Raw genomic sequence first — 72,089 nt, forward strand, 5'->3', positions numbered from 1 at the left:
TAGTTTGAATCTGTTTAATTGAGACATGTGTACTTCTGACCTCTGTCTAACTTTAGACTTTTATAAATCTTGCTTCTCTCACTTGTAGAATGGATATTATAACATTAATTATACCTAATCCAACTAAGTCGAGTCATTTAGTTTATGTTCAATATTTCCTAGCTGGAAGAAATTGTAGAATAAAGATAGAAATTAGAAAGTATGGGTGGACATATCCACAATTTCAGGAGTTGTAAAGTCCATGCAGGTAGATCTAAAATATTGTAAACAGAAAGAGGAGAAAGAAAGGGTATCTGGAATGCCAAAGCCTAAATACAAGTTTATGGACTTTGGATACTGGATCGAATTGTGACTGCCATTATACCAATTATACAATTGGTATACAATTATACAGTTATGTACTCACAGTTCAAAAGAAGGTTTTGTTGACAGGAACATGGTTTCTTTGAAATCTAGATAAATAAAAAGCTATTAGTGAGAAATATACATGTCTCATCTTTATTGACTAAAAGAGGTTGTCTCAATCTTTTGGCAAGAAGGCAGACCTTGTTTTAATTTGCCAGTTCTATTCTCTCTCAAGAGGGTGACACATCACACTGTCAAACTGAGCAGCTTCTGGGATCACCCAGCTATCTCCCCTTTGCTACAATGTCATGATCTTGAGTTCAGCTCTGTTGTGAGTTGGCAATTAATGACCATTTCCTTTTAGGGGGAGACTTTTGGCTGCCCTTCTAATTAACAAGTGGACGTTTTTGCTTGCATAGCTATCCTTTCTAAATTGAGTAATCAGTCGCAGAGATATTGTTCAACTCAAATTGCTCTCACACTGCAGGGTTCCAGGAACCTAGAAGCTTGGAAGCAGGTCTAGAAATATCATCATTGTGCAAGATACACTCAAAGTTCTGCTTTCTGACCTCATGATGTGCTTCCTCTCAGTAATCACTGTAGCACAACCCAAAATTATGAAATCAGAAAGTCCCACTCAACCCTACCCTAAGAGAAAAATATCAGAGATACAACTACAATTTTGGAGTCTAGTTAAAACTATTCTTCTGCTTCCTATAGAAAAATTATATCTCCTATGTATTACATTGTCATAGAGTAAAACATTAGGAAGTAATGAACATTGGGAGGAACAAGAGGAGTCAACGGAGAAAATAAAATATGAAAGCTAAAACTAGACATACTTAATATTAACAATAAAACTTGCCAATGAGTACATATTTCCTTTTACTCCATATACTAATTGAAAAATGCATGACAGGGGTGACTGAGTTAAACTTAAGAGGATAAATAAAGACTTTGGAACAGTCTATGGATTTAGTTTTTTTTTTCTGTGAAATATTTTACTTTATGCCTGGACCCAGATTCCCCTTTGTCAAAGACCTGAAATAAAGAGTGCTTCTAACATATTCTGTTCAGCACGAATAACCTCATTATGGTAAACACTATGCTTCTACTCACTGCAGTGGATGAACACCAGGGCACACATTAATTTCTATCACGGTTACTTCCTATGGAACTATGACTTCATTTACAAGCACTATAAACAACCTCAATTTCCTATGTTTAAAAAACCACATTCTACAGACGATCTGAAAATTCAGTTCTCTCTATTACCAGCTTTATTATCCATGGCTCTTATTTGCCCCACAACTAACGGTGGGATTTCCAGTATATGAAAACATAGGTTCTGTACAACATTTCACACTATTTCTTTTTTTTTTCCTTTATGTTCGGCTAACATTAAACAAGGTATCTAGGCTTAACTTAAAAAAAAAAAAAAAGAGAGATGTTAGGCTTTCCAGAGGAGATGGCGCCATTGGTTGCCTGTGCTGTGGTGCATTTGCTGCTATGCGGAGATGATGAACTGAGAGCTTTGGAGAGCTGGGGACCAACAATATGACAGGGTACTGCCTTTGTTCGCGAGCTAACCAGGCAGCGCGGAGTTTCGATCTGAGCACCGAGTGAAACATCATTGTGGTGAGTGAGTGCTGCGGCAGCTGGGAACATACCTCAGCCCGCCCACACTTCCAGGCCATCCTACAGGGGCTATACTGCCCAAACCGCCTCTCTATTTCTATCCCATTCAGCTCACATCCAGATCCCCACACCCCCTGTCTCCCTCCCTCTCTCCCTCCTTTGGGGCATACCGCCTCCCTGCCCAGCCTGCTAGGACGCTGGGACCGAACCGGGAGGACAAAGGGGTGGCCGGTAGCTCCTTTGTTCCCATAGCCTGCCCGCAGCGAGCGGGGTGGGCCCTTTGTTCGCGAGCTAACCAGGCAGCGCGGAGTTTCGATCTGGGCACCAAGTGAAACATCATTGTGGACAAACATCTCTGGGGAGTGACATCACTGGGAAGGTACATCAGTGGGCAAGAAGACCTGATCCTGTAAAAGAAGATCCAAAGGGGAGTATTGGGAGGAAGAGATGGGCAGACGCCAATGCAGGAATTCTCCCAACAATCTGAAAAACAACACGAAACCACCAGAAGCCAGTGACCCCACAACAGGAGGACATGAACACCTTAATCAAGAAGAAGTAGAAAAAACTGACTTCATGAAAGTGATTGACACCCTTAAACAGCATATAAAAAACGACCTTATGGAAATGGATGAGAAGTATAATAGAAAGTTCGAGGAATTGAGTAAATCAGTGAATGATACCCTAGGAAACCAAGGAAAAACAATCAAACAGATAAAGGAAACAGTTCATGACTTGAAAACTGAAATGGAGGCAAAGAAGAAAACACAAACAGAGGGCCTGCTGGACATGGAAAATCTAGGTAAACGAATAGAGACTACAGAATCAAGCATAACCAGCAGAATACAAGAGATAGAAGAAAGAATCTCAGATTCTGAGGATAACATAGAGAAAATAAACACTCTGATCAAAGAAAACAGCAAGTCCAACAAACTCTCATCACAAAACATTCAGGAAATATGGGCCACAATAAAAAGACCAAACCTAAGAATAATTGGAGTAGAAGAAGGAGAAGAAGTGCAGCTCAACGGTACAGAAAATATACTTAATAAAATTATAGAAGAAAACTTTCCCAAACTGAAGACAGATGTACCTATGAAGGTTCAAGAAGCATACAGAACACCAAATAGGCTGGATCAAAAGAAAACATCCCCTCGCCATATAATAATCAAAACACAAAATATACAGAATAAAGAAAGAATATTAAGAGCCGCAAAGGAAAAAGGCCAAGTTACTTATAAAGGTAAACCTATCAGACTTACACCTGACTTCTCTATGGAAACCATGAAAGCCAGAAGGTCCTGGATAGATGTTCTCCAAAAACTAAGAGACCACGGATGCAAGCCCAGACTACTATATCCAGCCAAACTTTCATTCACTATAAATGGAGAAAACAAAATTTTCCAGGATAAAAACAAATTTAAACAATACGTAGCCACAAATCCAGCCTTACAGAAAATAATAGAAGGAAAATCACTAACCAAGGAGTCCAACAATGACCACAATAACTCAGACATCTAGAGACTCTTCACCAGCGCAAATCAAAGAAGGAAAACACACAAACCCTACTACTAAAAAAGTGACCGGAGTTAACAACCACTGGTCATTAATATCACTTAATATCAATGGGCTCAACTCACCTATAAAAAGGCACAGGCTAAGACATTGGATAAGAAAACAGGATCCAACATTCTGCTGTCTACAAGAAACGCACCTCAACCACAAAGACAGGCACCTACTCAGAGTAAAGGGCTGGGAAAAGGCTTATCAAGCAAATGGACCTAAGAAACAAGCAGGTGTGGCCATACTAATTTCTAACAAAGTTGACTTCAAACTTAAATCAATCAGAAGAGATGGAGAGGGACATTTTATACTCATAACAGGAACAATTCATCAGGAAGAAATCTCAATCCTGAATATCTATGCCCCTAATATAAAAGCACCCACGTACGTAAAAGAAACATTACTAAAACTCAAGGCAGACATCAAATCGCACACACTAATAGTAGGAGACTTCAACACTCCTCTCTCACCAATGGACAGGTCAATCAGACAGAAACCTAACAGAGAAATAAGAGAATTAATGGAGGTAATGAAGCAAATGGACTTAACAGACATCTATAGATTATTCCACCCAAAGAGGAAAGAATATACCTTCTTCTCTGCAGCTCATGGAACCTTCTGGAAAATTGACCATATGCTTGGTAACAATGCTAACTTACACAGTTACAAAAAAATATTAGTAACCACCTGTGTCTTATCAGATCACCATGGATTAAAGTTAGAATTCAACAACAATGCTACCCCCCAGAAAGCCTACAAACTCATGGAAACTGAACAGTCAACTACTGAACCATACCTGGATTAAGGAAGAAATAAAGAAAGAAATTAAAGTCTTCCTTGAATTCAATGAAAATAAAGAAACAACATACTCAAACTTATGGGACACCATGAAAGCAGTCCTGAGAGGAAAGTTCATAGCACTAAGTGCCCACCTAAAGAAAACAGAGAAAGCACATACTGGAGACTTAACAGCCCACTTGAAAGCTCTAGAAAAAAAAGAAGCAGACTCACCTAGGAGGAGTAGAAGACTGGAAATAATCAAATTGAGGGCTGAAATCAACAAAATAGAAACACAGAAAACAATCCAAAGAATCAATGAAACAAAAAGCTGGTTCCTGGAGAAAATCAACAAGATTGATAAACCACTATCCAAACTAATCAAACGTCAGAGAGAGAACACGCAAATTAATAAGATCAGAAATGAAAAGGGGGACATAACCACAGACACAGAGGAAATTCAGAGAGTCATTAGATCTTACTACAAAAGCCTGTATGCCACAAAACTGGAAAATGTAAAAGAAATGGACGCTTTTTTAGATAAATACCATTTACCAAAACTAAACCAGGACCAGGTGAACAATCTAAACAGACCTGTAAGTCGCGAAGAATTAGAAGCTGTTATCAAAAACCTCCCTACCAAAAAAAGCCCAGGACCAGATGGTTTCAATGCAGAATTCTACCAGAACTTCCAAGAAGACCTAATACCTATACTCCTTAATGTATTCCACAATATAGAAACAGAAGGGTCATTACCAAATTCCTTTTATGAAGCCACAATTACTCTGATACCAAAACCACTCAAAGACTCAACCAGGAAAGAGAACTACAGGCCAATCTCACTCATGAATATCGACGCAAAAATCCTCAACAAAATACTGGCAAATCGAATCCAAGAACACATCCGAAAAATTATCCATTATGATCAAGTAGGCTTCATCCCAGGGATGCAGGGCTGGTTCAACATACGAAAATCTATCAATGTAATCCAGCATATAAATAAACTGAAAGAAAAAAACCATATGATCATTTCATTAGATGCTGAAAAAGCATTTGACAAAATTCAACATCCATTTATGTTAAAAGTCTTGGAGAGATTAGGGATACAAGGGTCATACCTAAATATAATAAAAGCTATATACAGCAAGCCGACAGCTAACATCAAATTAAACGGAGAGAAACTCAAAGCCATCACACTTAACTCAGGAACACGGCAAGGCTGTCCACTCTCGCCATACCTCTTCAATATAGTGCTTGAAGTTCTAGCAATAGCAATAAGACAACATAATGGGATCAAGGGAATTCGAATTGGAAAGGAAGAAGTTAAACTTTCGTTATTTGCAGATGATATGATAGTGTACATAAGCGACCCCCAAAACTCCACCAAAGAACTTATACAGCTGATAAACAGCTTTAGTAATGTGGCAGGATACAAGATCAACTCCAAAAAATCAGTCGCCCTCTTATACACAAAGGATATGGAAGCAGAGAGGGAAATCAGAGAAGCTTCACCATTCACGATAGCCACAAACAGCATAAAATATCTTGGGGTAAATCTAACCAAGGTAGTGAAAGATCTATTTGACAAGAACTGTAAGGCATTGAAGAAAGAAATTGAAGAGGATACCAAAAAATGGATGGACCTCCCTTGCTCTTGGATTGGGAGGATCAACATAGTAAAAATGGCAATTCTACCTAAGGCAATTTATAGATTCAATGCAATCCCCATCAAGATCCCATCAAAATTCTTCACAGATCTGGAGAAGACAATAATCAACTTTATATGGAAAAACCAAAAACCTAGGATAGCCAAAACAATCCTATACAATAAAGGATCTTCTGGAGGCATTACCATCCCTGACTTCAAACTCTATTACAGAGCTACAGTAATGAAAACAGTGTGGTACTGGCAGAAAAACAGAGAAGTCGAACAATGGAATCGTATAGAAGACCCGGATTTTATCCCACAAACCTATGAACACCTGATTTTCGATAAAGGAGCTAAAAGTATACAATGGAAGAAAGAAAGCATCTTCAACAAATGGTGCTGGCACAACTGGATGTCAACCTGTAGAAGAATGAAAATAGACCCATATCTCTCACCGTGCACAAAACTCAAGTCCAAATGGATTAAAGACCTCAATATCAGCCCGAACACACTGAACCTGATAGAAGAGAAAGTGGGAAATACCCTACAACAGATGGGCACAGGAGATCGCTTCCTATGTATAACCCCAGAAGCACAGACATTAAGGGCAACATTGAATAAATGGGACCTACATAAACTGAGAAGCTTCTGTAAAGCAAAGGACATGGTCACTAAGACACAAAGGCAACCTACTGACTGGGAGAAGATTTTCACCAACCCCACAACAGACAAAGGTCTGATCTCCAAAATATATAGAGAACTCAAGAAACTAGACTTTAAAATGCTAATTAACCCAATTAAAAAATGGGGCTCTGAACTGAACAGAGAATTCTCAACAGAAGAAGTTCAAATGGCCAAAAGACACTTAAGGTCGTGTTCAACTTCCTTAGCAATCAGGGAAATGCAAATCAAAACAACTTTGAGATATCATCTTACACCTGTCAGAATGGCTAAAGTCAAAAACACCAAGTATAACCTTTGCTGGAGAGGCTGTGGAGGAACGGGTACCCTCATCCATTGCTGGTGGGAATGCAATCTTGTGCAACCACTGTGGAAGTCAGTGTTTCGGTTTCTCAGGAAATTCGGGATCAACTTACCCCTGGACCCAGCAATACCACTCTTGGGAATATACCCAAGAGATGCTCTATCAAATGACAAAAGCATTTGTTCAACTATGTTCATAGCAGTATTATTTGTAATAGCCAGAACCTGGAAACAACCTAGATGCCCTTCAATGGAAGAATGGATGAAGAAAGTATGGAATATATACACGCTAGAGTACTACGCTGCGGTAAAAAACAATGACTTCTCGAATTTTGCATGCAAATGGATGGAAATAGAAAACACTATCCTGAGTGAGGTGTCCCAGACCCAAAAAGATGAATATGGGATGTACTCACTCATAATTGGTTTCTAGCCATAAATAAGGACCACGGAGTCTACAAGAGGTGAACCTAAAGAAGCTAAGTAAGAAGGTGAACCCAAGGAAAAACATATAGTTGTCCTCTTGGCTAAGGGAAGTAGACCAATTTTCCGGGGAGAAAATGGGATCTTGGGGATGGGGTGGGATGGGGGTAAAGGGAGATGGGGAGAGAAAAGGTAGAAGGGAAGGAGGGGGGACCTGGGAAACAGGAGAATTGGGATAAAGGAAGGGTGGATGGGGGAGCACGGAACCACAATTCTTAGTTAAGGGAGCCAGTTTAGGGTGGGCAAGAGACTTGACCCTAGAGGGGCTCCCTGGTGCCCAAGATGAGGTTCCCAGTTAGTTCCTTGGGCAGCTGAGGATTGGGAACCTGAAATGGCCCTATCCTAGAGCAATACTGACGAATATCTTGCATATCATCATAGAACCTTCATCTGGTGATGGATAGAGTTAGAGACAGAGACCCACGCAGGAGCACTGGACTGAGCTCCCAAGGTCCCAAGGAGGAGCAGAAGGAGGGAGAACATGAGCAAAGAATTCGGGACCATGAGGCGTGCATCCACCCACTGAGACCGTGGAGCTGATCTACGGGGAGCTCACCAAGGCCAGCTGGACTGTGACCGAAAAAGCATGGGATAAAACCGGACTCTCTGAACATGGCGAACAATGAGGGCTGATGAGACGCCAAGGACAATGGCAGGGGTTTTTGATCCTACTTAATGTGCTGGCTTTGTGGGAGCCTAGCCAGTTTGGATGTTCACCTTCCTAGATATGGACGGAGGGGGGAGGACCTAGGACTTGCCACAGGGCAGGGAACCCGGACTGCTCTGTGGACTGGAGAGGGAGGGGGGGAGAGGAGTGGGGGGGAGGGGGAGAAGGGTGGGAGGAGGGGATGGGAAATGGGAGGCTGGGAGGAGGTGGAAACTTGTTTTTTTGTTTATGTTTTTTTTTCTTCTTTTCGCAATAAAAAAAGAAAAAAAAAGACAGGGTACTACTGTCCTGGCACTAGCTCTTTTTTTTTTTTTTTTTTTTTTTCGAGACAGGGTTTCTCTGTGGCTTTGGAGCCTGTCCTGGAACTAGCTCTGTAGACCAGGCTGGTCTCAACTCACAGAGATCCGCCTGCCTCTGCCTCCCGAGTGCTGGGATTAAAGGCGTGTGCCACCATCGCCTGGCTGGCACTAGCTCTTGTAGACCAGGCTGGCCTCAGACTCAGAGGGTTTCACCTGCCTCTGCATCCCCAGTGCTGGGATTAAAGGTGTGTGTCACCAAAAAAAAAAAAAAAAAAAAAAAAAAAAAAAAAAAAAAAAAAAAAAGATGTTTACATTGATTTAAATGCAAATATTTAACAACTGCAGTTCTTATTCCTACAGCTAAGAAGGGTTACAGAAAGCAAGTATTTGCAATTGAGTCATTACTTTCAGAGAGTCTCATAGGACAATCTTCTGATCAATAGGTCTTCTTTGGATATAAATAAGGCTGAATTAAAATTACTTTAGGTATAATGCAATAAGGTACTGTCTTGAGAAGGCCAAGTATATTTACTATAACTACAGAATGCTTATATACTCTAGAATTAGAAACCGAAGTTTAACATTTTCTCCTATTTTTGGTGAATTGCTGCTCAGATTACTTGCTCCTTAGGGGTTGGAATGTTATCCCTCAGTGTGTTTGTGCAGGTCTGTGCCTGAATCTCATATGGCAAAGACATGTTCTTGAAACTGATTGTAACAATAGATACTGAGAATGCAACAAAAGAAAACCCATTTAAAATTGGTTTGGTTGGATAAATGCAATATTATATTTTTTATGAGCTACCTTCATTTCTGCACAATTTTTCATGCAGTAAAATAATTGGAAATATAATTGTACATGTGACACTTCAGTTTATGTAAGTAGCACTTGATTGTATCATCAAAAGTCTGTTCATTTGGTTATGTATACATCATTTTTTATAGGTTATTGCTCTTGTATCAAGGCCATCTGCTCTCAAATTTCAAAAATTGGAAGCAAAAATAGTAGCCATATTACAATGAGAAAAAATGCTCTACAAAGTGAAAATTAGAGAAATACACAAACAGTAAAAGTGTAGGGGCCCAAGTGAGGAGTGTCAGTAAATCCATCTTAGACATTCTGTTATTTTTGTTGTTATCATTTTATATTCTACTTATTTGGTCATTTGTTTGTTTTAAACATGGTCTCCCTGTAGCTTCGAACATTATCTTTAACTCACAGAAATCCACCTGTTTCAGTCACTTGGGTGCTGTGATTACAGGCGTGTACCAGTCTACCCAGATGTTAAAGTAATTTTATAATTAGGCAAAAATTATTCATTTTTTTACTGTGACAAGTATGATCCATTTTCATCTAAATTTTCATCTAAAATTGTTGCAACAATTGTAAATATCCATTTAAAACTTTAGAGGCTGCAAAAAACAATCCTTGACCCTTATAATTTTCTCAAGATAGTGCTTTTTAGTTTGGTCAGAAAAATCATGCTGAGTCAAAAATGGTCACTTCATTTATTACAATTAATCACATTTCTTTGCCACTGATTATGGGGATACTCTAATAATAATAGAACTCTATAACACAGGTAAAAAATCCGTTCATATATTTTACTTCATCCTCTATGTATTTATTTAACATTTTGAAATATCCAATTAATCAGGTACTATGGCATTTTCTGGAGACATGATAGACAATCATGCTCTTAAGAGTTTCTCTCATAATGATAAGACTACAGACTGTATGAACTCTCCTGGGATAGTCCTTTGAGAGTTCAGAGAGGAAGGAAAATATACATGTTCATGTAAATAAAAGAGAGTTCTGCAAGCCCATCTGTTAGCATACACCTGCAATCCCAGTACTTAGATGCTAAATCCAGAGGATTTACCATGAGATCAAGGCTAGCCTGAGATGAACAGCAAATGTTTGTGTAAAAACACAAAAACATAATTACTACACCAATTTGCACCATTCCAGCTGTAAAGAAGAGCTCATCTTTCCACATATCCACACGAGCATTTTTCTTTTTTTCTCATTATTTATTAAGTGGCCTCTGCCTACAGGCTTCTCTAGTGCTTTAGCAGCTTTGCTTTTCTGGATTTTGGGTTGAAACCAAATATCTGACTCTAGGTTTTTATTATTCATGCCACAATTCTTGTTTCTATGAAATGGGCACAATTAATAGTAATGAGATGGGCAAACATAGAGAAGAGTATGCAATCCACTGGTGTGTTGTCAAAGATTTTGGCGTTCTAATCTCCATTGTATTTTGGTTTCATCATAGTGAAGATGAAGATCACCACACTATGCAGTGTGAACTAAAACCCTTCAGCTTCATACAGGAAGTCACAAAGATAGGGCTTCATTATTTTTCATTGTTGCATAGTATTCATCTACTTTTGCATATATATATATATATAAAACATTTTTTCATTCAATAATAAATAAGCATGTTGACTGAAAAAAAAGAAAAGAAATAATACCAATCAAAATTCTCACTTCCTTCCCTCCTCCTACTTTCCTCCTACTCCCCCACACATCCTCCTCACTACCCCCCCCCCCCCCCGTTTTAAGAGAAAGCAAGGCTCCCTACCCTGTGGGAAGTCCAAGACCCTCTTCCCCACATCCAGGCTTAGGAAGGTATGCATCCAAATAGAATAGGATCTCAAAAGTCAGGACATGCAGTAGAGACAAATCCCAGTGAAATTGTCATTTGCCCCTCAGTCTGCTCCAATTTTCAGCCACATTTAGAGGAACTAGTTTGATCCCAAGTGTGTTCATCCCCAGTCCAGCTGGAGTTGGTAAGCTACCATTAGCTCAGCACACTGTCTCAGTGGGTGAACCAACCCCTCATGGTCCTGACTTCCTCCTCCCTCCTTCTGCTCTTCAACTGGACCTTGGGATATCATTCCAGAGAATTCTCAACAGAACAATTTCAAATGTCTAAAAGATACTTAGGGACATGTTCAACTTTAACTATCAGGAAAATGCAAATCAAAACAACTTTGAGATACCATCTTACACTTATGCTGGAGAGGATGTGGAGTAAGGGGTACACTCATCCATTGCTGGTGGGAATGCAAACTTGTGCAATCACTTTGTGTGGCGGTTTCTCACACTAGCATTTTTCATCAGTTGTGCATTGATTCTTAGTCATTCTAATAGCAGTAAGATACAACCTTAGCTTGGTTTTAATTTGCAGTTCTCTGAGAGCTTATTTTAAAAATATTCTTAAACATTTGTATTTTGTCTTTTGAGGAGTCTCTGTTTAGTTCCATGTTTCATAGCTTCTATTCTGAAAATCTTTTGAGTCGCAACCTCCCTCATTTAACCTCTTGAACTTTCTATATCCAAACTTGACTAACTTTTATAAAATTGATTCTTCAGTCTGTCACTTTAATTAGTACCAAAAAGAGGACTTTTATTTTTCTTCTAAAATGCCAGCAAGTACTCTTGAATCCACTAACTAAAGCATCTTAGGCTAAGCATCACTCAAGGCTGCATGATGTCATCCCAGTTTATCTATTGTAGTGATTCTGGGTATCCTTCCACCTTTCTTTTTTTTTCTTTTTTTTTTTAAGGCTCATGTCTTTTATTACGTAAACATTTTATTATATATTTATATCAATAGCTTGTAAATATTGTCTGAATATTAAATATTCAGAAATTAATCAAGAAGTGTAATTAGCTTGGAAGTTACTACTCTATATAATTAATTGCCATAAATGAAGGCTTGTACATTTATTCTATCTTTTATTTTATTTTATTTTAAATTTATTTATTTATTAAAGATTTCTGTCTCTTCCCAGCCACCGCCTCCCATTTTCCTCCCCCTCACCCAATTAAGTCATCCCCCCAGCCCGAAAAGCAATCAGGGTTCCCTGTCCTGTGGGAAGTCCAAGGAACCCCCCACCTCCATCCAGGTCTAGTAAGTTGAGCATCCAAAGTGCCTAGGCTCCCACAAAGCCAGTACGTGCAGTAGGATCAGAAACCCATTGCCATTGTTCTTGAGTTCTCAGTAGTCCTCATTGTCCGCTATGTTCAGAGAGTCCGGTTTTATCCCAGGCTTTTCCAGACCCAGGCCAGCTGGTCTTGGTGAGTTCCCAGTAGAACATCCCCATTGTCTCAGTGTGTGGGTGCACCCCTCACGGTCCTGAGTTCCTTGCTCGTGCTCTCTCTCCTTCTGCTCCTGATTTGGACCTTGAGAATTCAGTCCTGTGCTCCAATGTGGGTCTCTGTCTCTGTCTCCTTTCATCGCTTGCTGAAGGTTAATATTCAGGAGGATACCTATATGTTTTTCTTTGGGTTCTCCTTATTTAGCTTCTCTAGGATCACTAATTATAGGCTCAATGTCCTTGGTTTATGGCTAGAAACCAAATATGAGTGAGTACATCCCATGTTCCTCTTTTTTGTGTCTGGCTTACCTCACTCAGGATAGTGTTTTCTATTTCCATCCATTTGTATGCAAAATTCAAGAAGTCCTTGTTTCTTACTGCTGAGTAATACTCTAATATGTATATATTCCATACTTTATTCATCCATTCTTCCATTGAAGGGCATCTAGGTTGTTTCCAGGTTCTGGCTATCACAAACAATGCTGCTATGAACATAGTAGAGCATATACTTTTGTTGTATGATAAGGCCTCTCTTGGAACTTCAAATGGCCAAAAGACACTTAAGGTCATGCTCAACTTCCTTAGCAATCAGGGAAATGCAAATCAAGACAACTTTAAGATACCATCTTACACCTGTCAGAATGGCGAAAATCAAAAACACCAATGATAGCCTTTGTTGGAGAGGTTGTGGAGAAAGGGGTACACTCATCCATTGCTGGTGGGAATGCAAACTTGTGCAACCACTATGGAAAGCAGTATGGCTGTTTCTCAGGAAATTCGGGATCAACCTACCCCTGGATCCAGCAATACCACTCTTGGGAATATATCCTTCCACCTTTCTTAGTTTAGTAGATCACCTTCAGTACTGTTAGTTTACTCGTATACAAACATAACTTCAATCGTGTTATTATGTGCACAACATATCTCTGAAAGTATTCACTAATGAAAGGAGACTTAAGCCTGTTTTGCACAACTCATTAAAACTGGGGTGCTGTGTGCACACGAAGCATTCCCACATCACTGTCTTCACCTACTCTTTCCTGCTTGTCTGTGTTGTATACACAACCAGATTATTGGCTTACCCAGACTTTTGTGGAAACACCCTATTTCATGCCTCAATACTCCCTTAGACACAGTGGATCCTGTTTGAAATGCCTTCTTTTATTTGAGTATAGATTGCTCTAAAGGTTTTTCTATAAAACATACACAGTTTTTGCTTAATTGTTTTTTAATTATTGAGCTTATCACATAGCATCTTGTTTGTAAGCTTTTCTAGTTCTCCCCATAGACTGCAGTCCACTTAGGAGTAAACTTAATATTTTTTTTCATCTCTGTGTTTCCAGTACAAAGCACATACTTATTAAAGATAGTGTGGGTTCAGAAAAAAACTGCGATCATAGAACCCAGTATATACTAAGATGATGGTGCACTTTAATGGCTTCTCTATATATTCAAGACTTATAGGGGAAGAGCAAATTCAAAATGGCCTTGGTATGATCAGTAAAGTTTCAGAAGATGAGGAATGATTGCAAAGTCACCCTAAATATAGAAAAGGATGAGATGGAGATGAGCAAAAGAAGAGAAATAAGGAGACAGATATATGAAGAAGATTAAACCACCTATCTTTAATATGTGTGAGAATTTTGAAATCCACTCTATTCAAAGATAAAGTTTTTTTAAAAAAAACATCAGGCGGACCAATGGGATTGAATTGAAGGCCCAGATATCAAAACACACACCTACAAACACCTGATTTTTGACAAAGAAGCTAAAAATACAAAATAGAAAAAAATTCAACTGGAATAGCTGGATATCTATATTTCAAAGAATGAAAACAGACCTATATCTATTGCCATGAACAAAACTCAAGTCCAAATGGATCAAAGACCTCAACATAAAACCAACCACACTGAACCTCATAGAAGACAAAGTGGGAAGTACACTTGAAATCATTGGCACAGAAGACCACTTCCTAAATATAACCCAGTAGCACAGACATTGAAAGCAACAATTAATGAATGGGACCTCCTGAAACTGAGAAGGTTCCGTAAAGCATGGTCAACATTACAAAATGGCAGCCTAGAGTTTGGGAAAATATATTCACCACCTCCACATCAGACAGAGGACTGATCTCCAAAACATACAAAGAATCCAAGAAACATGACATCAAAGGAACAAATAATCCAATAAAAAATGAGTTATAGACTAAAACAGAGAGTTCTCAACAGAGAAAGCTCAAAGGGCTATAAGACACTGCAGGTAATGCTCAATATCCTAGCCATCAGAGAAATGCAAATCAAAACAACTCTGAGATTCCATCTTACACCTGTCAGAATGGCCGAGATTAAAAACACTGATGACATTTTATGCTGGAAAGGATTTGGGATATGGGTAACACTCCTTCGTTGCTGGTGGAAGTACAAACTTGTACTTCTTTTTTGGAAAACTATGGCAATTTCTCTGAAAATTAGGAAACAAGCTATCTAAAGACCCAGCAATACCGCTGTTGGGTATATAACCAAAAACACTGAATCATACCACAGAACATGATCAACTATGTTCATAGCAGCATTATTTTTAATATCCAGAACCTATAACAAGCCTAGATGCCCCACAATCAAAATATGGATAAAGAAAATGTAGTATCTTTATACAATGTAGTATTACATAGCTTAAAAATGACATCTTGTAATTTGCAGGCAAATGGATTGATCTAGAAAAAAAACATATTGAGTGAGTTAACTTAGACCAAGAAAGACAAATATAATATGTATTCACTTATAAGGGGCTTTTAGACATGAATCAAATAAAAACCAACTTACAGGCCACCACCCCAGAGAAACTACACAACAAAAATGACCCTAAGAGAGACAGAACATAGATCTACATAGGAAGGTTAAAGTGACATAAGATCTCTTGAGTAAACTGGGAGTGTGGAGGTAATAGGAGAGGCTAAAAGAAAAAGTGGAGGATGAGAGGGGACAGCAGAAAAATGTATAGCTCAATAAAAACAATTTAAAAATTCCAAGGAGTCCTGATCTTTTCTGAAGGAAAATGAAGGACTAGTGGGTCTGGGCAGGGGGTAAGTGGCTAGCAGGAGAGGAAGTAGTAGTGGTTCTGATTGGGATGTTTTGTTTAAGAGAAGAAAAAAAAAACAAAAACAAAAAACAAATGCATCAATTCTGCAGAAAAGCAATGCATAAGCCTTCTCTAATTTAAGTCAGCAGATGAAAGAAATGGGAGCCTGGGAAGGTGCCTCAGTGAGTAAACTGCATGCATACACAAGCATGAGGACCTCAGTTCAGATCTCCAGCTCCCAAATTACAAGCTAGCTATGAGAGGCAGGCAGATGTCTGTTTGAGACCAGCATCATCTACAGAGTAAGCTCAAGGCCAGCTAAGGCTATACAAAGAAACCCTGTCATGGAAATCAAAAGCAAAAATAAAAACACTAGATATGACACTGCGACTCTGTGATTCCAACACTAATGGGTCCAGGCAGGAGAATTCCTGGAGCTCTCTGGACAGACAGTCCAGTCAGTGGGTATCTACATTTCAATGAGAGATCCTGTATCAAAAATAGAAGGTGGAATACAGTAGAGGAAGGCATTTGATATTAACTTCTAGCCTCCAATGCACAAGAATGCACTCGTGCACACACACACACACATACGTGAACACACACACAAATAATAAATGTTTAATTTTGCTATAGCTCTTTATAATATTTAATAAAACTGGATAATACTATTTGTAATTTATATGATTTATTGCAAGGATATCAAGTCAAAACAAATAAGCAAATAAAATTAAGTCTAATTAAAATTACATTTTATAGACTGGGGGGAAACAAAAATGAGCCAAGGTTAGAATAGAGAAAGAGAGAGAGAGTCCCCTTTAAATATAACAGCTTGAGTACAAATATGAATTCAAGTGAAAAGTTATCCAACATTGGGTAGAATGATAGGAAAAATGAATCCATGAATCTTCCTGTTGCTGTGAGTAGTTCAGTGTAGCAGTTTTGGTGACCAACAACTGTACATGTAAAAAAACTGTATATGCAAACATTATAGGTAGGAGTACTGATAGTTATGAGGGCTAATGTGGAATTCCCCTCTGTATGCTGTGAAGATGTTCACTAACTTTGGCTAATAAAGAAGCTGTTTTGGCAAGTGGCTTAGTGGAGTAGAGCCAGACAGGAAATCCAAACAGAGATAGATAGAGAGAGAGAGAGAGAGAGAGAGAGAGAGAGAGAGAGAGAGTCAAGGAGATGCCGTGTAGCTGCCAAAGGAGACAGACACCAGGAACTTTACCCAGTAAGCCACAACATCGTGGCAATACACAGCTTAATAAAAATGGGTTAATTTAAGCTGTGTTACCTAGAAATACATTTGAGCCATTGGCCAAACAGTGTTGTAATTAATATAGATTCTTTGTGTTTAATTTGGGTCTGGGTGGCTAGGAATGAATGAGCTGTCTCTACCTACAAAATGGAAAACAAATAGTAAGTAGTCAGGAAGCAAAATGAAACTTCCTCTTTCCTTTCTGCACCAGTCATGGTCAGTTTCTCTCATTTAGTCTTCCCCTGAAATGTGTTTTAGATCAATTGTCTTTCATTTCACTGATGCTTTTTCCTGGTCATGAGGCTGCCTGGGTCTCCCAGGGGACACAGAACTATCTCAGGAGAACAAAATGGGAAGAAAAATAATGTGAAAGTGACTCACATTCCTCTTCCTCATCTACAGATGGCTTGTACTGAGTCACATGGGCACTCTGAACGCCAAAGGAAGCTACATTGCAAAGTCAAATTTCTTTTGGAGTAAAGGGAGGGAACACTAAAAGTCTTTATCACTGGTGAGACCAAGACATGCTGGCTCTATCCTGATATAAACATATCAGAAAAAAAAGACAACAAGATGAGAATGGAAACATTTATAAAACTATCAAATGATGTGTGTTCTCTATGTTGTTAAAAAATGACAGCAGAAAAAGAAGGAATCCTTCAATAGACAATAGGCAAGGAAGAGGGGTCAAATGGAATTTTGTAAAGTACTTACTGTCCTAGATGATAGTTTAGTGTCACACACAACCACATGATTTGATGTGAAAATCAAAGAATACCCTAGACATTGCACAACACTGTCATCTTCATGGCTATTTTCTAAACTACCAAAGTAAAGCTTCAAATTTAGTCTAAGTGTGTGTATACATAAAGGTAGAGGAAATTGGTAAAGAAAAATACATGTCAGGGAGTGTGAGAGTACTTACTAAAGAGTGGGCTTAGGGAAGAAGCATAAAAAGCATAAGACAAAGGAGTGAAGGGTACATACTGAATTTTGTTAACAATATGCCATGCAAATTGAAATGTCATCAAATCTCTTCTGTTCATGTGAGGCCTCTCCTCAAGACAAAAGAGCCTAAAGTAAAGCAACAAGATACACATACACTTCACAGGATGTATCACAGAAGCAAAATGCCTCAGATCACTAAAGTACCTGTAGTCCATGGCAAATTCAAGATCCAAGAAGCAAGAAAATATCCAATGACCCATTGTCCCATGTAAAAACAACTTTAACACTCATTGAATGCTATAGACTCAGAGACAGGAAATAAGGGACTGATATTAGATAATCGTATAGACTTTGATAAGAACTTGAAAACGGACAAAACTGAAATATTCAATTAACTTATAATAGTTATTTAGTCTGAATCAGTTAGAGGAAAAAAAGAGTTCTGGGAAAAGTTAGCATTTTTGAAGTTTGAGCATGTAAATTAAACCTCAGGGGGAAAATCAGAATTTACAGGAAAAAGCTGTATTTGAAGAGGGTAGGGAGCATGTGGGAAAAGTCAAAAGCATTGACAATTTGAGGAATTAAAGTTGTGATTTAAAAAGGATGAGTCAAAGAGGATTGCCTCCAATTTACAAAAGATAAAGACATTAAAACTTGGATTTTGTTATTCTTGAATTTTCCCTCAAATCTTCAAAAACCTATACTTGTTTACTTTAATTCTGAGTTTAATGAATTCTCATTCATGTTCCCAGAGTCATAGCCAAAGCATATTAATTGTTCTGATTGTAGAAGCATAGCGCTCACCCTTCATAAAGAAACTTCCCTTTTCAACACATGAAGTTAAATACAGAAAGCTACAACTCATAAAAATAAATAGAATAACTGAATGTGTAGAACCTGGCTCCAAATGATAAATTCACACTAAAACTTATGTACCCAAGATGCAGGGAATGTCAGTGGATGTAAGTATTTAGAGTGCAGTTAGGAATTATGCTACTATAGTAAAGAGAAGTAGTAGATTTTCATCTAAGATCTATGACCCTTACTAGTCCCTGGTTAGTTGAATGGGAGTTGCAGGGAATAGTGGGAATGCCAATAATTTGATGTGTAATCATATGTATTTTATATAAATAATTAATAACATGACTTTCTGTTGTTATTTTTTTCTCCCCTACCCTTTTTCTATATTGATTCCCTCCCCACATCTCTAATTAATGTTCCCCCTCTTTCCCAGTTTCACACATCAAAACACATAACAAGAACTGACATCAAAATTTTTAGAGTGTTGAATATTGAGGAAAAGGGTGTATTGCTTATTATTGTTGCTACCTAAGCTAGAGAAAATGTTACTTTTGAATATAAATTTTGCAAATAGGATCAACCTAGAAAACATGCTAACAGATAAAAAAAATCCTGATGTCAGCAATGAATGAAACAAGACTGTGATGACAAGAGCAGAATGATGTAGCTGAAAGAAACGTGTCAAGTGTTTGTTTCCAATTCTATTACATTTGGGAATATTTTACTTACATTAGTTAGCATATCAAGGAGGCAACTAAAGTGTCTATAACAGAGACCTAATCAAGTGTTCAGAATAGAAGAAAAGCTAAAATTTGGATGTTGGAAAACAATGACCATGAAGTACATGATTTTGTTGTATTTGTTATTCAAACAAAGGCATTTTCCCACTGGTATTGGTATTTCAGCCCCTATTATCACCAGTGACTAAGAAAATAGTGTTTATTTTTCTGTACTAAACTTTTATGGGTTTGTGCTTGAATGTGTGTTTAAGAATCAAGAAATACCCTTAGCTTAATGCTAGAAAACATCTGGTTATAAAGAAACACAGAGTTGTTTGGTCAAAGAATGCTACCAAAGGCAGGCAAGAATTTTAGGAAGGTAAGCATCCAGACTAGGCTCCCACAAAGCCAGTACATGCAGTAGGATCAAAACTCAGTGTCATTGTCCTTAGCTTCTCAGTCAGCCCTCATTATCAACCACTTTCAGAGAGTCCGGATTGATCACATGCTCCATCAGTCCCAGTCCAGCTGACCTTGGTGAGCTCCCATTAGATCAGCCCTACCATCTGAGTGGGTGCACCCCACACGGTCCTGACTTGCTTGCTCATGTTCTCCCTCCTTCTGCTCCTCATTTGGACCTTGGGAGCTCAGTCAAGTGCTCACCTCCTAGACCTGGACAGAGGGGAGAGGACCTTGGACTTCTCACAGGGCAGGGAACCCTGACTGCTCTTTGGACTGGAGAGGAAGGGGGAGGGAGAAGGGGGATGGGGAGGGAAATGGGAGGAGAGAAAGAGGTGAATATTTTTAATAAAAAATTTAACTAATTAATTAATTTAAAAGATCTCATCATCATGTACCTTGGAATATTATGAATAATTATACTTTTGAGTATTTTGATAACCAAAAAAAAGAATTTTAAGGAAAAAAATGTTGGAAAAAACAAAAGTCAACAAGTGAGAACATTAGTATTATTTTCATATAAGGAGTGTTTTCTCCTTTGTGTGTGACAATGTATAAAATGATTCTCCATGTGGTACCCAGATGAACATCATTGATGGCACTTAAGAATAGATTTATTTCTGAGCCCCATGTCTAATCCATTCACAATTTCAGAGAAGCATTCCAGGTGTCTATTTCAATATGTGTTCCTCATAAATCTTATCTATTATCACCTTTAACAATTAATGGTGGTTTAGAATGTGCATTAATTAGTGTTATATTGTGTCACAGAATGATAGCAGACTGAGAAAAAAATCGGTAAACTTATATGGAGCTTAGTTACAAACCCTTGTAATAGCAATGGTTTCCTGCATGCAAAATGCACTAGAGTAATGGTGGAACATAACTTGAAGGAGTAACCAACCAATATGTAATTTGACTTGAGGCCAACTGCACAAGATGGGACCTATATACAACACTATTTGGGTTGTACATGAACAAGAAACAGAGAATGTATAGTGACCTAGTGTAAAAAGAAGTCCAGCTGTTCTATAAAATATATAGTGAAAAAATGACCCCTAATGACATTCCGCTCTACTCATAGATCAGTGACTCTCTCAGCTATTGGAGAAGTTTCCTCCTGCAACTGTTATGAACAAATACATAGACCGACAGTTTAATACTATATAGAGAGTATAAAAGACATTGAATCACTCAACCCAAATGGCGGTGCTCCATCAAATTCTTCCTGGGGTTATGATTAGAACATTTTGGAAGAGGAGGCAGAAAGAGTATGATAACCATAGGGCATGAAGACACCAAGAAAACAAGGCCCTCTAAATCAATATGATCAAAGTCGACATGAACTCGCAAAAACTGAGCACCCTGCACAAGGTTGATATGGGGCTGCACAGGGTCCTTTGCACATATATTATGGCTTCCAGTTTAAGAGCTTTTATGTGTGAATGAGTGGCTCGCTTTTTCTTATACCCTCTTTTGGAAACTTTTCCCTCTGTTTGTCTAATCCCAGAGTGTTAGTTTTTGTTTTACCATATTATATAAATTAAATTATATTATTATATTATAATATATGTACCTTAGAAGCCTGTTTACTTTCTAATAAGAGATATAAAGGGACTGGGTATGTATGAGACGGGAGGTGGGAAGGAACTGGTAGAAGTAGAGGAAGGGAACACTATAATTAGAATATATTATGTGACAAAGAATTTTATTTTTAATAAAAGGGGGGAAAGACAAAAAAACAGTTATTTCATGAAAGTTTGGGCAAAATTTGCATTCTGTATTTGACTTTTGATTGGCACTAGTACTGACCTTTTAGAAATTTGAGGTTCACAGCGCACATGCTATTAATCTAGTACAGATTTTTGACCTCATCATTGACAGAAAGTTGGCATTTCTGATACTCAAAGACAAGACTATCTGACCTTTTGCACTATAACAATTGTCATGATTGGCAGGTCTTGGCCTCTCTTTTGAAAGGATATGACACGTGGCACCTTCTATTCAAATAAAGCAACTTCGTCCTGTCTGCTACAGGTTGAGCAATGACAGACTGCCCCATCTGGTGATATCCTGAGAGTCTGTTGTTTCAATGAGTCCATGGATGGCTACCAGCTTCTTGATAGTGATAGACACTATATAGGTTGGCAACTGCAATTCTGATGCTCTTAGCTTTCATGGATACTGCACTGACAGCCAAGACTTTTTCTTGGAGAGTGGCAAGAGTTGATTGCATCTTGTCAAGGAGATCACATTGAAATTCTTCATCTGACTACACAGGTCTCATTAGCAGAGGAATCTTACTAAGAATATAAGGCAGGAAGAAGCAAGGTGGGCTGCAATGCCTTCATTCATTGTGAAATACAAACAGGATAAAAGATAGACTTTGTCCCATCTAAAAAATCATCAATATCATCTTCAGCAAAGACCATATTCTGAGATAAGCGAAAGGAAAAATAATATTAATAATACGGTTCTTATGATCAGTCCGGACAAATGTTTGTTTCTTTGTGTGTGTGCCAGCAAATGAGCAACACTCAGCTCTTGCCTTACAGAAATGACCAAATGCACTTATTTGCTATAATCTGGAATTTGAGCTTGAGGTAAACAGCATCCAACTCTAACTTTCAATGTTTTTAACCAATTCAATCTTGAAAACATGCCAGATGTTTCACAAGAGGAAAAAGAAGATTTCTGTGTGTTGAATGTAGCACTCTAGGGGCAAGTTTTTTTTATTTCCAGAATAAGATTTGAATCTCTGAATATTTTACCATCTTAGGACATTCTCTTTTAAAGTCATCAATTTTTTGACTTCTAATACTTTCATTTGTCACAATGAAAATAATCAAGCCTTGCTTTTGTAGCAATTATTATGAAAAGTATATGGAGCTAAAAGTCCAATTTCAACTCAAATCATATAAGTTTTTTATTTCCAGAATAAGATTTGTGCTCAAAACCAACTCCATTGATTTTCCTTTTTGGTTGAATTCATCCACAACTCAACTGGAAATGTCATCAATGGAAATCTCATACCCACACCATTATGAGAGCTATGTTTCCATAAAATTCATTGTCTGCCAAAATAAACTAGTTCAATTGCCAAAAAAAAAAAAAAAATCAATCTGAAGTGTGTGTATGTGGAATGGTGGAGTTGTGGGGATTCAGAATTCCATCCAGCACAAGTTTACAGGTATACAAACATAATACATTGAGCAGTTGTAGAAATAGTATTGTAGCTTAAAGAGAAACATAAATAAAGGGGGTTGCTTTCCCCCCCCCCAAAAAAAATCCTGCCCTGTTATCAGTGGTCCTTAAGTTTTCTGCATGTAATGAAACACTTGAGTATTTGCTGAAGATTCTGTCACCAGTTCACAATTCCATCAAAAAAAGCAAAGCCTTTCCTGACAAAAGTCAGGCACTGGTGCCTCCTTGGACTGTCAATATTAGAATGCTAAGTAACTATATGAATATACCACCAAACGAGTTTGAAATGCAGATGTCAGGAGAGGAGGGGCCAAGAAGACAAATTTTCTAGACAATACAGACATTCTCCAAATAAAGAGCTTGTGTTGGTGATTTATTCAAATACTTCAATTTTTAAATCTTTATCAAATTAATATTATTATTTCAATCACCAAATTAAACCCAAACATGTTTTTCCTGGACCACTGAAATGTTTTCACCAGATGTTCCTGCAAGCTTACTCTTGCTTTGTCACACCATTATCAGGTTTGATCTTCATTTAAACCGTAAGTAACTTCTGTATTCTAAAGCATCTTTGAGCTGTCCACACTTACCCTATTAATTTTTCTTAAGAGAATTGAAGACTTGACTGACCACAGAAGGCCATGAATACAATGTATCCATACACTCTAGAATATTCAATAATTTAACCTTCTCAGCTACACCATGGCTGTGAAGTGGTTGTGGGAACACAGTCTTGGAAGTTATACTCACCTGTGGGCTTGATTTGCATTAGTATCTAGTTGGTTGAATTGAAAGAAATCTCTTCTGGGGACCTTGCCTTTGATTCCTACAGGATGCCCAGGTGAGAAGTTTTCTCTCCAAAGTTAGTTTTAGCAGCTCAGGCCTTTTTGATATATAAACAGTTAATTTTCCAGGGCTGTGATCCTATGTTAGTTGAAATCAAGGTAAAGATAAGTTCAGAATATTAGTAGCGTGTGCAGTTAGAAGAGACCAGTAGATTTCATCTTCCTGAGCCTGCTCTTAGAGTGAACATATTACCTCCTGTATGAGGCTCCTTTCTTATCAGTAACAACTGTCAATAAAGAAAGTTTGTAGGGGGGCTATTTTTATGTAGAATTTGGCTATGAGAATGAATGAATCCTTTTTTCACCATGGCTTCATGGTGTTGGGGGAGGTATCCAGTTGTCCTACAAGAAAAGTCAGATTTATCCACTGCTGGGATATTATAGAAGCGAGAAATGCCATGATTCCACAAGATTTCTACAGAATGGACAGTGACTTATCCAAAGGACAGGTGTGCCCTTACCTCTGCAAATACGGGTTAATCCAAGTGAAGTGTATGCATACAGTTCCTGTGAATAGTCCAAGAGATCTATCAGCTGAACTTTTATTGTATAGTACTGTGGATGCAACGCAATTTCTTTCTGTATATACTGAAAAAAAATGTTTTGCTAGAACCTTTCAGTTCTCATGTAGTCCACACAATCAATAGTTTATTTTTTTTCTCTAATGGCTATCATCATGAATCACAAATAATAGAAAGCTTATGCATACTGAGAAACAACAAAAGGGAAGGTAAGAAAAGACTCAAAAGTTAAAACATGTGGAATAGAAACAGGAAAACAGTGATGAGTTAACTACATTTGTATTTATCAGTACTTGCTTCAGCAAAAGCCTGATTTTGCATTGGAGAGATTTTTTAATTGTCTAGCCTATTTTATAATTACCAGGGTCAGTGGAAGTATCTTCATAAAAATAGATTCAAAGAGAGTATTAACAGTTGGCAGAATATTAGAAAATAAACAAGCATGCCCTGTTTCAAGAGAAGTAGTTCCCGGTTTCACCTCCACATGGGGAGAAATAAATTAGTTTCCTAATATCCTGAAGTGATTTGGTCAAGACCGAACACAATTAATTACAAGACTCAAAGAAGAATGTGGGACTATTGCCTAGAATTAACTTCTTGATATAAACACTGGAAGACTTTTTGATTATAAAATGAAATTATAGCCATTTCCAATCCTAAATAATTCTGGCCAAATAGATTTTGCATGTGATATTTATGAATCCTGTACTCTATTTGGTAAGACTTCCCCAAAGACTCATTAAAGCTGTTTCATGTGTATTTTTCCCAGCCTTGCAGTTTCATTAACTGGAAGGGAGAGAACAAAACCCACTTACGATGCCACCAGTCCCATGCCAGAGCCCTTGTTTGGCTGTTGTCTTCCTAATGAATTATATGTATTATAAACAAGAAGTACAAGCCAACCCAAGGCTTTCATTAATTTTTCATTAATGAAATGCACCACTTAGCTTGTTTGACATTTAAGCAGGCCACATAAATTTAAAATAGAGGTCACTACGTAAAAAGCATTTGCAAATGTTACTAAAAGAACACGCTAGCAACTGCTTCACCTCTTAACTCAAATCTGCCCCAAATCATGTTCAAATTTACCACCAGCAGATTAATACCACAACAGAACAAGCAAAGAATATTGTAATCAGTTGCTAAGGGCTGATGTGAAATTTGCTTGTCTATTCTACATTTAAAAGAACATCGTTTCTTCTTAATAGTTTCAATTCCTTGTGGGGTTCCAAATGGATCAATTGGCAGGATGTGCTGTGAAGCCACTTTGATCCAGGAGTATCTTTGTATAAGGTTTCTAATATGTCCTTCAACTTTATAATAATTACGTGAATAAGGTAACAGCAGAAAAATATGTCACGCTATTGCTTTAAACCACTCTGAAAACAGAGATACTAAATGCTTGTAAGAACTTTAAAGCCCAAAATTTATATGCCAAAAAATCCCTAGAAAGTTAAAAATTAGGTTTGAAATAGAAGGCTTTGAAAGAAACGATCTTATTTCCCTTCCTACTTGATGAACCTGGAGATAATGCTCACTTGATTCATAGAAATCCAAGAGTCACTGAAGCCACACTAGTCCAGCAATTGTGACCCCCTTCGCAGGGTCAATTGACCCTTTCACAGGGGTCACCTAAGACCATCAGAAAACACAGATATTTACATTATGATTCACAAAATTTTAGTATAAAGTAACAATGATAATAATTGATGGCTGGGGTTCACCACAATATGAGGAACTCTATTAAAAGGTCACAACACTAGGAATGTTGTGAACCATTGCTCTAAACTCTTTTAGATGAGACATGCTTGTTCCTGATTTCTGTCAAATAGAGCTTCATTAATATGGAATTTATGTTAGCTATGATACAGCACTTCTACCCTAAGCAAGGACGAAACCTACAGAAAAATTGTTTTCTTTTTCTTTCTTAAAATAAATGTGAAGCTTGGGACCTAGATGAGTGGTAGAGGATATTCCTGGAATGTAGTAAGACCCTGTTTGGTATCAAACTGCCTAACTAAATAAAATGAAAGCAAAAACTATACATGATATTTACATTTTGTCCAAAGTGTTCAGGAGGACATGCACATCTGCATTTCTCAGATATGTATGATATTTATTGTGTGTGTCACATATTGAGTTAAGCCTCGATACAATATTGTGTATTAACCATTCCTAACCCCAGAGAGTTCACATTGGTGATAGTCACAAATGGGATCAGACCACATTAGTGAGATTGGGTAGAACAGAATAGAAGAAAAAAATATCATATTTCAATCCTGCTCCCTCATACTATAAGATTAAACTAAATCCACTTCTCGTCATAAAGTAGCTGTTGGCTGTCACCTCTTTGAAAGGTTCTCAATTTAATCACATTTCAACAAATCCAAGACATGGGAAAAGTTGTTCCCAGATGTACTAGCACACTTCTTCACAAAATCTTTTAATAATAAATAAAGGAAATGAGGGTGACTAATCCTCATCTGAAAGGAGCAATACCCCTCTTGTATTCTATTGTGAGTGCTGTGGTTGAGCTGTACTTTCCATTTTCCTTATACTCTGAGCATCAATCTTCCATCCTGGGACTGTGTCTCTTTTCCAGGGATTCTCCAGGGATCCATATTGACTTCCTTTTCTCTTTCCATCTGTCACCATTCACATGTTGACTTGGAGTTTATTACCTCACCTCCATGCACTATTCAGAAATACAATTTTGAAGAAATCCTCATTTCCCCAGCCTATTCTTTCCTTTCCTTTTCAGGAGAAGAAGACAAAATGTATTTTGTGTTTAGAGTAATTTTCTACAGCGTTTAGTGCACCAGACCTGATGACAACTGCACCAAATCTGCTGTGAAGCAATGTCAGAAAGGAGAGAATACAGACTAAGTTAAGTGTGTACTGATGATACTACCAAGAGGGGTGTCATTTAAATACCTTCGAGCTGGGCTTCATAAAGCCCTGGCCTTTTGACTAAATTTCTCTATGCCATCTACTATTTTTTTTTCTAATTCCACAGGGAAGTTGAGAGACATGTAGCTTTTTTCTAACTTAGAGAAAGAAAAAAGACGCACCACAGAGAGAGAGAGAGAGAGAGAGAGAGAGAGAGAGAGAGACAGACAGAGACAGAGACAGAGACAGAGACAGAGAGACAGAGAGAGAGAAGGAAAGAAAGACAGAGTCAGCCTTTAGGCTACTCAGGTTCTTTCCAATTACTTTTCTTCTTACCTAATTTATTGTTCTCATGTGGATCTTTGTTAACTAAGTCTTACTCTTGATCCTTGTACTTATTACCCCAATGTCCTCTATTTAAATAATAATCAATGTCATCATCAAAGATGACATATATGGTATATATTTCTTTATATGTGAATGTTAGTCAGTAGTCTTTGATAAACAGGATGCAATTCATATAACAACAGAGGTTAGTTGTAGATAAGGGACTAGGAATAATGGAAGGATCTCTCTAGGAAGTGGAAATAGATTAGAGAGTTGTGTATGGATGGGGGGGGGGTCAACTGGGAAGTGAAGAGTGGGGAGGATAAGGGAAGAAATATGTGGTAGGAGGCCACTTGTTTGTTTCCCTGCCATACAGACTCCCGAAATAACCACACAGAAACTTAATTAAATCACTGCTTGGCCTATTAGCACTAACTTCTTATTGGCTAGATTTTACACCTTAATTTAACCCATTTCCATTAATCTGTGTATCTCCACATGGTTGTGGCTTACCAAAAAGGTTCACCACCTGACTCTGGCAGAGACTCCATGGGAGGTCTTTTTTTCTCACTTTGTTTTGTCTGGGCATATATTTTTTTTAATCTTACAGGACTTTCAGTTATATAGTATTATTTCTGGTACATTTTTGTGGGTTTTTTGTGGGCAAATGTGTGCGTCATATCTATATATGTTTCTTGTGTATTTTTTTAATCTTTTGCTTATTTATTTATTTACTGTTTGTTTGGTTTGTCCTGTTCTGTGTTTTAAGGTTTTTTTTTAATTTTATCTTACCCTATATTTAGATGCCTATTTGTTGTCTAATGAGAGAGAAAAAACACATGTATATTTGGGTAAGTGAAGAGATGGGGAGGATCTAGGAGTTGGGGAACAGGAAAACATAATCAGAATATATTATGTCAAGGAAAATCTATTACACATAATAAACACACACACACACACACAGAAAGAGAGGGGGTGGGACAGAGAGAAAGATTCTTCTTCAAGTCATAAAACTACCTTCTTTATGTAACCCTTATTTACCATCCACACTCTAAAAGCAGATGCACTAGTCATAACAGCATAAAAAGGAACTGGAAAAGGAACAAATTTGAGTTTATTATGTTCTTATATTATTGCATATTATCTGGAAAAACCACAGACCAAAAATATATACATACAAATATTATACATAATTGCTAGATTGTGTATGTCAAATTCATCCTCTATGATTTTACCTCTTGACCAACATTTTTCAGACTGTCTTTATTCACTATTAAATATTTATTCCCTATAGGGTAACAATGCATTTGTAATATCAAAGAATGCTATGATCTCTCTGAAACTACAGGTTTAGTTTATTTGTTTGTCTTCTATAGAACAGTATGGTTATTTGCAAATTTGAGAAATTACAAACAGCACTTATACAAACAGGTCTATCCTTAAGTAAAGGAAATCTACAAATGGCCACATCCTGCAGGAAGATTGGTTCTTCTTTTCCTAGCAGTTCTCAACTGTCAAAGCTCCATAGCAATTTTCCATCTATGTTATAATTTTGGCTAGCTTAATCTGATCCAGGTAACCACAGCAGCATGAGCTCATAAGTACAATAGCCAAGTCGTTCATACCCACAAATCAGCATTTAATGACAGTAATCTCTCTTCATTAGCTCTAAGGCTCTTTCTGTCACTTCTTTTGTGATACTCCCTTGACAGAGGAAGTGTGATGAAAAGGGTGTCTGTCCTACTTAGGACTGAGAACTTGGTCTCTTATTCTCAGTACTTTGACTAATTATGTGTCTCTGTATTTACATCTTCCTACTACAAATATAAATGTTTCTGATGATGGCTGAAAGCAGCCCTGGTTTAAGTATAAGCATCAGAAGGCAATTTGATAGCATGATCATTCAGCAAAATAATAATAGAGGGTTCCAACACAGGGGTTTGTGACCTTCTTGGCACATTTTTTTCCAGAATTACAGAACAAAAAAATGAGATTACCCCTATGAGCTAGGCCTCAAATATAATCACAAAATTTTACACAGAACAATCATGTCACTATTGGATCGGTAAGCACATCATTTTTGGCAAGCTGATTTTGTAACATATACGGTTCAGGCTTCAATGATGACCAATATGACTGTTGTCTTTTCCTCTCCCAACAGAGCCTTCACAGAGTCTCCTGAACTCTGTCAGTGGCCAACAGGGAGGAAGTTTCCCATTATGTTTGAGATTGAGTTTTCAATAGCCTGAAGGCAAAGCATGGCATAGTCAGCAATAGGGCCTTATCATTTAACCATGGTGGACACTAGGTGTGACTGCCAGGGCTTTGCTGTTTTGGAGACATTTTGGACTCCTCTAATAACTTTTACGGAGGTATTCTGTCTTTCTCTGTCTTGCAGTGTAACAAATTCAATAGCTCATGACATCTACAAGAGACACCCTCTGCCACAAAAAAATTAGAAATCTTTTTTTCTTTTGTTGCTGCTGCTGTTACTTATAGACATTATTTTAACTAGTGAACTTCCATGAATATTTTTAAACTGTGCATAGCTTTATATAAACTGATTACTATCCCTTTTCTCAATCGTGTGTCAGCCTTTACCACTGTTTCATTCTTCAACCTCCAGCATCACCTCTTTTCTTTAGTATCACACGTATTCTACTCTGCATCCTATTATATGTTTCATCTGACCTGAGATAGAAGGCTTCCAGAGCCTTTTCAGATGCTCTTTCTTTAAGGAAACCCTCCGCTTTGCATTCCCTCTCTTTTCCCTCCCTACTTCCATGCACCTCCTTCCTTAAGCCTTTTGGACCCATCCATCCCCTTCTACTCCCATTTTACCCAAATGGCACCAACTTACCCTGAACCTGTCACCTTTCCCCAAAGATTCTTATCACTTTTTTCTTCTACTTGTGCTCTAAGTTAAATACACAAAGGGAAAAAATTTTGAAGCTAGGTTCTGAATAGGGTAGAATGCATCTTTATGGGACTGAGTTACTTTCCTCAACATACTGTTTCCAGTTCAATTAATGTGCCTGCAAATTTCATGTCTCCATTTTTCTTTTTTGCCTTTTTATTACTTTATAAATAATACAATTCAAAATTTCCACCTCCTTCCTTCCTACTTCCCTCCCACTTCCTCCCTTCCCCTCTCCTCTCCCCCTCCAGTCCTAACGGGAGGGCAGTGTACCCTGCCCTGTGGGAAGTCCAAGGCCCTCCCTCCTCCATCCAGTCTTAGGAAGGTATGCATCCAAATAGAATAGGCTCCCAAAAAGCCAGTATATGCAGTAGAGACAAATCCCAGTGCCATTATCATTGGCTTCTCAGTCTGCCCCAATTGTCAGCCTCATTCAGAGGGTTCAGTTTGATCCCATGCTTGTTCAGTCCCAGGAAAGAGCGCAAATAAATGTGAATGTAAATGTTAGGAGATGAAGTTCCTTGGGGATTTGTTCAGAAGTGGTGAGTCATAAGGCAGTTCTATTTCTAGTTTTTGAGAAACCTCCAGGCTGATTCCAAAAGGAATTAATATACATCGTTCAGTAATAATTATGACTCTAATGCCCTCAATTCTCCAATAAAAACACAGAAAACAGGATCTATCACAGAGGTAATCCTGATGATTTTGGTCGCCTAGATGGTAACACATGGGAAGCCTGGTGTGGTTGTCATAAGTGGAGAACCATTATCTATCACGCCGAGGCATTCTATTTACTAGAAGGAAAACAAATTTGCCAACAGGGCTGATGACACTCAGAACATTGGAACCAAATATGCAACACATTCATTTTTGTAGAGAATCCTTCCAATGAGACGTGAAGGAGGTTGGCTAAAAATATTTCATTATAATGAAGCCTTTTAACATAGAATTTTTTAAAATTCAACTCATTTCTTAATTAAGTCACATCAGTAAAATATATGCAAATTTATGGGCTTTCAATGAGTTTGGCAGTAGAGGTCTGATACATCATTTGTATAAGCAACAGAGCTGTGGACACACCTTTCATCTCGGTCTGATCGTTGGGCAGAATGACGTTAGATGAAAGGCTTGGCCTTTGGACGTCATGTAAATGAAGTGAGGCAGCAGAATGGGAAAGTAGGGTGAGTCAGACCATAGACAGAAATACCTTGAACAATCGCAGGATGGCTTTCAGAGACTACTTTAGCTGTTTATTTCCTAAAAATGAGTAATTCAGCTTGAACAAATATATGAATGACATTCTGAGAATCTCCATGCAAATAAGAAATGATTGTAACAACAATCAAATCTTTTCCATGCTTGAATTTTTTCACATATGTACTTTGATAGACATAATCATGAAATACATAAATATAAATGTGATCATGTGGACCTCGTTGTTAATTTAAAATTCTTTGCTTAACCCGTGTCTCTCCCTGAATGCTGTATAGCAATTCCTCCCAATTAAAAGTCTCCCTCCCAGAAGGAAGAGAAAAACATTAAGCAACCAAATCTCACAAAACTGGGAAAGCTGAAACTTGTGAGATTCACAGGGCCCCTTCCGAAGATTAAATAATCAATTGCCATTGCTGGGCAGAGTAAACTCCAACTTGTGAAGATCAACAAACTCAAGGTTGGCATGCCATAGATACAGCTTCTGCAAGTAAATCATCACCTAGGTGGAAATGGGCATGTGGTGATTTGTTTTTGAGTCTTTCATGCTGCTGCAAGTAACTCCTCATCCTCTGTAAATCAATGAGTAAACTCAGTTGTTTTCAGAATTCTGTCATCAGCCAAATGTATTGTGGCAACTTGGCCCAATGGGTATGTTATTTTCTGGGAATGTGGGACCTGATAAAAACAGAGCATGGGTTGGCTTGCTCTCTTGAAATGTGGAGAGTTTGCTGGTAGTGGCAGCTTGGTGATCTTCCCCACACCTCCCCAATAGCCCTTGAGAACAAGAGGATAAGCAGCTGAAACAACAGCAGGGCTACAGCCTCATTCTGTACTGCGAGTGTACTTTATAATCTTTACCTGTTTAATAATTCTGACCTAACCACAGAGGTCCATCCCTCTTTAGTCGGTGGTTCACCATCTTGGACTTTGGTGGCATTATTATAGTACTTTTCACTGTCATTGCTTCCTTGTCTGTGGTAAGTAGATACTTAATTCATATTTTTCCAGGAAAAGTCCCACAGTGCTACATAAACTAGGTCAAGATCCACGCCTGGGAGGTCATAACCATTAGAGTAAACCTATTGCTTTTGTTTTCCTAAATAGGTGTGTGCTCAACACGTACCTCAGATATTTACGTTTCTACCCATAGGCTAATACAATGCTGAACCTTACTCACAGAAATTTCTCTTTGCAGTGAATAGCATTGAAAACAGAGACACATGACTAGTTAAACAGGACACACATACTGGTGCTTCCAAGACTTTAAGAACGTCAAAAATAGGAGAGAAATGTAATAGTGGGGAGATAGAAAGAGAAGCCATGACACTGTTTAATGAGTGTGTTGTGACTGTGGTACTCTTGAACTCAGAGCACTACATAAGAGAAAGCATATAGGATAAGATAAAATTTAAAACTCTGAATAGGACAAACCAAACAAACAACAAATAAATAAATGTGCAAAAGATTCAAAGAAAATACACAAGAAACATACAAAGACATTCAATCATAAATAGGAGAGAGACTCATAGGTCTCTACCCTGTTCAAGGTAGCCAGTCACAGTGAAGGCAATGGGAGGAAAGTCATTGTCTTCAGTGATGTAGCCACTGCTGAATTATTGAAATTCCACGGGATACCTTATCACTCATATCTATGTCAATAACCCTGGTTTTACCAAATATTAATCAAAGCAAAACAGTAATAAAACAGAAATACATAAAAGTTGGATGGGAACTTTGCGGGATAGAAAAAATAAAGTTGGTGATTTTGCAAATAGCATAAACATCTCACATTACCACTTAAAATATTACTATGATCTTAGTGACTTAAAATATCCAGGAAATATGTTTTCCAAAAGTTCCATGGATAATATTGACAAAGTCCAATTGTCATTAGGGTTCATTGCCCTCACTGCTTTGAGGGAGACTGAAGGAACTTGAGTAAAGAAACTGACTGCCCTCAGTTTCCAGGAATTATAATATAGACCTATGTACAAAGCTTGTGGAAGTAACCAACAAAGATTCTATTCAATTTAAGGCCCACTCCAAGGTAGGACCCATAATCAACAATGCTTGGGTGACCAAGAAACAGAGACTGAGTAGCCCAAGACATAGTGTAAAACAAAATACTATTGGCCTTTGAAAAAGTGACAAAATGACTCCTTATGACATTCTGTTAGATTGATAGTTCAATGTCTTGCTCAGGCATCATCAGAGAAGTTTCTTTCTGCTGCAAATGGGAACAAATACAGAGACACAGTCATAGACTATAAAAGGGGAGAGAGGACCTAGACAGACAGAAAGATAGACAGACATAGAGAGAAACATAGAGAGAGACTTTGAAACATAGAACTCTGTGTAGGATAGTTCCGTCAAATTCCTTCCTTCAGAGCTCAGGGTATCCCATAGAAGAGGAGGCAGAAAGAGAGTAAAAGCCAGCAGGGATGAAGGATATCAAGAGAACAGGGCTCCTCTAAACCAACTGGCAAAAGTTCATTTGAATTTACAGAGACTAAAGCAACAAACACATGGCCTGCACAGATCTGCTTCCAACCTTCTGTGTATATATTCTAGTTTTCAGTTTAGTTTTTATGGGACTCCTAAGTGTGTGAATGAGTGGGTCTCTGACTCTAGTGCCTTCTCCTGACCTCTTCCTTTGCGGATTTGCCTGGTCTAACATGAAGCAAGTGGGTGTCGTTGTTGTAGCTGTTGTTGTTTGAGACAGTGTTTCTCTGTGGCTTTGGAGTCTGTCCTAGAACTCTCTTTGTAGATCAGGCTGACCTTGAAATCACAGAGATCTGCCTGCCTTTACCTCCCAAGTGCTGAGATCATGGTCCATCTGAAGAGAAGATTTTTTTTATCTTATTATATTTTATTTTATGTTTCATTGTTGTTTCTTAGAAATCTGTTCTTTTCTACTGAGAGACTGAAAGGGAATGGATCTGGATGAGAGAGGAGGTAAGGAGGAACTGGAAATAGAAGAGTCTGTGAAAACTGTAATCAGGACATATTGAATGAGAAAAGAATCTATTTTCAATAAAAGAGGGGTAGAATATTGACCTAAATACCTGAAAACCTTTTAACATGTTGCACATAGTTTTCTATAAATTAAAAATGCAACTATTGGACTATTTTAACTTTATCACAGTTGTATTATTTATGTGGCAAGTTTGTCATGTTTATCCTTAATTTTCCATGTTTAGTTATTTAATCAAGTATACATTTGACCTGATAAACAATCATCATTTTCTGTTAATACAATCCAAAATGCTTATTTGGGAAATGTCCAGATTATATTTGGGATGCAATTAGAGATCATGAAAAGAGTATGCTTTATACACCGTAGGATTTTTTTCGGGCACAGACCTCTGAACCCTGAAAGTTGAAGATTTATAAAGGCAAAGGATTTATAACAAAAAGTGTCTGATAGAAATGATGGCTAATTCCTTTATTACAGTCTTATCAACAAACGTCACCCATGGTTCCATCCGCATCTAATTTCTCCTAGAGCCGGACCTGGAAGACCAACTCTATTACAAGCTCATTGATGGTATGTATGGAAAAGGAAAGGAAAGAGCAGACACACAGAATGGTTCCAAAACTCGATACCTGTTGGTTTAAATATATAAGTTTAGGACAGGCTCCAAAGCCACAGAGAAACCCTGTCTCGAAAAACCAATATATATATATATATATATATATATATATATATATATATATATATATTGATATATATATATATAGATTTATATATATATTGATATATATATATATATATATATATATATATATATATATATATATTGATTTAAAGTAGAGACTAACTTTATAGTTTAGACCGGCTTCCGATTTGTGATCTTTCTGTCTTCACCATCAAAGGGCTGAGAATATCTTAACACCTGATCTCAAAACTCTTTACTGGGAGTGGCACAAGTAACATATCCTTTTTCTTTCCACTTAATTAAGCATTGTGTCCAATGCAGAATTTAGTAAGGGAATCAAATTAGCTTACTTATAGAGAATAGTCCAAGCATTACTCCACTGTGCAAGACACATTACACATATTTTGAATATAACTTATTGATTCATATATACCACTCAGCTATATTTTTTATATTGAGTATCAACTGGAGATACTAATTTTCCTCGAATAACCCTACCAACATATTTTTGGTATTAAGTGTACAGTACATGTGTCACATTGTATTAAAAGGTAAAGAGAATGAGAAACACAGACAGTGTGTGTGTGTGTGTGTGTGTGTGTGATGAGCATTTAAAATGAAATTTCACTCCATCAAAATATCACACACACAGTCTCCCATATTTTCTAGGTTCAGTATTCATTTCTTCCATAGTTCAAGGCCAAAGCTCAGTGCGCATGGTTTTCATTGTTCTTTCCTCCATGCTTTAAACTTATCGTTAGCTCATAAATATCATGTAAAACAATCAACAAACGTGTGTGAAATTGATTTCCTTTAATCCCATAAAAATTAGGCCATTAATTAAGGAGCACCCCTTGATAGGTTACAGTTATAATGATGGAAACTGTAATTTAGAAAAAAAAATAATTTAATTTGAAGTTATACTGGTAGAAATCTGTTTTTCTTTGATATCAGCTTATTACAGATCAATAAATATTCACCAGACACCTGTGAACATGTATTGCAGAAATGCATTAAACTTCTAAGCATTAGAAACATCACAGCAGGGTTGCTCAATGGAGTAGCATTCTCTAAGTCTCTACACTGTAGCACAGCAGGCAAAGTTAGACCAGCTAAGAATTAAGTAGAATAAATTGCAAAATACACTATTAATCTCCACTGACCATAAGTTTCTGGTTAACAAGAGACAAATTAAGTTAAAAGTTCTTTAACTGAAAGATGGTAATTCTTAGTGAAGTATCCCCTTCATTCCTGACACTGAATTAATCCTCAGTGCAGAAAAGCACCACAGGTCTTTAACAGGAAATAAGCAAATAAAACATTTTCAGTTTATGCTTTTGTATAGAACCATAATGTGGTAGAAATAGAACTAATTATAAAACAACTTTATATATCAATAGAAAATATATCTATAGTTTTCATCAATTTTAGAATGTTTCTAAACATAAACTTAGAACAGGCTTACCTATCCTACTCTTAGGCAAATGATAGCACTGAGGAAAAAACAGAAAGTTATTAGGGGAAGATATAGGGGCTGATGGAGTTGAGTTTAATACACAGTAACTGTGGTGTGTGCTGGCTGAAACATATATTCAGTCCCAATGAGAAAATCACATAAATTGTAGGACACTGAATCACATCTATTTCTTCTACTGTAGTATAGCTAGACCTAACCATGTGGAATATAATCCTTCACTCTGAGTGTGAATTCAAAGACATAGTATTATAATATTGTATGAAATGCAGAAAGAAGAAATGAATGAAAGAGGATGTGAAGCCACCTTTAGTCCCTGAGAACATGAGAAAAGGAATTATGTCTGCAGGAACATAGTATTATTTGCATATAGAATGAAGACATGATTGCTATAAATTATTTTTCACCTGCAAAGAAAAGAAAAAATGTGATTTATCCTATGTGATTTCACAGACAAAACGAAGACTGTGTTAGTGGCAACAGAGAAATAGATTTGGACTTCATGCTGAAGCAGAGGAATGTCTAGCAATCAGATAACTCAGAAATAAGAGGGAACAACACCTATTTTATAATATAGCATGCCAGAATGAAAAGGCAATTTGTCTCATTTTCTGACACGTGCATAAAAACACACCAGGTCTTTAGATAAAACATTAAACTAAATTGGCCTTGAAAGCCTTTTCCAGTAATTAGTGTCATGAATCTGGAAGAAGGTACTCACTAGCACTTACATCTCACACAATAGCCACAGCGAGACTATTCTGGATGCTGAGGCCCTTAGCTAGGGACAGCAGAGGGGGTCACGTGGGAGCAAAATGACTCAGGCTTGACTTTATTTTGACTCAAGCTCCTCCATGGTTCCCACTTGACACATGCTCCAGGAAAGGAGGAAATGCTCCTGCTGAACTCACAGCAACAGTCAGGAAGTTTAAAATACGCGGTGGTTTCAGTGAGAATGGCCCCCATAGGCTCATAGATCTGCACCCTTGGTCAACAGGGAGTGGCACTGTTTGAAAGATTAGGAGGTGTGGCCATGTTGGAGGAAGTGTGTCATTGGGGATGAGTTTTGAGGTTTGCAAAAGCTCCTGACAGGCCCAGTGGCTCTCTATCTTCCAGCTGCCTCTGCAATCAGATGTAGAATCTCAGCTACTTCTGCAACGCCATGCCATTCTGCTTGCAGCCATGCTTCCTGCTATGATGAAAATTGACTAACCTTCTGAAACTGTAACCAAGTTCCAATGTTTTCAGGTATAAGCATTTCCATGGTCATGGTGTCTCTTCACAGCCATAGATTCCTGACTGAAATAGAAGTCTTCTTCAAAGTTTTGAGCATTTAACATATTGTGACATAGTCCTATTATTCTATATCAGTTAATTCTCTAATTATTAAAAGGAAAAGCTTACCTGAGATGATACACAATAGTTCTGTACTTGCAAACTTGTTTTCATGTGCAGTCTAATGGATTACAAACATGTACAGTGTTAGAAAGACTGGTTGTAGACTAGGAAGCCCACAAGATATTTGTGCCTTATATGCCTTATATTGTGCTTATATGCCCCGAGCACCTTTTTAGCCTCCTTATGGCATAGCTATTTGCTCTTGTGTATCTTCCATTAGCTGATCTGATATGGTTTAACTGGAACGTATAGGTTTTCCCTGCTTGTCCTGCTTGTGACTCCACCAGACTGACTGACTGAGTCGTTTATCTTCAGATGGGGTTGACTTCCTTGCATCTCCAGTTTCCCCATGCCCTTTCCTCCATTCTTGCTTATACTTTTCCATTCCCAGTTCTGCTTTGATATCACATATGTTCTCTGACCTGTAAAACAACTCTCCCCTAAGGTTCTTTTTCCTCTCTATGGGACCCTTCCTGTTTCCCCGATGTTCACATATACCCAAATTCACATAAACAAATACACACACACACACACACACACACACACACACACACACTTGTAAAATCTAGGGAAAATAGCACTGTTTAAGTTAATTAAGTATTAAAATTTAAAATCACATAATGATTGAATTATCTAACTCAAAGAAACATGGAATGAAATTGGGCACATAATAATAATGAAAGAGTTAGCCATCATGTCTGCTTATAAATTGTTTAGTTGAGTAAAATATAGGAACAAAAATTAGATGAGCATGCAGGGGTACAAATGTTGTATAGAATACTAAAAGCAGCTGGGCAGTGGTGGCACACGCCTTTAATCCCAGCACTCGGGAGGCAGAGGCAGGTGGATCTTTGTGTGTTCGAGGCCAGCCTGGTCTACAAGAGATAGTTCCAGGACAGGCTCCAAAGCTGCAGACAAACTCTGTCTCGAGAAACCAAAAAAAAACAAAAAAAAAACAAAAAAAAACAAAAACAAAATACTAAAAGCAGATAAAAATCCATCCAACATGATCAACATCATGAAATAAGAATGATTAAAGTAAAATTCTTATTAAGGTTTTTAAATAAAAGCTTATAGATTGCTTTATCGTAATGACTTCAGGTTTATTGGTACTTATTCACATCCAAGATTTTAGAGACATAGTCTGGATTCTTAAATTCCCAGATTTCTTGGAAAGATACTGCTTACTCTTTCTCATTCCCAAACTTGTCACTTAGAAAATCAAAATTCTTTGAATCTGAAAAAGTATAATGTACATGAATATAGGCATATAGGGTATCTCTATATAGACTCCAAACTGTAAGATGACTACGATTGCAAGCTCAATACTGACCAGACATTTCTCCTGGTAATCACATATAATTTTATTATTGTGGACCTTTCAGTAGACTGTCCACAGGGGTAAGAAGAATGGACTTAATGGCAAAATTTTAGCTGGAATCTAACAGTGACATTTTTAATGGCAAATTAGGCATTTTCAAGAAATGTGTTTGACTTTTCTGCCTTTACCATTGGAATTACTTTCCAAAGTTAGTCCATGTAAACTCTTGGACTCATTGAGTATTCAGGGAGGCAGGCCCTTTCTTCTTGAAATATTTTACCTCATTCATTTCTCCTTTAAGAATGGCATTATAAAAATGAACCAAAAAGTCTAACTTCAGATATTAATTTGATATCTAATTAAAAGTAGGTCAATTTTACTCAAATTGGGGCGTATTTTTAGATGTTTTATCATTAATTGAAGAAGGTCTAGGGTGGCAGAACTCTCTTCTCAGTAATAAAGTGAAGCATATGAAAATAGGCAATAGCTGCTACTGGCTCATTCACATTCAACTCATAACTAGATTGTTTCTGCCTTCATAGAAACCTCTGCTTCGCTGGTGTTAAACTGACCATGATTCAGAGTTTACAGTGTGCTAAGGATTGCTCTTAGATGGTTTATCAGAGGCCATTACAGACTCATGGACATTTCTTAACAACTTCTAAAATTATATTTTATATTCTAAAAGTCACAAAACTTTTCTGAAGAACTTATCTTTCTGAAATGCTGTTTCTCATACAAAATTCCTGCCCTAAGATTGATATGCCCCCTTTCATCTAAAAAGGGAATTCTCACTAACCCTTTGTTAAAAAGAATCACTGAAGAGAACATACAGTATCCACCAATCTTACATATCATGTGAAAGTGAAGCAATTTTCTTCTCATAAGAAAACTGATTTTGCATTGGTTTTCTGCCTGGTTCCTAGTATCTCAAGTATTGTTTTACAATAAGACCAAAAAGTGGACACATTCTGTCCTATTTAGAGTTACTATTGATGCGATAAAACACCATGACCAAAAGTAACATGGGGAGGAAAGGATTTATTTGGCTTCTGCTTTCAGAACACTGTTCATTATCAAAGGAAGTCAGGACAGGAGATTAAGCAGGAAAGAGCCTGGAGGCAGGAGCTGATGCAGAGGTCATGAAAGGGCGCTGTTTACTTGCTTGCTCCCTGGACCTTGATCAGCCGGTTTTCTTGTAGAACCCACGACCCCGAGCCCAGAGATAGGACCACAAATGGACTTTATCATTTCCCATAAACCACTAATTAAGAAAATTCCTTACTGCTAGATCTCATGGAGACATTTCTCAATAGAGGTTCCCTCTTTTCATATGACTCCAGCCTGTGTCACATTGACATAAAACTGATCAGCACACATGCCTACCTATGTGTACACGATTTAGCTATGCCTGCTTAAAGGGAAGACCATTATTAGCCTTTTATGTTCTCTAGCTTGGATTCATTAACTCTCAATAAGATACTAAGAGCTAAACGTACACTCCGGTCATTTTTTTCCTCTTTTCTCCAGCCATCGCAACACTGGTGTACACTCAAATCTAAAACTTGACTTGCTATTCTCTAGTCAAAGATGTGACAAGCATGTGAAATTCAAATAATAAATATTTTGATTTTGGGAAGTCCAATAGTTGCTATCAAAATTACTCAACTCTGCGATTTTATCACAAAATAGACAAGGCTTATGTATAACTAAACATGTACTGCAGCATTTCCCCAAAACCAATTCATAAAATGAAGCAGAAAGTAAAATTTAACCTATATTTGGTGACCCCAGGTATACCAGAGAGAGAAGACACACACACACACACACACACACACACACAGAGAGAGAGAGAAAGAGAGAGAGAGAGAGAGAGAGAGAGAGAGAGGTGAGAGACTGAGGAAGAGGGAGAGAATCATCCTGCAAAGTACATCAAGCCCTGGAAATCTATTTAGCAAAAAACTATACAGGATTTGTCTCTCTTTTAGTTGTCTACCAGCTATTTTCACAATATCTTAAACCAGAAAAGCAATCCTCATTAAACTACATTAATAATTTTGAGTAATAAAAACAAATATATATCTACCACCCCTATAATCAGTGGACAGATTGCAAATAAATGTATGAAACTTATTAACAGTATTAATCTACAGAGGTAAAATAACTCACAAAGAGTCACACAGACACACTGGCAACATTTTTCTTTCTTGTAATTAGAAAAAAGACTCAAGATGTGCTCCTTGCCATATTCTCTGAATATTTGAAACAACTATATATTTTCTTCTCCATATCCTGAGGCCAACATGGATTCATCCTATAGACAGAACCTCCCACATAGCATGGACACAGATTCACCAATATACTATTCATATAGAACCCTGAGTATTCCATAGACATGCAGCCCTCTACTTTACACACACACTGAACCTTCCACTTTCTATGGATACAGAAGAGCCTATATTTATAGCACAAAGTAATTCACCAAACTATTTGGACAATTCTATTGTCACATATTGCTTTCTTTTGAAAATATAAAATTAATGGCAACTGATGATGATGATTGTTTAGTAAGAGCCTATGCAAGGAAGTCTACATATACATTTAGTTACTCTTTTAAAAATGAGGGGAAGAAAAGCATAAATCTTTACTGGCAAGTTCCATCCTCTACTTCCCTTACTCACATCCCAATCTTAATCAAAAATACATTTCTTCTCCTCCAGTTCATCTTTCAATAGGCTCTATTGACTGTTAGACATTAATCAAGTGCCTGAGCTACAGTTCTTGGGAATTTCCAAACCCCTCATCTGTATATGTGTTATGTACCTAAATAGCGGTAGGAACTGGGGAGAAGTGAGTTTAACACAGCATAGAGTCTATACAATTTTCATATTTGTTCTCCATGTGGAAGATGATTTTTATTCTCTCTCTCTCTCTCTCTCTCTCTCTCTCTCTCTCTTTGTGTGTGTGTGTGTGTGTGTATATGCATTTGTGTATGTTTGTTTGTGTGTGAGAGTATGCATGTGTGTGTGCAGGCATGTATCTTTGTACATGTGTTTATTTGATATGTGCAGCTATACACACATATGCAGGGACCAGAAGACATTAGGCATCATCTTCAGTTGTACTCTTACATATTGCCTTGAGACTGACTCTCTCAATTAATCACAGACCACATTCCCTATGCTAGATGGCCAGTGAGCTACCAAGATCTGCCTGTCTCCACTCTACAAAGTTGGGGTTAAAAGTACATACAGCCATGACCCCCTATGAATAAAGAAAATGCTTTGGACCTATAGCAAGACAGAACTTAGGCAGGAAAAAAATAAATGAATGTTGGAAAAAAGAATGGTGGAGTTAGAGAGACACTATGGAGCTGCCAGCAGAGTCAAACATGTGGCAACTTTGCCAGTAAGCCACAGTCACAGATTAATAGAAAAGGGTTAAATTAAGATATAAGATTTATCCAATAAGAAGCTAGAGCTAACGGGCCAAGCAGTGTTATAATTAATATAGTTTCTGTGTACTTATTTTTGTTCTGGGCAGCCGGGATGAATAAGTGGCTCTCCTACTACAAAGACGTGACTTTGCTGGATTAGGTATGGTTTGTTGAAGGAAGTGTGTCACTATGGGGGTGGACTTTGAGGATTTTTATGTTCAAGATACATCCAGTGTCTCAGACTACTTCCAGTTGTCTGTGGGTCAAGATGTAAGACTCTCAGTTCCTTCTTCAATACCTCATCTGTCTGTACACCACAAAATTGCAACATAATGATAATGGATTGGAGCCTCTATGGTGATACACCATGACCAATAGCAACTTGAGGAAGAAAAGATTTACAGTTCAACATAGAGGAAGGTCAGTGTAGAAACTCAAGGAAGGAATCTAAAGGCAGAAACTACTCTAAAGAATTTCTGTAAAGTGTTGTTTACTGGGTTGCTCACTATGGCTCATTTATTCTGCTTTCTAATAATACCAGGACCACTAGCCCAGGAATGGCTCTGCCCACAGTGAGCTGATTTCTCCCAAATCAATCATAAATCATAAAATGTACCACAGGCTTTTCAACAGGCTAATCTGGTGGGGGCATCATCTCCACTGAGGTGTCCTCTTGCATAATGACTCTAGATTGTGTTACATTAAAATAAAACTAGCCAGTACAGCCACTAACATAATAATGAGTCACAATTTTCTAAAATCAAGTGGCTTTTCCCTTAGAAGTCCCCAGTTGCAGGATTGCAACTGCTGAAAGATAGAAAAGAAGGAGATGAGGTATAATAGGTTTCTGAAAGTACAAAATTTGAAGTTGATGTATTTGCTTTCTCTTTATCTTTTTTTTTTGGTGGATATTACTTCACTAGTTTCTCACATTAGACTTTTCTCTGTCACATGCATATCCTGAATCCTTTGCACATTCTCCTTTCTTAAAATCACTGGTTGTGTTAGTTATATTTGTTTCTCTAATAAAGTGCATTCACCAGGACATCTTATAAAAAGCAGGGTTTATTTGAGGCTATGGTTCCAGAGGGGGAGTCCCTAACAGCAGCAGAGGCACTGTAGTAGGCAGAGCAGGAAGCTGACAGGTTGTATGTTCAAAAACAAACACAAAGTAGAGAGAGAAAACTGAAAGTGGAATGCATTTATGACTCTCAAAGGCTACCCACAGTGATGTGCTTCATCCCACTAGGCTGCATCACCTCTCCAAATGGTGCTCCATGTTTAGAACCAAGTGTTCAAACATCTGAGTCTAATGGGAAGCATTTCACATTGAAAGCACAACAATGGTTAGATTGGATTAAGGCCTACCCTAATTGAATTTATTTTAAGTTAATTACTATCTGAAAAGCCATACATCCATTATAGTCACATTTTGAGGTCCTGGTGACAGTAGCTTCAATAACTGGAGAACTACATATGAGACTATATGTAGTTGAATCTGGATATAGTGGCATAATTCGATGTGTGAAAAGGCAGAACATATAGAATAAAACTGGAGCCACTACGAAAAATGCTCTATTCATATTTGTGTGAACTGACAGCATTATATTGTTAAAACGAACAAACATTGGCTGGAATAATTCTTTTATGTCAGGCATGGATATGACTGATTAGGTTAGCAGTTTGCTTACTGGACATTTCATTTTATTAGAATAAGGATCAAAATTTTACTATGATCTACATGGCCTGATATTATCTTCAATTATCTCTCAGTGTTTCCTCATTCTGTTTTAATTTAAACTACGCTGGACTTCTTTTCATTCTCTTAATGGTTATTACTTCTTCAATGAATATTTGAAAGTACCATTCATTTTATTATAGATGTTAATATTTACTTATCCATCACAATTTTGTGGATGAGGATTTAATTCAGGCCCTAAAACATGTTAGGCAAGGCTCTTCCCTGAGTGACATACTTAATTCAATCACTCTTTGAGAGATTCCTAACAATCTCTCACTCAAACCCTCAATAGTTCATATTATACTGCCATATTCTTAAAATATTGATGACATTTTATTATATGAATTGGAGTTGTAACTCTACTTACTTTCCAATATACAAAAAGGTGCATTTATATATGTATATACATATAACCAATGAGAAATAAGTTTTTCTAACTCAAGAAACTATACTATTGCTATAAAATAAACACAGACATGACTCTTATTCTGTGGAAGAAAGTAATAATGTTATATATGTTAATTAATTAATTCAAATCATTATAGAGGGCATTTTACAAAGATGGCAGTATAACTGTTACACCTTATAAATAGGAAATCAGGCACCATCTCTTTGAATTTTTAAAAATAAATTTCTTAATATTTTTATCTAAAAAAGCATAGGGCCTGGAGCATAATAATTGTGAATAAATCATTTTCCATGTAGTATACTCATTATCAGTTTGTTGTCAAACCATTTCCACTACATCTCAGGAGATTTGATTATAATGCTGTAGGGCAGTGCAATCAAAAGAAAGCTCCAATGAGTTAGATTAATCAATATGGAGTAGAAGAAATTAGATTTCTTTTACCTCAGTGAAACTGAGGCAAGATCTCGCTTGCCTAACACCATAAAATAATAATGTGATTGAAAAGTACATGCAGCATTCAGAACCACAAGTTTTACACTGGTGCAAATGAATTGAGGTCAAACTTCTGCTCAATCATTACAGCTGATGAATTAAAGAGGGACTTCTAAACCAGCATCTTCGTGATTAAGGGTAGAGTTTTGATATCTTATAAAACAAAACATACACATATATCACTGAACTGTAAACCCTTGCCAATCTGCTTCATCTTTGGCAGAGAATCGGAACATGTTCCTCAGAATAGAAAATATAAGTGTAATTGATACTTAGAAACACTTACTATTGCTTACTCAGAGGAAGTCACATCAATGATTAAGTATTAAAAACTGGAGCCAGAACTTTATGAACTCAAATAAATAACCGTTTCGTGACCTCAAGAAAAGGCATTAGCCTGCAAAATAGAGAACATTGAAATTGTGTAATATGGTAAAAGAATCTAAACAAATTACTGTATGTACAATACTTAGACGAATCCCTAACACATAGAAAGTTCCAGGAGTCTATGGTCCAATCAGAGTATTTATTCTTAATACATTACCAAACTCAATCTAGATCATTCGCATGTACATTACTTTTAGAAAAGACAAAAAGGGAACTACAGATTTCCTAGATCTCAAAAAGGAGCAAAATTACAAATATCTTTGTAACAAAATGTCTAGATACAAAGTCTGAATTTTTAGAGAGGAGTAGTATGTAATCCAGATCTCAATTGTGTCTCAAAATTGTATAAAATAGTATTTGTTCACCCTATTGATTTATTTACCTCTCTGTACCCACTTTCTTTTTTTTTAATTTATTTAATTATTAAGGATTTCTGCCTCCTCCCCGCAACCGCTTCCCATTTCCCTCCCCCTCCCCCAATCAAGTCCCCCTCCCTCATCTGCTCGAAGAGCAATCAGGGTTCCCTGACCTGTGGGAAGCCCAAGGACTGCCCACCTCTATCCAGGTCTCGTAAGGTGAGCATCCAAACTGCCTATGCTCCCACAAAGCCAGTATGTGCAGTAGGATCAAGGACCCCACTGCGATTGTTCTTGACTTCTCAGTATTCCTCATTGTCTGCTATGTTCAGCTAGTCTGGATTTATCCAATGCTTTTTTAGACCACTTTGGAAAGCAGTATGGCTGTTTCTCAGGAAATTAGGGATCAACTTACCCCTGGACCCAGCAATACCACTCTTGGGAATATACCCAAGAGAGGCCTTATCATACAACAAAAGTATATGCTCTACGATGTTCATATCAGCATTGTTTGTGATAGCCAGAACCTGGAAACAACCTAGATGCCCTTCTGTACCCACTTTCTATGAGCCACAATCCACTGTAAATCTCTACAAGGATAAAAACCAGTAAAAATATGGACTAAAAGAATACAATTCTCCACAGATGCTCAAATTTATACAACAGCTAGATGATCTGAAAACATGTAGTCAACAGTTGTCATGATATCCAACTAATAACTTTAGAAAATTGGCAATTATATTTCTTCTTTTTGACAAAATATTTTTGTTCTTGTCAGAGTAAGCATGTACTAAATTTGATGTCTTGGATAATAAAGGGAAAATCAAGATGGTCAGATTAACTGAAAGGGAATTAAGTTAAAGGAGCTGAGGCAGAAAGCAAACAAAACGAATAAAAATCTCAGAAGCTTCATCAAGTTTACATGCCTGATACCAGTAAGAAGAGAATATAAAACTGAATCAAAGAGTGTTCAGTACTTGTTACCACCAGCATGACTGTTAACTATAAATATGTAGATTTCAGCACACAAAAATTTAGGTTCTGCTTCCTAGACTAAACAATTTTCCACATATGTATTTAAATTATGTGATACATTATATACAAAGCATCATTAAGTAATCAATTATAAATTCTTTTTTAATTAATCAACTACCCCAACATCCCTTTGTTCACACTCCCTAATCCAGTAGCTCTTTACTTCTGTTTAAGAAAAGGCAGGTCTCCCATGGTATCAACAGCATGGTTTATCAAGTTTCAGTAAGCCTAAGCACATCATCATGTATTAAGTATGAACAAAGAGACTTAGTGTCAGAAAGTCAGTAAAAGTGTCAAATATACATTCTTAATCACAGAAAGGTGTGTAGAAAAATAATTAATTCAATTCAAGGTAATGGGGAAAACACAAAAATTAGAGCAAGTAGTAATAACTGAAAATAGAAAAGCAATGAAAATCAATAAATAAAACAAAAAATGCTAAGCAGAGTAAATAAAAAGAATGAGAAAGGACACAAATTACTAATGTCAGAAGTTTTAGCAATATCACAACAGTTGCCATGAGTATAAGACAAAAGTAAGAAAAAATAATGTAAACATATCAATGGATACAGAAACACGAAAAGTTTCTAGTACTCATTTATAGTAAAACACTCTAGAAACTAGAAATAGATTGGGAATACTTTAACAGCTTTAAATGTAAATATTTTTAAATTCAAAAGTTTATGGAGTTTAAGCAAAAGAATCAGACTCCCCGGAACTGTATTGAGTTCTTCTTCTTCAATATGACAGGAAGACTCTTACTACCTAAATTCTTAATATATAATATAAAGTATATAGTATCAAGTAAGTATGGGATTGATAAAAGCATACAAGCAGTTAAAATGAGCAATATAATGAGTTCATGAATGCATTCTTTTAAATAAATCAATTAATCTCTAACAAAGTTGAAAAGGCAATGCAAAAAGAACAAAGGTAGTATATTTAACAAATGGTACTAGGTCAATGGAAACCCATTTATAATGAATAAATTCATTCCTTATAAGAGTCACAGAAAGTTACTTCAAAATATATCACTGACCCATTGATCTTGGGCTTGATGATGACTCTAGAATTGGGCACCAATGGTACAGTACATAAAAGAGAAAGAGTTGATTTGTTGAACATATTTACAATTAAATTTACATGCTAAACAAACATGGAGAAAGAACCTAAATGACAGATATGAAAAGGACATTTTCAAAAGATATATCTTGCCAGAAAGTGGTGGCCTAAACCTTTAATCCAACCTCTCAAGAAGCCGGGGCAGGTTGATCTCTTTGAGTTTGGGACCACCCTTGTCTACAGAGTGAGCTCCAGGACACCCAGAGCTGCAAAAAAAAAAAAAAAAAAACCTGTCTCAAAGAAACGAAACAAAATCAACCCAGAAATAATCTAACAAACGAACGAATCAAATGATATGTGTGTTAGAACTTTTTAGTCAAACTATACAAGTACACATAAAACTAAATAATATGAAAATAAACAATGGAATGAAAAACGTACAAAAGATTCCACACAAACTCACCAGTAAAGTAAACTAACTGTCTAGTTTGCTTTACATAAATGCCATGAGAGAAATGCAAATCAAACAGCAATGCAATACTTTTACATTAGAAACCAGAAATAGAGAGTAGTGACAAAGTCCAGTGAGGGAAAGAATGCAAAGCAACAGGAATGCCCAATTATTATTCATGGCAACTTAAATTGCTTAGGGATATCAGAAGCTACATTCAAGAACTCTGACCAACATTGCTGTTCAAATGTGAGCTGAACAGGGATTATGCCAATGAATAAGCCGAACTGAATGAAGAAAAATCCATGATATCTCTATTCTATGCAAAGAAACACAGGTAACTGAGGACAGCTGGGAATGAGAAAAGTGGCTTTCACCAACGAAAAGCACAACAATGAGCCGAAAATCAACTCTAAAAACACACATAAAGGGAACATTATATGGACTGAACAAACTGTATTTAGGAATATGTATGAAATAACATATTAATAACATAAAATTGTATATAATTATATGTGAAATAACAACTAGTAATAAAGGACAAAATTGGAGAAGACTGCAAAGAGATATATGGGATGGTTTGTAAGAAGGAAGAGAAAAGGAGAAATGATTTAAATAAAATGTAATTTCAAAAACAAAATAATGGTATATATAATTTTGAAGACAACTTTGATGTTTCTTATGAAGGTAAGTCCATACTATAAAAGTCAATAATAGCATACCTTAGTATGAAAACATGTTCACAGAAAAACTGCACAGACACTTAAACAATCATTTCTCATTGCTATACCCAGAGGTGAATCTAGATGTCCTTCCACTAACAGATAAATACACCAGGATACCCCCAGATAATGGAATATAATTCATCTCTGAAAAGAAACAATAATGGTATGACCTTCTCCCCACCCCCACCCCCCAAAAAAGAAAGAAAACCCCACTGTAAAGTGAGTTGTCAAATTTGGATTTAGGAATTCCACACATCAAAAGTTATCATTAAAGTTAGAAAGATGACTAAGTGGGTTAAAGGTATTTGCTGCCAATTCTGGGGACCTATGTTCAATATCTGAGATCCACATAGTAAAGATACAAAACCAAGTTCTCCAAATTGTTTCTAGCCTGGAAGCATATGCTTTGGCCAGTACAGGCACCAAGCAAATACAATAAAATGTTTGATCAACACTTGAAATTTGCAATGCCAAACCAACTGTGGTAAAACATGCTTGTTACACTGTATAACTGATACAGTCTTTATTTCTAAAACGTTCAGAGACAAAGGCAAATGAACACAATATGTAATACAGATGGCTATAGCTGAAAGAGGTAAACAACCACTTAAGGAAAGAGAACTGCTATTCCCACCCAACACCATGTAGTGTAGTTAATCACATATCTTTAAAGGAGTACAGACATTGCCCATATTCAAGCCATTTTATGACGTCTTCCAAGATCCAAGAGATTATATTAGAAATTTATAACATAACACCTGAAATAGGTCAGGAACATTCTCCATGGACATCCACATATATTATAAAGCCGAGCTTTATTCCAATCAATTCTAGCCATTTGCCTTCTAGTAGGAGTCTTCTCTTTATAACACTGTAATGCCAATTCAGTGGGTAACTTTGAGTGGTAGTTTTCTTCTTTCTCTGGTACTGAAAATGCCCACTGAATACTGCAGCCTTTGCTTGACAATGGCAGTCCTTGTGCAGCTGCATCTCCACAGACAAAAGAAAAGTGTATTTAAATAAATACGTAAATAATTTGGAACTCAAAAGTACCCTGGTGAGTAAGAGACACAGCAGCCATAGGTGTTCCACAGAACCCTGCTGTTAATGTTGTTTCCTTTGTTTGGTTTATGAACTCATAGAGACATGAATTGTTAGCTAGTGTTGAAAGACCCAAGACATTTGCTTAGACATACCTGCTGGCTTCGAAGTTTTCATTCGATGAAATCTCACTGTCGCTGTAATGTTCTTTATACCTCCTGTTTAGTGACTGGAAAATATAGCTTCCATATGATTTTTGTTCAAGAAAATGAGTTCTCTCCTTAGTAACTAAAGTTCAAATATACTCCCCGATTATAATTAAAGTCCAAATAATGACAGATCTTGCTCATTAAGTGACTGCAATCACTAATCAATTACCAATGATTATAATGATGCTTTTATTAATGATGAGAAAGTTAATAGCTTCAGACTTATATACTGACAGGATTTAAATGACAGGATTTAACCTAAATCAATATTTGGCTTGGGGCTCAATGGAGTTGGCACATAATAACTGAAAAAAGTTATCTTATTATGTCATGACATGACATTATTTTGAGATATTAAATCTATTATGCCTGTATTTGTTCTACTTTCATAAGTCCATATCATAAAATATCCAGATTCTAAGCAGTCAGGCCTTTGAAACTCTTCCTCTGAAATACTTTAAGTCAGGTTACTCTATAGTAATTCTTTTGTACTAATTAAGGCCTAAGTGAAATAGGTATCCTGGAGTGGGGAGAATTTTAGGTAAAAAGAGCAGAGAGGTTTCAGGAATCTAAGCTAGCAATTTCTAGCAGGGAATTCTTGAAAGACTAGCTATACAAAAGATAAGATAGCATGAGGCTGCTGTGCTTGCATCCACATGAGCAGCGCACCCAGCCCTTTAGAGTAACTTTTTGTTCTGAAAAAACAAATGTTTCTAAGGCAAAAGTAAAAGCACCAGGAATCTCAAATCCTTAAATTCCCTTTTAAAGGCAAACATGAAGAATTTGAAAAGAAGTGAAAAGAATTCAAGCACAGTTCTCAAGGCCTGTGAGTCCATTAATGACAGAGTTAGCTCCCAAAAGAATAAAAGTGTGCTAGTTGACTTGACTTGGCTCATTGTCTCTCTAAGAATACTAAAGGATCAAAACCAAGGTACCAACATAGTAAGTATATAAAGCAGGCCTGGTTCTTATTGCTGAATTAAAAATAAAATTAATAAAAGGTAAAACAACTCTAATATCCCCTGTCCAAGCTAAGAACTCTTAGCTAGTTTTCTATTATTATTCTCATGAAAATATTTATATTAATAATAGTAACCTTGAGGATCCCAATATAATGAAGTGCATATCAGTTATAGTACATCCCTTTGCTTATGTGATAGTGAAAACTTTTCCACAATTTCAGTAGCAACCAAAGCACACAACAAAGCTTTTCCTTTGCACTACTTTTCAACATGAGTAATGCAGCTAAGGACTTGTGCTTTCTCAGTCCTAAACTTACCATGAGAAATTTGGTTCCCATTATTTTAGAAGTTGAGAATTTCCACAGTGTGGCATCTCAGAGCTGGTGTTCTCAAAATCCCGTGCTGTTTTTAGGTTCAAGACTGTAAGGCTGAGAACCAGGAACATCAAATGTGTAATTCTCAGTCAAGGGCTGAAGACTGATGTGTGCCTCAGGTACCAGCCAGAATGGGTGAATCCTACCATCAAAAACCTTGTTTTCATGGTGGTAGTGCACACCTTTAATCCCAGCTCTTGGAAGGCAGAGGCAGGTGGATCCCTGTGAGTTCAAGGCCAGCCTGGTCTATAAGAGCTAGTTCCAGGTTCTGGCTATTACAAACAATGCTGCCATGAACATAGTTGAGCATATACTTTTGTTGTATGATAGGGCCTCTCTTGGGTATATTCCCAAGCCAGAACCTGGAAACAACCTAGATGCCCTTCAACGGAAGAATGGATGAAGAAAGTATGGAATATATACATATTAGAGTATTACTCAGCAGTAAAAAACAAGGACTTCTTGAATTTTGCATACAAATGGATGGAAATAGAAAATACTATCTTGAGTGAGGTAAGCCAGACCCAAAAAGAGGAACATGGGATGTACTCACTCATATTTGGTTTCTAGCCATAAATAAAGGACATTGAGCTTATAATTCATGTTCCTAGAGAAGCTAAATAAGAAGGTGAATCCAAAGACAAACACATAGGCATCCTCATGAATATTAACTTTCATCAGGCGATGAAAGGAGACAGAGACAGAGACCCTCATTGAAGCACCAGACAGAAATCTCAAGGTCCAAATCAGGAGCAGAAGGAGACGGAGCACGAGCAAGGAACTCAGGACCGCGAGGGGTGCACCCACACACTGAGACAATGGGGATGTTCTATCGGGAACTCACCAAAACCAGCTGGCCTAGGTCTGAAAAAGCATGGGATAAATCCGGACTAGCTGAACATAGCGGACAAAGAGGAATACTGAGAACTCAAGAACAAGGGCAATGGGTTTTTGATCCTACTGCACGTACTGGCTTTGTGGGAGCCTAGGCAGTTTGGATGCTCACCTTACTAGACCTGGACAGAGGTGGGCAGTCCTTGGACTTCCCACAGGTCAGGGAACCCTGATTGCTCTTCGAGCAGATGAGGGAGGGGGACTTGATCGGGGGAAGGGGAGGGAAATGGGAAGCGGTTGCGGGGAGGAGGCAGAAATCCTTAATAAATAAATTCACATGAAAACAAAAAACAAACAAACAAACTAAAAAAAAAAAGAGCTAGTTCTAGGACAGGCTTGATAGGTACAACAAAACCCTGTCAAAAAAAAAACCACTTTTTAACCTTGTTTTCTCAAGTGCTTTTGAGGCACCTAATTGGATTGCACCCACACAGTGAGATGGTAACTGCATTTGTTCAGTATCCTGGTTCAGATGCTAACAAATGTAACATCCCCACACAAGTATGTATAGTAAATGATCAAATCAAGTTGACCAAAGAAATTCATTATTTTACAGTGAGCCTCTAGGATTTGAATGCTTTCCTGTGTGTCTTTTGGTGATGCCATGTGTCCCACCACCAATCACTTTCCATTAGTGATTGATATATGGTCATAAGACCCAATATGTTGTTTAAGATCAATTCTAGGATCTTCTTGAAGTAGTCCTTCAAGGTAATGTTTAATCATTATTTTGATAATTGATTTCAAAAATAATTATTAAATTTAATAAACGATCATTGTTCTTCAGAAAGGAATGAATATTTCAAAAAGATAATGTCTAATATTAAAAAAGTATAAAAGTTAATTTCACTATAAATTAATTAAAGGATTAAAAACTCTTATAGTGTAAGGAAAAAGTAGAGTTCTGAGATCTAATTCTTAATACATAAGTATGGGCTAGTCATCTGTTTCACTGAGGTTCTAAAAATCCAAGGAAAAGCCCCTAAATTACTATTTACGTTAAGAAAATTTTCTCACAATTTTAAATCAACATACGCACACAAGTACACACACACACACACACACACCGATAATTCTAAGCTTTCCAGTCATAAGAGATAGGGTGAGAAACTATCAAACACATGACAAATTCTCATCTATTCCCAAACACCTTATATTGTTTTCTTTGGCTAAATATTTTATAACTAATTGTTTATTTCTGACACATTCACAGATGTGTAATGGATGTCAGTTATTGTCATCCCAGATCACCCTATCATGTTTTCCTTCTTAGCACTCTGAAACCCTTCTTCCAACAAGTCTCTCTCTTCTTTTCATGTCTTTAAAGAATACCTTCTGATTTACACTAAAAACTCCAGTTCTCCTCTCCAGATCCCTGGAGACTGTCATGTAAGTAACACTGAAAAGTATATGGTAGGGTGGCCAGTCTGCTTCATGCATTCCCAAAATACCAACATCAAGTGCAAATTAGGAGGTACCACATCTTAGAAGCAGAACCACAGTGGCCCCAGGTAACATCAGTGACATTGTTCAGGCAAAAGTCAGGATTGCCTCATTTACAGCACTTCTCCCTTAAAATAAAAGGATGCTACCAGAGAGTGATGTGGTGAGTACATCAAAATATTTTAAGACACACAATTACATTTTAAGATAACATCCATTTAGGCAAATGTATGAATAAAATATGAAAAGGGTATCGGTCAAGTCACTATCTAAGAATTCAGTTTTCCAAAATTTGACTGCAGCTTATTCAAATCAATACTTATGACATATATTCTTTGTGTTTAAGTTTCTACTGCTACTATTTTAATTCTCTACTATGTAATTTACTGCTTGACAATAAGCTCCATACTATCAATTATATCTCATTCTTATTGTTCTCTTTCTAAATATGGAAAGCTCTGGAAGATGTACACTGCATTGCATGGATGGACAGTAAAGCTGAGTTTTTCTTTCAGAAAAGCACAGTCCTCAGAAATAGGCATTGGAAGTAGAATCCACAGATCAGACACAAAACACACACACACACACACACACACACACACCTACACCCAGGCTGAGTGAGATATTAAAGTCTCAATATTAATTACTCTGAGAGACGGGAAAATCACAATAAAATATGATGTCTCCATTCTCAAATAAAAGATGTATTTCATAACTTGAGGGGGAAAAGATTTATATAATTATTCATATTTACATATACCCCTTCAGCAGAGATATTAGAAAAATAATTCTAGTGAAAGGAATGTTGAACTGGTAAAATGTCTGCAAAAGTGTTTAAATATTTCTTATATGTGTCATTAATAAGTATCCTACAACAAACATTGCTGGTAAGTTTATATGTATATCCTACTTGTCAGGAGGAAAAAAAACTATTGTTCAAACCCTCTGAAACCTATTTATAATGATTTGAAGAAAACATAAAACTGAAACTCAAAATCCATGCATTGCCCTTTTTTTCAAATACATTTTATGGCATTCAAGCTTCATCTTTAACCCCAAGCATGTCAGCAGTAATGAAAGTGTCATATAGCTTGCTAGAGTGTATTATTAAAAAACTAAAATATAAATCAGAGGAGGCTCGAATATTGCTCTAGAATTTACTGGCTGTGAGCTGTGTCTCATATTACTCATCAAAATTGGAAAAGTCATACTTATTCTCACAGGAAATTAAGGAGACTTGAGATGACTTAATGTAAGTTATTTTAACTTACAAGGCAGTTATATAAAAGGAAGCAGATTAAATTCCACTTTCGGAGGAAGCCGGGGCAGAAATGGAGGTAGCTAAAGGGCAATAATACAGTAATGAGATGACTTGATGGTTGAATCATAATTTCTTAGTAGCTCCTTTGTATTAGGTCTTCTCAACTCTGATATTAGAGTCAGTAGTAGGAGGGTGGCAGAAGAGATCAGGCTTGGTGGTCTTGTCTTTATGTCAAGGAGATAAGAAATCATGTGATCAGAATAGTTATATTTCCTCAGGATCAATTTGACAGATAGCTCATGATCACTTCTTAAGCAGTTACCAGGGTGGATTCCATCTCAAGTCCATCATCAGAACAAATGCTAACACTAATGATGCAGAGATGTGTGAATCTCTGGAGCTTCCTAACCAGTCAGTCTATCCTATTGGAGAATTTCCAAGCAAATGAGAGACCCCCCAAAAGAAACTGTAAATAGAACCTTAAGAAGGATACTGGGGTTGTTTTCTGTCCTCCATGTACACTAGCATACATGTGCACATACTAGAAAACAGATGACATAAACACACCTATATGTACATATACACAATAATAATAACTCTTCTAGAGTACTGACATATAATTCATAGGTATTTTAAAATTCTGCCAGTTACAAAAAGTCACATAATGAATAGTTCCTAAAATTATTTATAAAATAATGCTGTCCAGTATATTAATCATTGTAGTATATCATCCATAAAATAATGAAATAACCAAATCAATATACCAAAATTAATGCAACTATTTTAAGTGTTGAAGTTACCAAAAGATAGACCTACATAACTATATCTTTCTATAATCCAAAGTTATGGAAATAATTAGTGACAATATTGTCTAAAAACTGAAAAAAATACTGAAATTATTAAATAAGTATGTAGAAAGCTCATACCTGAAAATACTCCATGCATATTAAAGTTTTTTAAAATATAGTTGATGAAAACTGTAATGAGGTGGTAATTTCAGGTAATTAAAAATTCATCTAGCAGAATGTTCACTTACAAGTTGTCAATATCTCTGCCTTTAAACTATTGAAATCACTAGTAATCTCCAAGCCTCATAACAAGCCCATGACCTTATAAAATTCAGAATTTTCCATAGAAAGGAGTACTTTCTATTCTTTGTAGAAGAGGAGTACCAGTAGAATTCCTTGTTGTGGGGAAAACTAAGGGAAGACAGAAAAAAAAAGTAGTGCATACCATCACACCAGCTAGCTAATGTACTGTAAACTTAACTTAAAACTGATTTCCTTTCCTCCACAGTCCTGGGAAAGTGACTATCATGTCCAAGTGACTGATGTGAAGGGTCTTCCAAATCTCAGAAAAAAGCAGTCTTTCTCCCAATTGGGGTTGTAAACGGATGTGAGGTACATGGAGCAATCTGTAAGACTGAGTCCTCTGAGACTCACTTCTACATGTTGGCAAGAAATAAATCTTAAATCAAGGCAAAATGGTGTTATTCCAAGTGGACATACTGGATAACATGTGAAAAAAGCAATTTTTATAAATATAACCAAAATGTATTATTATTATGAAAATAATAACTTTATAAATGAACATAACTAAGATTCATCATTCCATAAGGAGTTGAACACAAGAAGATTAAAACTGACTGAAATAAAAAACAACAGAGACCAGAAGTTCAGAAAAACAAAATAAATGAAGTAAGATATTTTTTTAAATTCACATGTAGTATTTAAGATATCCTCTGCCTGCTCCTCTTCCTTCTCTAAAATGATATAGTACGATTCCAAGCCTACTTAAATATCCTACAAGAAGCTTATGCAGAAACTCAATGCATATTCATGACAAAGAAACACATTCATATTTTTACTTACATCACAAAACATTGCAATGACTATTAGCATTATTTTTTACAAGAACATATTATATGACCTATTAGTCTTACTTTTGAACAGTTGTAAGAGTAAAACTGATAATTCTCTTTACTTATGATCATCCCTGCTAAAACAAAATAACTAGGTCAACGTTTTAAAATAGTATAGAATAGGAAGTATAGGGTGAAGAAAATTTTCTCTTCTTCATTAAAGATTTGTTTTATTTTTAAGTTACTTAATGCATTTGTGTCTGAGAAGGATAAGTACGTACATATGAGTCCAGTTGGCTGTGGAAGCCTAAAGAGGGCATTGTATCCCTTGGCTATAGAATGACAGGTGGCTGTGTACGGTCTGACATGGGTGGTGGAAAGAGATCTAGGGTCCTCTGCAAAAGTGGTGCATGCTCTAGGCCACTGTACAATCTCTCCAGCACCTGAAAGTTTTCTAGTCTGGGTTATAGAGCAATGGTTAGCAATATCAGAAGGAATTTTATAAATAATTAATGAATAAACAAATAAATCTAAATGTAAAAATAAATTTATGAATAAAATATAAATGACAATATATTTTATAAATATAAATAAAAATCATAAATAAATAATAAATATTATACACACATATATGCATATGTGTATTGTATATGTTTATAATATATAATATTAGTAGAAGCATACAAACTACATATATAAATATTTTATTGGAAGTACCCCAAATAATTCCACATCATAAGCTTAGCCATTTTTACTTTCAAATCCATAAAGAACCACAAAAAGAAGAAGAAGAGGAGGAGGAGGAGGAGGAAGAGGAGGAGGGAGAGGAGGAAGCGGAGGAGGAGGAGGAGGAGGAAGAAGAAGAAGAAGAAGAAGAAGAAGAAGAAGAAGAAGAAGAAGAAGAACCCAGCCAACCTAGCTAAAACTTTATCAATTTTCACCTATGGGGTGAGAAAGATAAAAAAGAAAAAAGAACTGTCTGACTGTAGTGAGTCTACCCAACAATCTATCCTTCTACCCTGATTGGTCCTTTGTTTCTCACTTGCATCTTTGCCCTTTCATACCCTAGAAAACAGCATTACTGTAAGTCATTATTTATCTTCTCAGTCACCGTAGAAATTTCTCAGCCATCCCTCGAATTGCAGTTTTATTGCCTTTACGTTTTTTTTTTTTTTCACAAGAGTGTTATTCGAGCAAGGAACTCAGGACCGCGAGGGGTGCACCCACACACTGAGAAAATGGGGATGTTCTATAGGGAACTCACCAAGGCCAGCTGGACTGGGTCTGAAAAAGCATGGGATAAAACCGGACTTGCTGAACATAGTGGACAGTGAGGACTACTGAGAACACAAGAACAATGGCAATGGGTTTTTGATCCTACTGTACGTCCTGGCTTTGGGGGAGCCTAGGCTCTTTGGATGCTCACATTACTAGACCTGGAGGGTGGGTAGTCCTTGGACTTCCCACAGGTCAGGGAACCCTGATTGCTCTTCGGGCTGATGAGGGAGGCCTTGATCGGGGGAGGGGGAGGGATATGGGAGGTGGTGGCAGGGAGGAGGCAGAAATCTTTAATAAATAAATAAATTATAAAAAAATAAATAAAAAAAGAGAAAAAAAAACCCATAAAAACAAGAGTGTTATTTCCCAAAGTAAAAATAACCACTCTCCTACTTAACACAGTCCATTTCTGTATCGGTATCAAAGCATGTTTGTAAGTTTCTTGTCTTGGCTACTATTGATTCAGGTCCTCCTTAGTCTCCACTTTCATGGGTCCTTAAAGACACACTTCATTGTAGAATCACCAGAAATCTTCCACTGTCTCTTAAATAAATCAGATTTATGATATTTTATTTTGTTTGCTTTTCACTTTATTGAAAGTATTTTACATGCTCTGTGCTCCATTTACACCAATTGTGCTATCCCTGGGTTATTTGCAGAGACCTGGTCACCTTTGAGATTTGGCTGAAGCTTCACCTCTTCTAGGGAACTGGCTAGGTGGCACTCCCCTTCTTCTGTCATTCCCAAATGCACCCCAGCTCTCTCATAGAATGTGTAGTGCACTTACAGTTTGGTTTGTGTCCTATTTCATTAAAATAAGGCAGAATGTATCAAGAAAACAGATTAAGAGATCTCTATTTACACAATGCAGCACATTGTGAATTCCAAGGCACATCTAAAGAGCAAAGTGTAAAAACATCATACTTTTTAGTTAAAAAAAATCTAAATTCATAACTTTATAAATACCTTATGTTGTAGTAGGAGCAGCAGGCTACATTCCTGGCACCCGGCCGTCCACACGGCTAGCTTTATACCCGAAATAATTACATGAAAACTGTATTCTTTTAAACACTGCCTGGCCCATTAGTTCCAGACTCTTATTGGCTAGCTCTTACATATTGATCTAACCCATTTCTAATAATCTGTGTAGCCCACAAGGTGGCTTACTAGGGAAGATCTTAACCTGCGGCTGTGTCGGGTGAGAGAATCATGGCAACTGCCTGACTCGGCTTCTTTCTCCCAGCATTCTGTTCTCTTTACTCCGCCTACCTAATTTTCTGTCCTATCAGGCCAAGCAGTTTTCTTTATTAGTTAACCAATGAAAGCAACAGATAAGATACAAGACCCACCTCCATCAACCTTATCTTACTACTTTAAAAAATGTAAGCTGGTGCTTTTATGAGAATTAGGGAATACTGCAATGCATAAGTTCAAATGGTGGAAAACAGTATTACACTCTATGTACATTAACTAAGTAAATCAATATTTTGAAATGGATTGATGATTAATTATCTCTCAGGTCATTAATTTATAAATAAGAATGAATAGATATCATACAGAGAGTAGGTGCAATTGCTAAGTCAAGAAAACTGACTCAGTTACTATGAAAATTTGCATTCCCCATTAGATGACAAGGCATTTCCTTAAAAGCATGACAACAACGGTGTTTTAATGTAGTCACAATTGGTTAAATTTGAGAAAATAGAAGAGCATATGTTGTCTACAATTTTTACTTCGTCGTTTGGGATTGAATTAATCAAATGTTTGTGAGTGCAAAGTTTCTGCATCATCTTAATTGATCCTGTCAAATAGGGGCTGCATACGAAAATTTGGAGGTGAGAAAGAAAAGTAGATAAATAATATAATTTTAGCTTAATTTCAAAAGATAAATGCTTTAAAAGTTTTAAAAAGTTATAAAATGACACAAACTGATTATTTTTACACTGAGTCCAATAAGCTCAGTAAATCCTTACTTGGAGCTATTACATACTCTATTTAATTCTAAATAGACTTGATGATTAAGGATGCCTATTGCTATTTCTGGAATAACCATTAAATAATTTCAAAAAACAAAGCTCGTACCCAATAGAGAAAACAAAATGGAAAGGTAAGAAGCTAAGTGACTGATTAGAAATAATTAGAGATTTGAGATGAAGCAACAGGAAAACAAAGTCACTAATTATAGCATATAGCAGCATTCTTATTTAAACTCAAACATATCACAAACTATACTAACCATACATGTTTTTACAACAGTGTCAAATATGAAAAATAGGAGAAATGATACTGAGTCACAAATCTGGACTCAACAGATTATCATGCACAAGAGATACTCTTTAAAATTAAACAAATACACAGAATGCCAGTAAAAATCATAAAAAAATTAATGCATTAATAAGCACAGTTAAGCCATAGTGACTATATTAATATCTTTAAAATTAGACAATACAGCAACATTCTTCACCAACTGTTAAAAGGGTAATTAAACAATGATAAATTAGAGAGCTAGGACTAAAGAGTAATGATTTTAACATTTATAAATCAAAAATATATAATATAAATCCATAATTGCATTTGATCTAAAGAAATTAGGAGCAGGCCTAACTATCTAATTGGTCCACCTGAGTTTATGTAGATTTACACTGAAATAAATTAATGTTAAACACATTTTTCATGTCTTCAAGTCAAACCAAACAGTGGGTTTGAAAATAAGTTACAATAGATTTTACAGCAGAAATTACATAGAATATTGACTGTTACTATCTGGCCTACATGAAATTGAATTAGTATTTATTGCTATGTGCTTACATAATCCGCCAAATATTTGTAATTAAAAGGAAAATTAGTAGATTTAAGTGAATATATTAAGAAAACAAAAGATATACACAGATGGTACTCTTAATTTTAGGTTTTAAAAGCCTGGTATTAGAAACAAATTATGTTTCCAATAATAACTGAACTATAAGAACACCAATTCTCAAATAAAATGGGTTTTGTAGCCAGCACAGCAGTGAGGAAGCTCTATTTATCCATTGAAAAGTGCATCTATGACGAGGAATTGAGAATAGCAGAGAAGACCCAACTCTTGCAGATTTTGGGAACACATGGAAAAAATGAATGTAACAAGAGTTTAGTTAATATTTTCTTCCTAAACAATTACTTGAGAACGCGAATAACTTATGCATTCCCAGCCTGAAATCCATGTGTTTGTTTGTTTTCTAGTTTTACTGGGTACTCAGAATCAATGTTGTCCAAGTACATCCCAAAACTTTATAGGAATGGGTGTCCAAATCATATTTAATTCTCATAAACAGAGAAACAGTGAAGTGATATTTCATTTATATTTTAATGCATAAAGAATGCTTGAAAAACAGAATGCAAAACAGCCACCCAGGTCAACCATACAGACCAAGCAGTGGTGGCACACACCTTTATTCCCAGCAGCCATGCTAGTATGTCTTAGAGGCCAGGAGGTGTTGGTGCAGGCCTTTAATCCCACCACTACAGAGGAATATAAGATTTCTCATCTTCAGGTTGAAGCCCAATATCTGTCTCTGGGTTTGAGTTATTCATGCTACAAACACGATTTATGTATGACTCATTAAACCATTAAAATGTGTGTTTCTGTCCTTGAGTTTCTGAATAAATATTGGCTCAGCAAAGTGGTTCATATGAATGCTGCTCAGGAAACTGATCCTGTCTTTGGCCAAACTGATATCTCCAAAGAACATAAGAGGTAAAGACTAACAGTTTGTCTGTCTCATCCATATAACACTTTGACCATTTCACCTAAGAGTTTTTATTGTACCATCTGGGGTTATATGAACATATAAGACCAAGGGCCAAAAAGAAAAAGAAACACTGCTTCTTTCCTCAGATAAGAGAACATTTTCACTGAAAAGCAAAAGAAAAAAATAATATTTACCACCATGATATACATGTGATTAGATTTTTCATAAAAATAATAAAAGATAATGAACAATTGGATTTACTTACCAAGATCCAGAGACTGATAAAGCAAGCACACAAATGTAGGTAGGCCGTTTAGTTTTATTTTGGTTCTGTTCAATTGTTTTGCTCTTACTGTTTGCTTTTCTATGCCTGGTCTGTTTTTAAAACAGATTGAACCTTTTTGAGTACACACCATTCATCACATCCTTAGAAAGCCAGTTTCATTGTAATAAATTTCATTAGACTGTAAAGTTTTGGTTGAAATAACTTCTAAATGTTTTATTTTAGAGCAGGGCATATTTAAAAATCATCCCACGTAAGTTGTCTGTGCATTGCATACACTGGATGTGTCTAGTTATATTCCTTTGGGCCAGGTGAAGTAGTATGTTCTTTTTTGATGTTTACAACCTTTATATGATTTAAATTCAGTTAGTAAAATCTATGGAAGGGCAAGGTCTTACTTATGATAGCATACTTAACCTCTAGGGAACATCTGCTTTTATATAAGTATGCACACTCTTAATATTTATACTCATACTTTGTGTCACTGTGTGGGGTGAAGTGGCAAATAGATTTCTCTCATGAATCTTCAACAGCACCAATCTAGTGACACAAAGACACAAACATCTTTTCTTTGGGGATATATAATGCTGGGGTGTCTCTGTACTTTTCCTTCCTATGTTTTACTTTCTTAAAACTTAAGACGGGAGAGCTAGGATAAAATCAATCAAGACTGGAGAAAAAATGTCAATGTGGTGAAGCCTAAGAATATTCCACTATATTCATGGATTACTGGCTAGCTCAATTGTCATCAGAGAAGCTTCATCCAGCAACTGATGAAAACAGATACATACCCACAGCCAAACATTAAGCAGAGCTTGGGGTATCTAGCAGAAAAGGGGGAGAAAGGATTGTCGGAGCCAGGGTAGTCATAAACACCACAAGAAAATCCACAGACTCAACTAACCTAGACTCATACGGATTCATGTAGACAGAACCAACAACCAAGGAGCCTATATAGCACTGACCTAGGCATTCTGCATATAAGTTACACCTGTGTAGCTTGATATTCTTGTGGGACTCCTTACAGTGAAAGCAGGGGTTATCTCTGACTCTTTTTTTTCTTTTATTATTGATTTTTTAATTAACCTCTACAGTTTTCTCTGCTCTCTTCCCTGGCTCTTCTCTCCCCCACTTCAACCCCCCCCCAAGGTCCCCATGCTCCCAATTTACTTAGGAGATCTTGTCTTTTTCTAATTCCCATGTAGATTAAATCTACGTATGTCTCTCTTAGGGTCCTCATTGCTGTCTAAGTTCTCTGGGGTTGTGATTTGTAGACTGGTTTTCTTTGCTTTATGTTTAAAAACCACTTCTGAGTAAGTACATATGTTAATTTTTTCTTTCTGTTTCTGGATTACCTCACTCAAAATGATGTTTTCTAGTTCCATCCATTTTCCTGCAAAATTCAAGGTGTCATTTTTTTTCTGCTGTGTAGTAGTCCATTGTGTAAATGTACCACATTTTCCTTATCTATTCTTCAGTCGAGCGGCATTTAGGTTGCTTCCAGGTTCTGGCTATGACAAACAATGCTATTATGAACATAGTTGAGCACATGTCCTTGTGGCATGATTGAGAATTCTTTGGATATATACCCAAAACTGGTATTACTGGGTCTTGAGGAAGGTTGTTTCCTAATTTTCTGAGAAATTGCCACACTGACATCCAAAGGGGTTGTATCAACTTGCATTCTCACCAGCAATGCAGAAGTGCTCCCATTACCCTACAACCTCTCCAGCATAAGTTATGGAATAATAATAAATTTCCCTTATTAAAAATTAGGTAATAATAAATAAATAAACAGAGTTTTAAAACAATTCCTCCACAAGATCTTAATACTTATCCAAATACTTTCTAATATAACTTCCCTTCACACTAAAAAACGATGAAGAAAAAAAAAACACGAGAAAAGACGAAAGGAAATTTTATTATCTACATGTAAAAAAAATTTAAGTTTTTTTTTTAAGAAGAATGGCAACTATGGAGAGGTATGCCTTATATATGATATATCTATATATAACTATATCATATATAGTTACAATGTCACATTACATATGACACTTCCACTTATGCTTTCTCTTATGAAACTAGAGAGAGTAATGTTTATACCAGAAGTAGAGACCATTGAAGGCTGCAATCATTGTTATTGTCTACTGGATGGTCATGAGACTGTGCCTTAAAATAGCTTATTAGATTCTCTTTCCACAATTGAATTTTATTTCATTGGAACTCTAGTGATTCACTGCAGAATCAAACATTGGATAATTGTAAGTAAAATCTTGATGTTCACAGAAGAGTAAGCTAGAAACTAACATTCCAGGGATTACTATAAAGATTTAGATCACCAAACTTAACTTGTAAACTGTTCATGTAAATTATGTTTTAAATGAGCTTTGTGAAGAACTGGTGTAACGTGACAATGTGGATAATAAATGCTAACTGGATCAAGCACCATGTCCTAAGGCCTGACAGATGACATCTTCCTAAAATATGAGAGTCTGCTTAGCATTCTAGACAGAGATGAACTCATCCTCCTCCCTCAGCATTCTGGGAATAGGGATATGATGACCTTGTAGCATATGTATCGACCACAAACTTGAGGGACAGCACACTGGTGAACTCCAGAGGCTAGTCTCTGCAGACATTGTGTGAAAGTCATCAGGACCAGAACAACTTAGTTAAGGGAGCCACTTTAGGGTGGGCAAGCGACTTGACCCTAGAGGGGCTCCCTAGTGCCCAAGATGAGGTTCCCAGTTAGTTCCTTGGGCAGCTGAGGATTGGGAACCTGAAATGACCCTATCCTAGAGCAATACTGACGAATATCTTGCATACCATCATAGAATCTTCATCTGGTGATGGATAGAGATAGAGACAGAGACCCACACAGGAGCACTGGACTGAGCTCCCAAGGTCCCAAGGAGGAGCAGAAGGAGGGAGAACATGAGCAAAGAATTCGGGACCACGAGGCGTGCATCCACCCACTGAGACAGTGGAGCTGATCTACGGGGAGCTCACCAAGGCCAGCTGGACTGTGACCGAAAAAGCATGGGATAAAACCGGACTCTCTGAACATGGCGAACAATGAGGGCTGATGAGACACCAAGGACAATGGCAGGGGGTTTTGATCCTACTAAATGTGCTGCCTTTGTGGGAGCCTAGCCAGTTTGGATGTTCACCTTCCTAGATATGGACGGAGAGGACCTAGGACTTAACACAGGGCAGGGAACCCGGACTGCTCTGTGGACTGGAGAGGGAGGGGGAGAGGAGTGGGGGGAGGGGGAGAAGGGTGGGAGGAGGGGGAGAAGGGTGGGAGGAGGGGGAGAAGGGTGGGAGGAGGGGAAGGGAAATGGGAGGCTGGGAGGAGGTGGAAACTTGTTTTTTTGTTTATGTTTTTTTTCTTCTTTTCGCAATAAAATATATATATATATATATATATATATATATAAGAAATACACCGACTTCTTTCATTTTTAAGCTATTGCCCATTAGTATTTTCTGCTATTAAAATAGAACAGCATAATTATAAAAATCATTCACTAAAGAATTCATATATGCTTAATCAATGAAGCGCCTGCTGTAAAACTGTGAGGACATACATTTGAATACAGAACACCAGCATGAAGCCCAAGGCATGGTAACATAAGCCTGTAACCCTAGCACTGAGGAGGATATCCAGGAGGAAACCTGAATCCCACTGAACAACTAGTAATGCTAAAATAGCAAGATATAGGCTTATTGAGAGAACAGTCTTACTAAGTAAGCTAAGGCTATTGAGCAAAAAGAGGTACTTGACACAAAACCTGATGAATTCAATTTTATCCTGGAAACCTAATGATAAAAGACAGGGTCAGAAAGAGAAAGAGATTTCATTTCTCTTAATTGCGCTCTGACCTTTACATGAGATTCATGGCATTTGTGTATCCACACACGTACTCACACTCATTCCAGATAGATAGATAGATAGATAGATAGATAGATAGATAGATAGATAGATAGATAGATACTAGATGGAGAGTGATCAAGGAGGATGCCCAATATTAATGCTGCCCTCTGGTCTTCACATGCACTTACATGAACACCCAAGCACATAGATACAGAAATAAACAATTCCAAAGTTAGAAGTTGTTCAATGGCAGAGTATGTGGCTCAAATGGTAGAGGACCTGCTTAGTGTAGAAGTTTTTCAATGTATCTGTTGGTGTGCAATGAATAAAAACATATTATAACTGTATCTCAAATTTGTATGTTCTATAAGTTCAAATGTCATGTTACTATGGTGATTTGCTGTGGTATAACCCTTTTGTATGTTGTGAACATGTTTTACTCCTATTGGTTAATAAAATAGCTAATTTGGCTTATACCAAGCAGGATAGAGCCAGGCAGGAAAGGCAAACTAGAAATACAGAAAATTAGTATCAAAGAGCAATTGTACCAGATGAGTGAGACAGAAAGAAAGACTTTATTTGGCTATTTTAAAGCGATGTACAGATGGAACTCAATTTTCATTATTAAAAAGAGGGACAGTTTTCCAGTGTTGAGGTTTATTAGTGGAAAATCTCAGATGGTATCCTCAGAAATTTGACCAATGTGATAAGCTCATCTGATTTGCACTTAAGGTCATTATAGTTATACTTTTAGACAAATACAAGAATGCTGTCCAATTTTGGTGATTAGATTTTAAACATGTTTTCTGCTTCCTTGAAAAACACATTGTCTGATTAAAGTGCAGAAAAAAACACAGTAAAATTTTAAATCTCAAAGGAGTAGAAAAATTTATTATTACAAGTTCTCCTAGGTAAATGGTCAAACACAGGTTAATTGGGGGCCAAGATTCAGAAAGAAATATGTCTAAACTTCAGTGGAGTGGGAGAAAGATCAAGACTGTGTTGGTTACAGTTCAGATTAGAAGAGTCCAGATATCTACTACCACTGAGAAGAGATCATGCCCCTAGTCAAGGATAACTACAAGTGAAAATGATATAATCATATCACATGAAAGTTATGGCTTCTAGAATTCTTGCCAGGAATAGGGATAGCAAGAGGCCTAGTAGTTGGAGACCCTGTTTCTATCAGTTGAGATCCTTTCTAATCTAACCTAATTAATTTCATACTTTACCACAACTCTTTTGAAAAAGAACAGTTACACTATTATTATGAAAAACCTACACCTATAAGTTTTTCGTCAGTGAGAAATATATACAAAAATATAGAACCATTAAGGTCTGAACAGCCATCCACATTGTCTTCAATATTTCATTCTACCCAAGAAAGAATGAGAGTCCAGACTAGTCATCTACATGGTATACCTCATGCTAGATTTCAACCATATTAATATTTTCTATTCAAACATGCTCTCACATCACATTTTCTGAATTCTTTGGAGATATGGCAAAATAAGTAGAATGATTTTAACTTCATCAGAAGGAGGAAGAACAAAGCTCTGTTCTCTATTAGCTACCTAAACATGCCTTTGGAGGGGGTAGGGGAAAAGATTATCCTTACTAACTATTCTTCATGAAACTCTTGAATACAACCTGGATAAAATGATCAGTTAAGAGATGTGAAGGCATGTAGAAATTTGCGTCTTATTCATAAATATTTTCTTGTTGGTCTTTGTAAATTGAATATAGTTTTGCTGGTTCTGGTTTAATCTTGATTCCAAGGCATAGGTTGTTATCTGGTATAAGTTTATCATGTTCTTTGTAGAAAAGTCCACCAGTGGAATATAACTTCACCAAAAAGGAGGAAATGCGGTACAGCAAGCAAACCATACAAGCATGGTTCTGGCCTCAGATCAGCTCCAGTTTCCCACGGGTGGTGGCAATGGAGCCCTGACTAGAGAGAAAGTCAACTAATGATTTAGTGGTTCTTCCGGAGACATTAACTCAGGTGAAGTTATGATTCTTGTCTTCATTATAGGAAATAATTTCAGGACAAGTCAGTATGAAGCAAAGGTAGAGTTTATTAGGGAAATATTTTAACCTAGTTGTAAGCACAGGTATTAATAGAAGAAAGAAAAAAAAAACAGAGAAAGGAAGAGAGATAAGCAAAAAAAAAAATGTGTGGAGGCGTCTCAAAAGAAAGCCAAGCTTCAGTCTTAACTATGGCTATGATGAATATGTGTGTGTACATATATGTATATTTGTATACATATATATCTAATTTTGATTATAATTTTTATAAATCTAAAGTTAAACCTTAAAAGGTTGTTAAGAATCTATAAAAACTATCCCCTCCAACCCTTTTGTCTGGCTCTGTGAAATGAGATCACAAGGCTGTTGGAGAAGTGCCTTAGAGAGGATTGCAATCTCAGCAGGTGAAACCAGAAGTCACAAGGGTTTCCGAACAGAGTTAAAATATACCTTTTACTGTAAATACTCATTCTTGGGATTTTATTAGAAAAAAATTAAAGGTTTGTATCTTAGAGAAGAGGCAGATCACATTCAAAGGTTATATATGCTTAGGCCTTAAATATGTCCATTGCATTAAAAAAATCTTATTTGAAACATCTTTATAGGAAAGGAATATTGTATGTAGGAAATCTTCAACGTAAATGTTAGTTGTGCTGTAAGGATGAACTTCTGATAAAACACCAGAAGGATTTGCTCCTTTCTGTTCCCACATCTCCTTAACTTTCGATGTCTTTCTCTCTTGTTTCACTTGCATCCTATTAAAAACCATATGATCAAGATCATGTACCTTTCTCACAAAGGTCAGTGAAATGGAATGACTATTTCCAGACAATATTTTCATTTTCTAGTTATCTTTCAATACTTTTTTCCAAAAAGATAAATTAAGGTTCTTTAAAATGTTTGCTGAGACCCCTTAGATATAGATAAAGAAACCCAAAATGTTGTTGATTCATCTCTGACTCCAGCAATTGCCATTAAACAAGAGTTGGCTTCCTTAAATCAAATTACATGGCTTTCTGAGTAGAGTGTAAAATCATCTACCACCATGCACTGGACATGAGTGATCCTTCAGTCCCGTGTATTCACTCTGAATACATCTGTTCATCACCCTGTTGCTCTCTTGATTATAAGACGAGCTTTCAAAATATTTGCCTCAGAAAGCAGAGTCATGTAAATATTCAAGATGCCCCTGAATATTTCTTACTTCATTTCACCTCATATACAAGCATTGAATTATCTCACATCATTAAAATGATGACAACAAAAATATCCTGAAAGACCACATTCACATGATTATGCTATGAACATTATTATACTTACTATTGTTAATCTCTTAATGTACCTAATATACACATTATTTTATCATAGGTATGTGTCCTTCTTAACATTCACAGTCAAATTGACTCTGACTAGAGTCACCTGAGAAGGGAGTATCAGTCAAGGGATTGCCCAGGCCAGATTGGCCTATAGGGAAGTCTTTTGAGGATTGTCCCAATTGTCAATTGATTTATCACGGCCTGCATCACTATGGGAATTAAGATGTCCTAGGAAGGTATGACTAGAATGTCTAAGAAAGTTAGCTACGTATGAGCTTTTTCTTTATGGTTTCTGCATTCAAGTCTCTGAAATCCTACACTGCTTCCCTGGTGATGAACTATAACCTGTAGCTTGAAATCAACTTCTTCCTCTCCTAAATTGATTTTGGTGATAATATTTGTCACAGCAGCAGAAAGGAAACCAAGGCAGCACAAACGTATGAAAGAAACAGTACATACAAGAGTTAACACTGTTTGTGACATAAGGCACCCTTGCTGGCAAATCAAAAGTGCTGCCCAAGGAAAACATACAGCAGAGAGTAGCTCTGAGTGTTGCTCAGCAAAAAAGGATAAAATTACTTAAAACATTATGAGGGTTTTTTTCTACGATGTTTAGAAAATCAACTGTGCAGTTTTCATGTGTGAACTTTGTAAAAGACACTGGTCCTACAATGTCAAAAGGCTAGACACGTCAGTAAAGGCTTTAGGTTGTATCCTACAGAAAGAAGGAAACACTATAGTATGCGGAAAAATTTACATGTTCTCAAATTAAATTAGACTCTTGAGCACTTAGGAGTTAGTTGATTATATAAGAAAAATTTTCAGTTCTTCTTTATCTCCAATAAGAAAGAAGAAGTCTAAGGTCTGAATTCTAACTGATGAGGACTGATGCGGAGTTATAAACCTGATGGCAATACTGAAAGAATAAACCTCTCGTCATTCTTGACCTGGGAAATGAGGAGGTGGGGTGTAGCATCCTGGATTAGATTAACATTCTTTATTGCCACTTCACAGATTTTTGTCACAACACTAATGAAGAAACTTCATAGAAGGAACAGCTATTGATAGCACAATGTAGGCAAATGTCCTAGCTGTGATTCAATAAACAAGAACTAGATGTGCAGATGGATGCACTCAGCACTTGAACTGAAAGTAAAGTGTTTGGCTACTGGTGCCCTTCTACCGTTTTCAGCATTTCTCTCCAGTTACTTCGTTTGCCATGGGAATTCCCAGAACGGCCATCTCTCTCCTACTCTTTTGCATATGCTCTTAGAGTTCATGTCCCAACTGTGTTGCTGTGCCTGCTCTCTCCTTTAACTCAAATGAAACTTTTATTTCTCAAAAGCCAGAGACTTCCAGCAAGGACTAAGCAATCTTTTTTAAGTGTCTACAGAGTGCGTGTTTTGTGCCGTAACATTTGTAGGAGGGAGGTTACCAGCAGCTGAAGTGCTTTAAACTCAATAACGCGAAACTTCACTGGAGGTTATCTTTTGACCTCTATGCAATCACTCTAAGCCAAACCAACTCAAATGACAGCTAATGCTAGAGTTATACAAATGTACACTTACTCAAATTTCTGTTCGTTGGAGTTTGGGCTGAGTTTATATGACAAGAATATAAGCAAGCAAGTGGTGTAATGTATACAATTTTTGTTCAAAATCTCAAATTGCAATGGGAGCCTTAAAGTCAAAACATGTTATAATCATGTTGTAGTTAGCTGTAAAAAAAATATGTTGACTTAGCTTATTCAGTTCTGTGTAATGTTATCACAGTACACATGTTACATAAACACATTTTCAGTAATATGCTGGGAATTATCTTTCATATATCATGAGGTTATATAGGTTTTCAATAATATCTTCTAGACAATACAAATATAGT

Source organism: Microtus oregoni, unplaced genomic scaffold, assembly GCF_018167655.1.
Source record: "Microtus oregoni isolate MIOR12 unplaced genomic scaffold, Mior012 000009F_ref0000495, whole genome shotgun sequence".
Classification (NCBI taxonomy): domain Eukaryota; kingdom Metazoa; phylum Chordata; class Mammalia; order Rodentia; family Cricetidae; genus Microtus; species Microtus oregoni.